The 60,948-nt window shown below is 53.4% G+C and overlaps 1 protein-coding gene across 7 annotated transcripts; it reads right to left on the bottom strand.

Moving 5' to 3' along the window:
* Positions 1 to 1,155: 1,155 nt before the first annotated feature.
* On the bottom strand, positions 1,156 to 42,386 carry Adgrl1 (adhesion G protein-coupled receptor L1). Of its 7 annotated transcripts, none has more exons than XM_087900377.1 (24): positions 42,234 to 42,385; positions 27,058 to 27,219; positions 23,603 to 23,816; positions 19,636 to 19,745; positions 16,475 to 16,492; positions 12,336 to 13,136; positions 11,290 to 11,604; positions 10,821 to 10,924; positions 10,417 to 10,602; positions 10,166 to 10,204; positions 9,864 to 10,047; positions 9,609 to 9,731; positions 9,073 to 9,287; positions 8,659 to 8,829; positions 8,061 to 8,270; positions 7,759 to 7,979; positions 7,566 to 7,632; positions 7,019 to 7,110; positions 6,530 to 6,698; positions 5,618 to 5,746; positions 5,455 to 5,518; positions 5,201 to 5,329; positions 5,050 to 5,067; positions 1,156 to 4,654 (listed from the first exon to the last, which is right to left on the bottom strand). In XM_087900377.1, the coding sequence occupies exons 2-24, from the start codon at positions 27,125 to 27,127 to the stop codon at positions 3,918 to 3,920; spliced, it is 4,386 nt and encodes a 1,461-aa protein (XP_087756503.1). In that variant the 5' UTR covers positions 27,128 to 27,219; positions 42,234 to 42,385; the 3' UTR covers positions 1,156 to 3,917. The 7 variants fall into 7 exon arrangements, with proteins under 7 accessions (XP_087756503.1, XP_087756500.1, XP_087756501.1 ...); XM_087900374.1 differs by having other exon boundaries at positions 5,422 to 5,518; positions 42,234 to 42,383; XM_087900375.1 differs by having other exon boundaries at positions 5,422 to 5,518; positions 16,475 to 16,489; positions 42,234 to 42,383.
* Positions 42,387 to 60,948: the final 18,562 nt, after the last annotated feature.

The following is a 60,948-nucleotide window of genomic DNA, read 5'->3' as shown; positions in this document are numbered from 1 at the left end:
CCTACTGTGAGTCAGAATCCAGCCAAAACTCCATTAATAGCCTAACCTCCATAAGCCTCTACTTTAACTGGGGGGGGGGGGGGGGTGTTACAATGTTGCTTGAGATCTCGCTGAACCAGTATCCAACAGACCCCAGCAAGTCTGAATGCTTCCTTTCCCTCCAGTGTAGTTACCCTTATAAAAGGCCATAAGGCCATAAGGATTTGTGAAGGGCATGTTTTCTGGGCCTTGCCATTGTGGAAGATTAGGTTTTACAAGTACTCTAGCATTGTGATAACTGAGCCTTAAAATCCCTTCATCAACACTAAGACAAGGAATACCAGGCATCTCCAGCTCCCTTTTTAGTGGGCCACCTTTGATTAATGTTTTAGCCAACCATGCACACAAGCTTTTGACACTTTTTTTCGGCAGGGTGTAGCCCTGGCTGTCCTGGAACTCACTCTGTAGATCAGGTTGGCCTCGAACTCACAGAGATCTGCCAGCCCCTGCCTCCCAAGAAGAGCTCCTCTAAGAGAGTGCAACAATGGCCAGGCCAGAGACCTAGTGTGTGTCTACATGTGCATTTCCATCTGTAAAATGGAGTTCTAACTCTAACATGCACCCTGCATTGTGGGTGCAGGCCAGAGGAAACCGCTTAAGAAACATTCAGTCAGACCAGGAGTGTTAGAGCACTTCACATACAAATCCTTGGTGCCTGCTGAGGTATGTATTTTTTTTTTAGTTAGAGGTGTATATATATATATATATATATATATATATATATATATATATATATATATATAAACATAATATATATATATTAGTTGTATGTAAGCATGTGTACCATATGTGTGCTTGTGGACATAAGAAGGATCAGACCCCTTAGAACTGTAGTCACAGGGGTTATAAGCCATTGTATGGGTGCTGGGAACCGAAGTTGGGTCCTGTGCAAGAGCAAGTGGTCTTTACCATGGAACCATCTCCCCAGCCCCTTAATTTTGAGACAGGGTTTTACCATGTAGACCAGACTGAACTGGCTAATCCTCCTGCCCCAGCTTCCCACATGCTGAAATTCTAGGCCTGCAAGATGTTCAAGTATAGATTTCTGGGACTCATATACTATGCTATACCCTATCTTTTTTTTGGTCCCCCAATTGAATCACACCACTCTTATCATTCCAAGAAATCTTAATTTCTTTATTGTTTGACTTTTTGACTCAACATTTTTTTAAACTTTTTGTTTTTTTCTGAAACGTTCTTATGAGCCTTTTGTTTTGTTCTCGTTAAATGCACTCGACCCAAAATTGGTTTGGCATATCGAAAAGGAGACCAAGGAAAGGGACTAGGGTGTGGGAGCAGGGAGGCCCAAATGGACAGAGAAATTGAGAATGAGGGGGAGGGGAACACAGAGACAGCAAAAGGGACACAAAGAAAGAAGGTGGAGTTAGAAAAACCCAAAAGGAAAAAAAAATGCAGAGAAAAAGAATGAGCAAGATTTAGGAGCAAATGAATTCAGGAGCCCAAGGAAGGGAGTAGGAGGAGACCAAGACCCTTCTTTGTACCGTCCCCGCTGGGTTGGGGGCGTCAAGGCACCAGGTCTGGTTAGGGTAGGGGACACCTGGGCTCTCTGGGTGGCTTTGCGCTGGATTGCAGTGGAACCAGCCCCACTTGGGGACTCGCCATGCTGAGGCCTGGGATTTACTTTGTGCTAGCGATGCCAGCTAGAGTAGGAGCCAAGGCCCTGCTGCAGCACATCCTCTGCTGTCCATTGCCCACATCTGGAAAAGGGCCGTGCAGGGAATGAGGGGGCAGGACTCCTGTGCCTCCAATCCCAGAGGACCTCTTTGCCCGCCCTTTCTCCCAGCTTTATTGATGTCTGATGGGCCTCAGGCCTGGGCCAGTCACTCCACAGAACCACAGTAAGCTCCAGGTCCAGCGGAAGTTAGGCAAGGGCCACAAGCCATTTCCTACTCTTCATGCCTGCCTTGGCAAGACTACCCCATTCTCTCTCCCCCTATCTAGACTTCACTCTTGGTCTTCTGGCAAGATAGGCTAAAACACACTACCAGAAAAAACCAGAGATGGAATAAACCCTGCCTTTTCACATCTGTTCCCCTTCATGGGGCAAACCATTATCTTTGGTCTGGCCCCTTTCCCCCCACATTGATGGGGACAAGCCAGTCCCAGCTCCCCAAAAGGGAGAGGGCTTTCTAGCAGCAAAAAGGGTCCTCCTCGCCATGGATTCACCTCCTGCTCAGCTCCTTCCTAGAGTCCCTCATAACCCAAAGAAGTTCACGGCAGCAGCAAGCTGAGACCCGAGGATGCTTGAAAACGCATGGCACTTGTGAGGAAGGAGGCAGGGAAAAAACAGGGTGAAGTCAGCAGAGGTGTGATTCCATCTCCGGAAGATGGCAGCAGAGTTAATGCTATCCCCCCCAAAACTGGGGGAGGGCAGGCCAGGCTGAAGGGCCAGAGGTGCTAGGCACACACCTTAAGCCTGGCAGAGGGCTTGGGGTGAGGGGTAAGGGTAAGGGACCTCTCACCTTTGTTCCCCCTCTCCCTCAGAAAGACCTCACCACTGCCATTCTGCCCTCAGCCACAGGAACCATCCCTGCCCTCTGCTCCTTTCCCTTGCCCTTCTCAGGATGGGATGCCAGCCTCCTCCTGCCTGCCGTGAGTCCTGAAGTGACATACGAGAAGCAGGAACTCAAAGGGGTAGTGCAGCCATCTCAGCAAAAGCATCTTTGGGTGTGAGGGAGTCTCCTGGCCAGCGGGGGCAGGCAGTGAGGTACACGCCCCAAGAGGGCGGACTGATGCAGGACCGACAGAGCAGAGGTGACAGGACCGGTGCCGGGAAGGACAGGTTCTTTGTTTCGCTGTTGCTCTCTGGAGTGTAAAAGCGGCTCTGGCGGCTGCCCGCCCTGGCTGGGATGTACAATACAGGAAGTCCTGGCTGCCAGGGCTGGCCGCTGCTCTGTTCCGGAGAAAGTCCGGGCTGGCCTGGGCTGCAGGTGCCCAGTGGCTTCAAGTGATGAGATTTTTCTTTTCTTACTTTTTTTTTTGTCTTTTTTTTTCCTTTTCCGTTTTGTTGAAATATTTACAGCAATAGGGGAGGAAGAGAGAGGGGTAAGAGGACTCCCTAGGGAAAGATCCAAACCCAGGACCCACTCCTCAGGGAGCCCCAGACCCCAAATCTGCTCCCCAGATAGCCCAGCCCACAGGACTGGGAACTGCCCAGATATGGCCACCCCAGTGGGTTAGGGGCCCTGCGGGGAGTTGTGCTTCATCGGGAGTCACCCCAAGGGAGGGGGTCATTGGGTGCACTCTGAGGGTTGAGGGGCAGGCTTGCTTGGGAGACAAGGACCGATAGCAAGGGAGAAAGCTTCAGAGAAAGTTCCTCGATAACCACCAGCCCCCACTGCCCATCCCCTGGCCTTGGCCTGCCTGTGGTGCAAGGTCCAGTCTCCAGGGCACAAGGAACCGTAGCACGGGAGGATCCGGCCCATCTGTCCCGCTGCCCCACTGCTCCCCTCCGGTAGATGGGGAGGAGCACCTGATAAACTGGATCCTGCAAGGCTTTGGCCACCTCAAAAGCGGCAACCCCCTAAAAACCTAGGGAAGCCTTATCCCTTGCTCTTCCTCCACAGGCAGGGAGAGTCAGAAGTTGGTCACACCTACCAGCTTCTCCTCTACTCCCAGGGCCCAAGTGCACTCCCCTAGAGAGGCTGGGGCCTGTGGCTGGTGGAAACCCTGTCTACTAACCCTGGCACCTGGGGCCCAGGTCAGAGCCCCAGAAGGGACTGTGGGGCCCACGGGCTGAGGGGCACCTGGAGAGAGTGGCCCACCAGCCACTGCCTCCGTCAGTCTCTGCTCCCACCAGAGCCCCTCCTGGGTTCCCTCCCTGGCCAGGCCCCCCGGCCTCTGGTCCATGAGGCCCCTCAGAGACTGGTGACCAACTGCATCTGCCCGTCCCCATCGGGCCCTGGCCCCTCGAGACTGGGGGCTGCCAGGTAGCCCTCATGGCTGGGCCGCCGCACCTGGTAGTAGCCCTGTAGGGGATTCCGAGCCACCAGGGCCGGCGGGCGGGAGGTGTAGTAGATTTCTGGGGGCCCAGGGGGGGCAGGTGGGGGTGGGGGCAGGGCCTCATTAGGCCCTTCGGGGCTGCTGTCCGGGTAGGAGGGCGAGTCCCGCAGGTTAGCCCCGCTGGCATAGAGGGAGTCCCGGCCGGGAGGTGAGGAAAGGGGCCGACTGGTGGCCCCATCCTCTGCCGTGCAGCTCTCCGACTCATCCAGATCACTCTGGTACAGCACCGACTGGGCCCGGGGCAGCAGCAGTGGCTCCTCCAGGGCCTTGTAGAGAAGTTCAATCTCTGCCCGGTCAGCACCCCCAGGCCCGCCGGCCTCGTCCTCACTGACCCCTGGCACGGGTGGCACAGGAGGCTCCGGTGGAGGCCCTTTGGCGCCCCCACTGGCCCCCCGCAGGTTGTTGTGCACCAGCTCTGAGATGATCATCTTCTCAAAGGCGGCAGCATCGGCCAGGTTCCGACCTCTGGGTGGCTCGGGACCCCCATCCCCTGGAGGGAAATCCCCGCTTCTCAAGGAGTAGCTGTTGTTGAAGTTGCCGTTAAGAGGCAGGGTGTCCATGCCACAGGCTTCCCGGCCTCCCAAGGGGTGCTCTGCGGGGCAGAGGGGGCAGTAAGGAAGGGCCTGGTCACGTGGTAGACAAAGGGAGCACAGAGGTCTGTCCCAAAGCCTCCGGTCTCTCTTTCCTCTCTCCAGTTGGGTGGATCTGCTGCCTAACACAGTCCATGAGGCTGTATAAGGGCCAGTTCACCCAGGGTTCCCTTTAAGTGCCAGAACTTCAGCAAGTGAAGGCCAGTGTAGTCAGGTACACCGACTAGGCTTGGACCCCCCTTTTCATTCCCTACCTGAAGGTCCTCACCTGGCTGCCATGCCAGAGCCTGTGGGAAGGGACACCCTAAGTTTCCAGTCCCTATGAAGCTACAGGAGAAGGGTCTGCCTTTGTCCCCCTCCCCCTCTGGAAGTGCTTCCAGGAGACAGTGGTACTTACTGGGTTCCCTGTAGCTTCCTGTAGATGCCAGCCCGCAAGAGAAGACAAGACAAGAATGAGCTAAGCAGAGGCCCCTCAGGACCTGCCCTTGGGGCCTCCCGACCTGGGACTCTGCTCTTCCCTGGCATCCAGCCAGCCCAAGTATTCTCACCTGGGGAGTTGAAGACTGGGGGCGAGGAAGGATTGAAGCCCACAGACTCTGCAATGAGCGTATTGTATGGGCTAGTTCCCCCACGGGGTTGTAGCACGGGGTTGGTCAGTAGATGATTCCCCATGGTACCTGCCCAAGGGAAGGGTCAGAGGTTACAAGTCAGCCCAGAGACTTGGGACAAGGATCTTCTGAGAGAGGACCCAGGGCTGGGGAGACCTCACCTCGGTTCAGGGTGGGGGTGCTGTTGACGTCACCTGCCATAAAGGAGGACTCTGTCTGCTTCCTCACGGTGTCGTTCCACATCCTCCGGATTCGGCTCTGGGGACACAGCCCAAACATGAGGAGATCTCCAGCACCGCCCTGCCCCTTGGCCCCAGAGGAACACGCTGGATATACCTCCCCTGCTTGGTTGGGTACCTGGGTCCCCGTGTAGTATCGGGTGTTACTTCGCATGGCTGAGGTCTTGAGGGAGCCGTGAGTACCCCCAGGCGGGGAGCGGATGCAGCAGTAGGAGTGACGCAGGCACTTGCTGTACTCCTTGTGCACCTGTGGAAGGGGGCACAGCTGACAGTGGGCACTGCACCTTCCTCTTCAGTCATTCTCGGAGCTGGCCACAGAGACTCCGGTCATCTCTGTCCCGGTGGCCAGCTATTCAGGCTATTATTAAGGCCCACTCTCTTTTCTTTACCACCATTGACTTCCCCCATCATGTATTTATTCCCTTATTCTCCAACTCGACACATCTTTAAGGAACATGTCCTGTGTGCCAGGCACAGGGAACATTATGACTGAGCTCCTGACACCCCTGCCCCCACCTCCCCGGTACTAGAACTCTAGGCATGCATCACTGTTCCTAAACCATGGTACTGGGGATGGAACACAGACTTCATGTATGCTAGGCAAGCGTTCTACCGACTCAGCTACATCCTCAGCCCTCATGTAGTTTGCAAGAAAAAATTTTATGTGTATGGATGTTTTGCCTGCATGTATGTGTGTGCGATACACTTGAAGTCAGACAAGTGTTCCCCTGGAACCATTCCTTATATCATTACAAAAATCAGTTCTTTTTAGAACAGTTATGGCAGAAATCTTAATACTGTGGCTACCAGTTTTCTGCCACTTAGGGCTGTACCTGCTCTGTGCTGCGACTCCTTTGTATTTGCTTTATTTCTGGAATCTTTTTACTCCTGTCTGAATCCCCCTAGCCCCATCAGACTCAGATGGTTCCACAGAAGGCAGGTGCCCAGGGGACACACTGAGGGCCAAGGTGCACCCAAGTCCTTTCATTCTGGGGTCCAGAATGTCCAAGGCGAGCTCCGCCACCCTTACCTTTTTCTGTAAGGCGCAGTGAAAGACAAAGATGAAGACCCCCTGGAAGGCGTTGAAGGTAGTGAAGAGATAGGCCATGACTACAGACTCCTTGTTGATGAAGAGGAGGCCGAAAGCCCAGGTGAGGCCCAGCAGGAAGAGCAGCGCAATGGCGCCCAGCGCCCAGGACCTGGTGGAAGACAGCCCAGCCCCAAGGCCTCCAGGTTGACACTGAGGGTTGGCTTCAGGTGACGGGTCGTTCCCTGCCAACTTCATCACTTTGGCCAGATTTCCAGTCCACACAAACTCCCTTTGTGGCCCAGTTTTCAAGGTGCCCTCAAAGAGACTCACACTAAACCTGCAGTGCAGGCCTGAAAGCGCAGGCTGGATGGACTGCCACACTTTCTGACCCTGCTGCACAGGGCCCACACCATGCACAAACCCCACCGCACAGCACCAGAGGTGAACACAGGGTTCCGGGAACCCCGAGGGCCCAGGGTGAGGGCTCACTTGATGTTGTCAAGGCGGCTGGAGTCAGGCTTGAGCACTGAAGAGCTCCGGATCATCTTGTGCAAGGTCACCATGAGGAACACCAGGTTCACCTGGGTAGAGAGTACAGGAAGGGCTCAGTCTCTGCTCCAACCCCTTCCTCAGGGCCTTCTCTGCCTATGAGGGCCCAAAGTGCCCACTACCTGCATCTGCTACTTGCTGTCACTGCTGTGAGGATAAGGTTCATGGTTTGGCATGAAACCACAGCTGCTGGTGCACTGGTCTCAGTGTTGAAGACTATGGACTTTGTTGGCCTGGTCTTTTTAGCTACAGCTCAGGCGTGTGTGTGTGTGTGTGTGTGTGTGTGTGTGTGTGTGTGTGCTTAGAACTAGAACCCAGGGCCTTTTGCATAGTGGGCAAGTGCTCACCACTGAGCCACGCCCTGGTCCCTGTTTGAGTCTGACAGATTTTTACACCAATGCCGTTTTTGAAAAGCTGGCAAGAGGCCAAGATTAGGGTCAAGACCAGCCTGGATGAAAGGAGCCCCGGTACCTGGAGTGCCACTCACCACAATGACAAAGGAAACAGGCCCAATGAAGCTCCAGATGAAGTAGTTGTCAACTCTCAGCCAGCAGCTAAAATGAAACACAACCAGAGTGGAGAGATGCCTGAAAGACTGGCCACCCCAGCCCTGGCCCAAGGAAAGCCAGCCACGCAAGAGCCAAACAGACGAAGACCACGGGGATAACAGAGACACTCACGCCTTCTCGGTGCCATAGCTTCGGTAGTCAATGGCGGCTGCGATGCCTACCACCAGGGCTGGGAAGCAGTAGCCGCCCAGGTAATAGTACTTGGTGCGTGAGTATTCGCTCTCAAACACTTCCACCAGCAGCAGGTAGAGGTGCACACCTTCCAGGCACAGCCAGGAAAAGGCGGCCAGGAAAAAGTAGTGCAGCAGGCCCGCGAAGATGGGGCAGGCAACCTGGGAGAGCACATCAGTAAGAGTCCGCTCCACCAGCTGCGGCCCCTCCCACCACCCAGCCTCGCCCCAGGTGCTGCTCACCTCATACTGAGTCTTGTCTATTCCAACCAGGAAGAGCAGCTCCGCAAGGAAGAGGTTGATGCACAGGTTCTTGTGGATGGTGTTACGGTCGGTCTGCAGGCCTCGCAGGAAGCAGAAGGTGGAGATACAGATGGCCAGACAGACCAGGGAGATGACAATGCCAACCCAGGTGATGACTGACAGCAGCAGCTCATTGATCCGGCCCTGGTACTAGGGGACAGGAGTAGGGAGGCACTCAGGGCTTGGCCAGGTGACAGCTGCAGGTAAGGACCCAGGCAAGGCTGTGGGCCACAAGACCCTCCAGTGCTACCCACCCAGCCACCGAGCCGGCCCCCACCCCTGTGCAGGCAGCGCAGCTCACTTCCTCATGCTCTGGAAGGCGTGTGGAGAGAAGACAACTGGGAGACCAACTGCCTTCCCTAGAGTGCCTCGGGGCCAGAGGGAGCCAGATGCAAGGCCTCATGCCCTAGGCAAGTCTGGGGGCCCCCATGCCCATGAGCTGGCCTCACAGGCATCGCCCATGCTGTGCGCTCTCTAGGGTGCCATGCAAAGCCAGGCCAGCAGCAAGCAGGCCCGCCCGGAGCGCCGGCCAGCTTACGATCTCTCGGTGAGCCATGAGCACTGCGAAGTTGGTGAGGTGGCTGCAGGCACATGTGGTATGGGTCTTATTGGACTCCACCAGGCGGCAGCCCTGGGTTGACCAGTAGCCCAGCATGGAGCGCTCTGAGTAGTTCCAGAAGGAGCAGTTTGCATTGAAGTGGTTCTTGGCCTGTTGTATGGTGGTGGACAGGGTGTCAAAACTGCAAGCCCTATTCCTGCCCTCAAAACCAGCTACAGGGACAGTGACAGGTGTGAAGGAAGTGCCTAGGGCCCGAGGTGACCACCAGCTCTTTGGGACATATGGTCCGAGCTGAAACTTACTCTCAGGTGGGTGAACAATGGTGGGGGATATGTAGTCCAAGAACAGAGGATGCTGGGACCTTCAGTGAGGGAGGGGTACACCTGAGCTCACCTCCAAGTGAGCCACAGTAAAGATGACAGGGTCCATGAGGAAGACGCGACTTGATTCCTTATTGATGGATGCTGCGATGACCTGTGAGTTCACCACCAGGGAGGCGCCTCCAGGGCCACCGGTCCCCGTCTCGCCTGCCAGCTTCACTGTGGCATTCTCCGTGGACAAGAACAGGCCCAAATTGTTGTAGAGAATGAAGACAACCTTGACCACACCTGAGGAAGATGGGCACAGGGCAATATAGCGGCCATCCTCAGCCGCACACTTCTGTCTGGGCTGTGGCCAGGACATACAGGCTGGCTCTGACCCTCTAATACTTTCTGTGTGACCTTGGGCAGATTCCCTAATCTCTCTGTGTGTCTCAGCCTCAAATGGCAAAACATCTCCTAGAGCCTCTACAGGGCTCTGGGACATCCATACTAACAGCAGATAAACCATGATTAAAACACATGACTGTTGTGTTCCAGAGAGTCAAGATCAAGGTACCAAGTGGGCAGTATGCACGTGCTTCTGGACAAACCCCGTGGGACACTGACCGTTGCGGCTATTCTGCTTGATGGTGTTGGCAGACAGCTGGATGGAATTCTCGCTGGGATATTCCTGGGGAAACACCAACTCCTGCACTTGACCCTCTGTGTTCAGGACAGTCACCTCCAGGACTGTGGGAGCAGAGGCAGAAAGGATGTTATCAGTGTCCATCCCCAGACAGGGTTCATGCTGCACCGTGAGGCCTGCAGCGAAACCACACCCCCGGAGTTTGGGATTGGCCCTGGGGTGGCTACAGTACTCACCCACATTCTGCTTGGCAGCTAAGAAGCGAGCGGGTTCCCTAACATTGTCAGCTAGCAGGAAGGCCCCTTCCTCCAGGACGTCTAGGAGCATGGTGGCTGTATGCACCTGCTCTGTGGCATTCATGTCTTTCCAGGACTCAAGTGCCTCTGGCCGGAGCAGGTTGTCCACCGTCTCCACCACGGCCTGTGTGTAGCAGGGACAATACCATGAGTCCCCCACATGCTTAGTTCCTTGGGATAGTCTTAATGTCCTCTTCTCTCTCCTCCCTCCATCCCCACCATCAGTATCCCACTGGGCTCACCTTGATATAATCCTTGCAGGTTCTCTCTCGCTTGTGCATCTGGAGAAAGAGATGGAGGTAGTGATGGGTGGGGACTCCAGGCACTGCTCCCCGAGCCACACTGCTCAGACTCTGGGGCCCTGAGACCTTACCTTCCTCAGGAACCCCGCCTCTAAGGACTGCTCAAGGCAGTGCGGCGGTGAAGGCCAGCAGCCCCTGGGGTATTGTGTCCCTCACTGGTCACTGGGGTGGCAGAAGGTAGAGATGCCTACCTTGTTGTAGTTCTTGCCAGCTGACTCGCGCTCAATGGGCCGGAGGGCCTGGAGCTGGGCATCCAGGATGTCTAACAGTTGTTCCATCAGCTTCACTGATGAGGACACATCCCCAGCGTAGATGGAGCCCCGTGTATGGCGGGCCAGCTCACTAGCAATGTTGGCTGCATTCTCTCCACTCTTAATCTGCGTGAGGCGGGGAGGAAGGGAGCTCAGGTCTTCTGGGCACTGGCCTTCCCTGGTCCACATTCCCTCTTCACCTGCCCTCTTCTCCCTGCTAGCCTTTCCCACACATGGTCAGGTAAAAGGATGCCCCTTGCCCTATATGTCTCCCAAGCCATTTCCACTTCTGCTGACCCTGGGCTCTGGATAGCCTGCCTGCAAGGGGCAGCAGTTAGTGGTACCTTCTGGGCTACTTGGTTGACCCAAGGGGAGGTGCAGTTACTGAGGTCAGGACCCCGAGGATTCCAGAGCCCCAGAGCAGGGAGACACTGGAACGAGGCAATTCCTGTAGAGACGGACAAGAAAGTCAAAGAGAAGGGAATGAGGAGGGGCAAAGAATGAGAGAGGAGACAGCAGAGGACGAGGAGGGACTTGGGAAAAGCTACTGGGTAGCCCACCCTAGCCTCCTAGGCAAGATGGGGTGTGGAAGGTTTTCTCCACAAAGCCTCTCCCAAACTTCCCTGAAACCTCAGAGCACCTAGGCTGCTTATCTGTCCCCACATCTGTCCTGAAACTGGCTTTGCTACTTTAGTCTGAGGCGGGTAGCCGGATTATTGGCAGCTCCCCAGGTGCTCAGCTGCAGATGGCACCTGTATAGCTAAGCTGTGTGTCTCCCAGCCCTTCACGGTCAGTTGTGGCCCCAGCACTCACCTCGCGTTCCCTTGGGGCAAGGCCTCTCCACCAGCATACCCTGTTGGGTGGCTGGCCACTGGACCCGCCGGACCTCTCGGGGTTCACAGAAGAGCTCAGGGGACACATGCAGATTGGGAGCTGGGGGCCGCCGGGTGCTGGGCGCTGGGGCTGTCGCTGGAGGCAGGTCAGGTCCCAGCTGGTTAATGGCACCCACTGGGTGTGTGGTGAGGGGTGCCCGGCGGAGTGGAGTGGTGGCTGCAGGCGAGGCCGTGCTGGTGAGTGGCGTGGGCCGAGCTGTGGTAGTGGTACTGAGAGGTGGAGAAGTGGCTGGGCCTGGGAGGTAGAGAGGACAGGACTGGGTCACATCCATGCCTAAGGCCCACCAATGTGCCCAAGCACAGGGTCCCTTAGCGTCTTGATATCTTATTACTCATTGATGTGGAAAGCTGTCCTGGGCCTCCTGACCTTTCCTGTGCTCAGAGGTGCCCTACACTCATGAGTCCACACTCAGGAGAAGGTGAAAATGTACTACTATGTACCACAAGGGGTCTCTCCCAGACCGGGACTGGAGATGTGTGTCAAAGCTGCAGGCTATGATGCCGCTCATCTGTGACACAGCTGATTGAGGTCAGGAACCTGGCTACATTTTCCCTTAGGGGTACTCAGTCCCCCTCTGCAAAGGTTGGCTAAGGCTCTCTAGAGCTCTGGGGTTGCTCTGGGTTAGTGATGGGAACACCAGCTGGAGGCAAAATGAGACTACAGCAAGCATCTAATCCTGCACCCTCTAAGCAATCCCACAAGAATGTGCCCAGGCAACACATATCACTGGGTAGAGCCCAGCATCCTGGGGTTCAACCCTCAAGCATCACAATCATCCCTCAGTAAAACAGTGCCTTGACGACAGTAGGTATGTTGAAGCAGCAGCTGTGAGGGATGTGGACAGTGTTTACCACAAACTGGGATTTTTCTGTATCTCCTAATCCTCAAGAGCTTACAGTGGGCCCTACATTCTGGTACCAAGGGTAACGGATGCAAAGAGGCCTACACCCCTCAAACCCTCTCACCAGCGCTGGGGTCTGGGGGTCCGAATTCCAGGCTGTAGCGCACCACAAAGTAGTTGTTCCACACGTACAGCTGGTTGTCCCGGGGATTGTAGTCGACAGAGGAAACAAACTGGTAGGGGTTGGGGAAAGCGAGACTGACGGGCTCCTCCCGGTTCGCATTGGTGTTGAAGGCGTAGTCCACACGGTTGCCCGCGGCCTCACTGTCGTCATCCACATACACGGAGCGCAACACGTAGAGGACCCCGCACACCATGAAGGCATTGGAGGCCGAGCGCTTGTCGTAGCCCGTTTCCCATGTGCCCTCAAAGCGCAGCGTGTAGGGGTTGAGCTGGCTCACCACCAGGCGCCCGTTGTTGCCCTCAGTGGCATAGATGACCCACAGCCCGTTCTCATCCACCGCCAGGTCAATGTCGGTCTTGCCTCCCCAGCGGTAAGGCGAGGTGTCATGGTAGTTGGCTGTGTTGATGACTGTCTCACCGCTCTTGATGCGGGTCCGCAGGTCATACTTGACGATATTGCGCGTGCGCTCCTTGTTGTAGAAGACTGCGCCGTCGTAGACCACAAAGCCAGTGCCATCCACACGGTTGGGCAGTCGGTACGTGGTGGTGTGGCGCGCAGCCACATAGTCCTCCCACGAGGCATATTCAGTCAGTGTGTCCGTGCGGTAGGGGATCCAGGGCATGACGTAGATACGGTCACCTGCCTGCAGCGGGTCCTTGCACCAGGCACCAGACTGGTGCTCTGACTCATGTGTGGAGGTGGGCTCCAGTACCTTCTGCAGAGTCCCTGGGCACACGAAGACTGGGCCGGGTGGGTGGGTAGGCAGGGAGGAGGTGGGGAGGAGCAGAGGCAAGGAGAGAGGGGAGAGAGAGGCAAGTTGGTCACACGGTGGGGGGAGGAAACCATGCTGTCCCCTCCTGCTGCTGCAGTCATGGTTGCTTGGTCGGGCTGGTGATGGGAAGGGGGTTTGTGGGCCGGGAATCCCGCCCTGCCCAGCTGCCCCTCTCCCTGGAACTGTGAACCCTGGAGACCATCAAGAGCAGGGTTAGTGTGGGGAGGTGGTGCCCTCTTCCCTTCCTTGGCTGCTAGAGACCCCACAGGCTGGGGACGAAGGATTTGGCCAGAGCTCTCCCAGACTGGGCACAAAGGGGTGGGATGTGGGGATCTCTGCTGCAGTGCCACCTAGCCTCAAGGTTCAGGTATCAGCACCCTGGCCTCCCTTTTCTGCCTCTGTGGAAGAACTAGGGGCTGGGATCCCGTCCTTCACCAACCATGCAGGAATGGACTTAAAAAACAAAACAAAACAAAAAACCACTTCACTTTCTTCCTCCAAAAGCTGTAAGGGAGAGTGATGTTTCCACACCCACTCTGGCAGGGAGGCTTAGGGCTGTCTATTCTCTCCTCGGGCCCCTGCTGCTGTCTGGGCTCCACTCAGCTGGTACCCGTCAAAGTAGGTAGCTGAGGAAAGGATGGAGGGAAGCAGCTCCCAGGTTAGGCTAGGGAGAAGTCCAGTCCTGCCCCAGCCGGCAGGGTCTCTGGTGGGTCAGGCTCAGAAGCACACATTAACACTGGTGCACAAGGGTAGAGTGGGGACACTTGGGGTGAGGGAGCTGCGCAGAGGGAAGAGAGACAAGGAGGGGTGTGTGTGTGTCCACAAGTCCTGGCTCCAAGGGAGGCGCTCTGGAGACCACCTGGGAAGAGAAGGTTAGTGCTGGCGAGGAGAGAGGGGGTGAGCAGAGAATTCACTCCAAGGCCCAGGCCCGACTGAGTGTCCCTTCCTGGGGCAGTCCCAGGTCCAGCTCGGAGGGGGCAAGGGAGGGAACCAGGTGCTAGGATAAAGCCCCAGCCCACCCCAGCCAGCCCCCCACCTCCCCTGCCCCGGACCCCGATTTACCTGTGACCATCCCCGGCTCAGGAGGAGGGACCAAGGCAGCGCTGATGTCAGAAAGGTGGGGGGCCCCGCCCCACCCCCCCATTCCCTGAAAAGAGGAAAACCTCGACTGCATCTCGTTGGCACCACTGGCCTGCCCACCCTCGCCCCTCACAGCCCAGCACAACCTGTTCCTAGCCTACCCTGGTGGTCCAGCAGGTTAGTGTGGCCAACCCCCTCTTCCCTGAGTACTGAGGGACAGATGCCCTTCCCTTCAGGAGGGCTGCCACCTCCCTCTCATTTCTCCATCACGGACCCCCACAGGCAGGCCAGGACTGCAGGGTGTGTGCTTGTGGGTCTATGGTGAATTCTCTGCTCCTGCTTGGCCCATCACCAAAGCAGCTAGCCCCAGGGACACAGGGAGGGCTGGGATGACTTGGCACCAGCATGGTGGGCAGCTTCAGTAGTGAGGGACCCTTGGGTAGGAGCCAGGCCTAGTGCCTATTTCTAGCCTGGCCCATCAACAGGCTGACTGGTTGGGAGATGGGAGCGATCTGTAGCCCCCATTACAGTACTAGGGCAGCTTGGCTCTAGGTTCCTAGGCCCAAGGCAGCCAGTAGCAGAGTACTTTTAGCATAAGTTAACCCTGGGCGTAAGCCCTGGCATTCCTATCAGCTATGTCCGTACCCTCTGACCAGACTATCAGACTATCCGGCACCCGCCCTTTTTTCCCTTCTCCAGGTACCCCATAAACCCCCTGCTAGGGGTATGTGTTCATGAAGAGGGCCTGAGCTGGTCAGAGGGTACCAGGGGAGGAAAAATACAGTTAGAGGTCATCCCAAGGAAGGGGAAGAGATAAAGAAGGGTCTGCCAGGGGTCTTGGGCAGCAAGAACCCTACCTCAGCACCCAGCTCCCAACACCTCTTCCCTCCCCCAGCCCAACCCAGAGAGGAGATCCAGTGCCGTAGTTCCAAGCCTGCAAGAAGAGCGGCCAGTGCAGGGCTGACTCAGGAGAGCAAGGGAGGGACGGTGCCCAGGCCTCTGAATGGGCAAGGCGGGAAGGAGGGGGAGGGGAGCAGCTCAGAGGGGCCCCGCCCACCTCCCTGGCAGGGAATCCTCCACAGACCACCTTAATTTCAAGGCAAAAGGGACCCTGAAGGGCCATCTCATTGTTTGTCCATTGCCTCCTGCCCTCTTACTAGCAGGTCCCCCTCCACTCCCTAGATAGCCACACCTACCACCATGGGACTCCCTGCAAGAAATTATGGGGCCTGTGGAAGTCCCCAGAGCAAGTCTGTGACCCCCACCACCCCTCCCTGGTCCTCTCCCACATCAGCCCGGAAGAAACCCTGACTGCAGCTTTGCAAGTGTGCCGAGACAGAACCCACTCCACCCTCTCCAGGAGGCCCGCCCCCACCCCCGTCCTCCCAGGGGCTTGGGATAGCTGACAACCCTCCCCAGGACTGGACCCGGCTGGTCAGAAGGGGTGGAAGGTGGAGGCTTGTTTCCCTGCTCCACAACAGCTCTGGGCCTTGAAAACGCCAAATCAGAAGAATTTAAGCCACCAGGAGCCAGAGAGAGATGAAAAATCTGGTCCCCCAAAGGAAAAAGTGTCCCCTCCATCCCACCACCCTCTACCAGAAACACTTTGCAAAGGGTACAAGGGGACAGGAGAGGAGAGAGAGGAGAGGAGAAAGAGTAAGAGGGAGGGAGGAAGGGAAGGAAAGACAGAGAGACCGAGGAAGGAAGAGAGACCTCTACCGGTGCCTGTGGAGGCTGGGGAGTCCCTCCCTCCCCACCCGCCTGGATGCTTACACATTTCTCCTAAGGGAGGCAAAAGAAATGAGAGATGAGGTCAGGTACCCTGCAGGGACCAGGGACCAAAAGAGGTATAGAGAGAAGTGAGAGGAGAGAGAGAGAGAGAGAGAGAGAGAGGTGAGAAGAGAGAAAGAGAGGTGAGAAGAGAGAAAGAGAGGTGAGAAGAGAGAGAGAGGTGTAGGAGTGGGGTGAGTATCTTGCCCAGGCTCAGAGAGGAGCTTCGGTGAGTATCTGGAAGGTGGAGAAGCCCACGGCCTTGACCTTGGCCTTGGTGGTGCTGCAGCACCAGGGCCAGCCCAGCTGTGCTGGGAGGACACCCGGGGCAGGGAAATCACTGGACCAAGTGAGGGTGGGGGAGAAGAAGGGGTGGGAGGGAGGGTGGGCCACATGAGTATGGTACAGGTGGAACAAAGTGTGAGTTAGGGGTTAGCATTGGTAACAGTGCGTTTACCTTTCTGCTCCACTTCTACTTTAAGCATCGGAAGAGAGAGAGAAAACAAATTGAAAAAAAAATGTGCAAGAAAAAAAAGAGAAAAAAAGATTAAATTGCTTTCGTTTCTTTTCTGGCCACACGCCCCCTCTTCCTGTCTTTCCTCCTGCTTTCCCAACCCCTTCCGTAGTATCATTTCAGCCCCCACCCCCAAGTGCCTTTATCTGGGGTGGGATGGGTTGAGAGGGTGCTGAGGAGACAGTGAGAAGGGACAGGGGAGACACACAGGAGGGAAGAGACGAAAAGACTGGTATGGTACAGACAGGCAGGTGGACAGAATCCTCAGGCAGGAGGGCCCCGGCTGTAGAGAAGAGCCCTTGCTAGGAGCTGAACTCTAGCTAGGGGGATACCAGGCAGTGGGGAATATAGGAACCACAGGGCTCCTCCCCACCCTGTGTGTTACCCCCCTGCTAGACTCAGGGGCCGAGGGAAGGGATTTAGTGTCTCTAGGGCCTGGGTACCCCTCCCAGCAGAGAGCACAGGCTGAGCCCCTTCCCCTTTGAGTAGGCCCCACCTGAGTCCAGCTGTGTTCCCCTAAGCCCTCCAGACCCCTGAAACGCACAGAGAGGGCTGTAGAGCCAGACACAGAACAACAGAGGCAGGCAGGCAGGCGCCCCTGGCCTCGGACAGAGCCAGGGTAGGGGAGACAAGAGGCACAGAATTGGAGGGGACACAGACTGGGCTGGACAGCATGTGGCAGACAGGCTCCTACACTCCCCAAGGGGGGGGGCCTCAAGGTTCAGCTGCTCTGCCCAGTCCACCAAGGGCCCAGGAGCCCTAGCTGCACCCTGCCCTGCCCACCGCCCTCGATGACGCACGGGTGGCACCTGGGAAGGAAGGGAGAGTTAGGCTGTGCTCAGCTGCAAAGCAAATCCAGTGTTAGTCCAATGTCTGGGGTTCCCACACTCTGGTGACCCCCAGCTGTGGGATCCCTGCCCCCAACCCTGCCCCACCTTGGCCAGCACTGGGGTCACCCCAGCCCCTGAAGCCCAAGGCCCTTTGGCTGACTGCTTGAGTTTTGTAGGGAGTCTGTCTGACTCCCCAGCGCCTTGCCCAGGACCTAGCCCTCAGGACATGCTCAGGGAAAGTCATGAAGTGTGTGCCTGGCTTCCTGAACCCCAACCCTAATAACCTGGGGGGCCGGGAGATAGTTTAACTGCGCCTACTAGCTCTACCTGAACAAGAGCACCCGTGGCTAGCCCTATCTATGACACCCACCCCGTCTTCTAAGGCTCAGCTTTGCCTTCTCAATCTAAAGCTGACATCCCCTGCTCTGTGCTGCCTTCAACCCCACAGACCATCTTCCTGGATTATGTTCCTGGGCCACACGAAGGGGCTTGGCTCTAAGGATCCAAGCTCCATCCCAGGACCCGTGGCCTCTTTTTTTCTTGTATCTCAGTTTGATCTTTGGACCTGGACCAGGGGCTTTTTCCAGTCATGTGTCCTGTCTGCTCTAGAGAGTTGGGATCATTCTATGTTGCTATTCATGTTTTGATTATCATGGCAATAATAGTAACTGGTTAGAAGGGAAGTATGGCCACAGTGACAGCAACCAGTGCTCATGAGGGCGCGGGAACAGTGCAGGCCCTTGCAGCCAGGCCTTCCAGGACCCTGTCTACAGCTGGGGAAATTGAGGTTCAGAGAAGTTAAACCACACAGAAGAGGCCATGCAGCTGCAATTCTCTTAGAACCTATGGCCCGGGGCACAAAGCAGCTTGGAACCCATGCTGTCTCTATTCCTGGAAGCACTCAGGGCAGGCCTCTGACCCCCTCCCCCACCACAGAGGCGTTAAGAGGCTCAGGTGGCGGGAAAGCGCGTCCGCGTCCGTACCATCACTGAGCACATCTTGAACCAGGCTCGGGGCTGGGCGCTGGGGGGTGAAGTCGCAGCCTCTGCCTTCGGGGTTTTGCTCCTGGGAGCAGACTCTGGCCTCAGGGCCGAGCGCTTGTCACTCCCGATCTCCAGGACTCACGCCTCCGTCTGCAGCACCCAGAGAAATTTTAAGTCATTTGCTGCAGGTTTCAGAGCCAGACAAGTCAGGAGCCACGGTTGAACCTCACGCCACCTGCCCAGCTCTCTGTCCTAGGCACACGTCACTCCCACCTCCCACCCTGCTGCCCCAGCTGCGAATGGGCAGTGTCCCCAGTGCTGTGGGGAGGCTTCGGGGAGCAGATGGGCATCCCCCTCAGGCACTGAAAGGAAAGGGCAAAGACTAAAAGAAGAAAGTTACACAAGCGGTAAGTGATCCTGTTCACCCATCGTCCCGGCTTCACCTGCAAGGAGAAATCAGAGGTTGGAGGGGTAGGGATGGGGGAAGCTGGGTGGGAGGGGAGAGGAGGCAGAGTTATGAGGTCTCCTGCTCCCCTACCCCTCACTTTGACACCCCAATGGTCCTGCCTCCTCCCCTTTTGCCTAGAGGCCCTCCCTACCTCCAGGCTGGCTATGAGAAGCCAAGTGAGAGGACGGATGGGGCGATGGGAGGGAGGAGAGTGGGCAGGAAGACTGGTGATGCTGGGGCGTGGGGGCTGAGGATGAGCAACCCTGTCTGTATCTGCTTCCCTCAGTCAGATGTATGATAGTCAGGCTCATGGCTCCCCAAAACCATCTTCTTAGGGGGTACTGTCATTCCAATATGGCAGTGCTTCCTTTGCAGACAGGAAGTGTTCTCAGGGTGATAGATAAACCAACCAGTAGTTAGGAACCTTGGAAGATATCTTTGGCTTCCATGATGTGAAAGGGACAGGAGAGGTGTGTGGAGGAGGATGAGAAAGATCAGGTGTGTCCACGGTCAGGAGAAAGGGCAGAAAACAGGAGGGAGGCACAGCGTTCAGAAGGCCAGAGAGATGCCAGCATGCTGTGGGAATGCAGCCTGGAAGGGCTTTAGCAACTAAAGGACATGTGAAGCAGAGGTGGGCAGGGGACTAGAACTGAAGATGCCCCCACAGGAAGGGACACAGTCTGTGTGGCAAGTGTCTGAAAAGAACGTATCCAAGTGGGAGCAAGCCTGCTATCCTCTGGGCCCAGCCCCATGGATGTGTGCACACGTGTGCTAGATCAAGGTGTTCCTTCCTTGCTCTGTAGGGGAAGGGCCCGAGACAGCATGAGGAACAAGATGACTCACTGTAAGGGACACAGTCGTACTGCACCTCCAGGTACTTGTAGGTTCCAGGACAGGGGTCAGGAAAGGCATCGGAGCCGGCCACCACCACACACTGGGTTCGGTTATTACACCTACAGAAAAAGGAAAAGGCGTTAAGGAAAATGATCAGGCCTGGAAGGCTCCAAGGTCAGGAGGCAGGTATACGGCTCCAGTTGGGAAGGTGTGTGTGTGTGTGTGTGTGTGTGTGTGTGTGTGTGTGTGTGTATGGGGGGGCGGGAGGGCTTTTTTGCTTCCTGCCTGTTTTCTTTGCCATAGGCCTCCACAGTCATGAGGCAGGTTCTCCTGGCACTAGTACATCTTTGGCATTTTTCTTTAATTGAATTTAAAGCCCGTGTGCCAGTCACTAAAAACACACCACACACACGGTGGGCACGTTTGCTGACACACTGTCCACAGGAGACTATGGGCCTGCTGTGTCTGCCTTGGCTCTTCCTATGGACACTGCCACACTCTGGACAGTGACTGAGACCTGCAGTGGCACAGCCAAGAAGACTCTTGAATCTCCACAGGGGTCCCCGACCCCAGTCCCTGCTAGTCACTCCGGCGTCTGGCTAGCATGGAAAAGGAGGACTACTTCACAGCTAGAAGACACCGTCCCAGACACTAGTCCTCATCTAGTGGCTGCGCTCACATCCCACAGACTGTCCCCACCTGGAGGGGCATCTTCCGTTCTGGTCGCCAGCACACCCACTCCCGGTTTCTTCCCATTTGTTACTGCTGCCTGTGCCCAGTCAAGATGCCTGCAACGGTTCACTCTCACTGGGAGCTAGACTGGATTTAGAACTGCCTCAGAGATTGGTTAGATATGCTTTAAGGTGTGTCTGTGAGGGTCTTGCCAGAGGGGATTAACTCAGGCAAACAGATCTACCCCAAATGTGGCCACTCCATTTCATGGCCCGAGGGCCTTGACTAACTAATAAAAATGAAGAGGGGCAGGAGGCAACAGAATGCCCACACTTGCTTCTTTGCTTCCTACAGCCATGATGTGAACCATGGTCTCTCTCTCTCTCTCTCTCTCTCTCTCTCTCTCTCTCTCTCTCACACACACACACACACACACACACACACACACACACACACACCCCTGCTACGATGGACTGAACACTGAAACCAAGAGCCAAAAAGAACCCCTTCCTCCCTAAGTTGTTTCCGTCAGAGGTACAGTCATGATCAGAGAGAAGACCCAGGTCCTTGGAGTGAGCAGGCAAGGCCTGTACAAGTGATAAGTACCTTGAATCTGCCTCCAGTTCTTCCTGGACAAGGAAGTACAGTGAGGAAGACAGCAGGAGGCTGAGGAGTAAATAGAGAACTGAGGCCTCAAAGAGTCTGATTTTATCTACCCACCCCTTTTAAAACACAGCAGTGGCTGGGCAGTGTGGCATACATCTTTAATCTTAGCACCTGGGAGTCAGAGACATGTGGATCTCTGTGAGCTCAAAGCTGACCTGGTCTACAAAACAAGTTCCAGGACACCCAGGGCTACATCAAGAAACCCTGTCTTGAAAAACTAAAAACCAAAACAAACAAACAAAAAAATCACCACCCCACCCCCACACACAGAGCAGTGGCCTATAGAATTTATAGCAAGTGTGAACAATTCCTAAACACACATGTTCATGGCTGCGTTGCCCACATCCACCAACAGGGGGAGATAATCCAAAAGTACAGCCATGGAGGACGGTTTGAGATGGTGGTTTCGCTGGTAAAATGTGGCCTGCCCACATATGGAATGCTATCTGGCAGGGAAAAGGCTGCGCAGGGCAGGCTGGTGAGCGTGGAGAGAGCCTAGGCAAACCTCTGGGCAGAGTGCACAGAGCAGGACAGTAGGAGATTGTGAAGCAACTCCATGGGCACGTATGAAGCTTTGCAACTAGGCTGAGCTGGTAAGTGCACAAAATGTCACTAAAAGAATTCACTTTAGAGTGGTTAATCTCAGTGTGGTCCGGGGGCAGAATGCTCATCCAGGAACGGGCAAGGCCTTGAGTGGTACCCTAGACTTCCCTGGCGCCAGCGTGAACTACAACTGGAAAGTGGGCGTGGCATCTGTCTTTAAGGGGTGGGGCTTTAAGGAGGTGGAAACGCTAAGGTCCAGGAAAGGTTTTGACCAACCATCCTGTGGTACTTGTCACGGCAGCTTAGCTGTGACCCTCATGGACACAAAGAGCTTCAAGAGTGGGATCATCAGGAGAGGAAGCAAGGCTGAGGGCCCTCAAGCCCTTCCCCACAAGGCTCCTGAGGTCTCTCCTCGCTCCCTGGACTAGTCACCACACTCAGCCTTCTGTGTGGAGTGGGTGGACTGTAGAGAGGGACCAAGGAAGGGGGTGGGGCCCGAGTCAGGGCTGAGAGGCTGGCTGAGGAGCCAGAAGAAATGCAGCAAAGGGGGTAGGTAGCTCTGACGGGCACACTTTGAACCACCTCCGTCTTCCCTATGAAGCTCTCGGTGTCTTCCCTCCTGTCTCAGCCTTTCTCCTCCTTCTCCCATGCTACAGGCCAGGGAGCAGGCCTTGAACTCTGAGTCTCAGGCATCTGGCATTCAGTGAACGCCTGCTGTGGACCCAGCCACTGCCATAATGGTGAGGGACAGTTCTGTTGTCCCTGTAGGGCCAATGGGCTAGGGTTAGGAAGGACACAGGATAAAATACCAAGCAAAGACAAAATACCTGATGGAAACGTGGATGGAAGGCAGGGCCCTGAAGGCGTCAGGAGCAGGGAAGGGGCCTGCAGTTTCGGAGTGTGTTTAAGTGTCCAGTTAGGTAGACAGCCACAAAGAAGCACTGGCACAGTCACTTGGATCTCAGGGACAGCATTTACAGCAAAAGGACCATAGGAATATACTTATGCTTCTAGAAAAATCCAGAAGCTGGGTTTGCCACTTCCCAGCTAACAGGGCAGGTACCTGTGGCCCACAGACCCTATCAGGATGCGGCAGAGCAGAGCAGGAGGCTAGGAGTCTATGGGCTACAGGGATGCAGATTCTGATGCATGGTCAAGTTTGTTTATTTTGCGGTACTGAGGACTGAATGTAGGCAGCACTCTACAGTGAGCAGCCTTGCACTGCTAGAACTCAGAGTGCATAGGAAAGGTGGGTCAGCGGTCAAGGCGGGTCACACAGGGCTCGTTTAGCCTCAGGAAGGCTTTGGATTTTGTAGAAGGAGGTGGGAACTTGAGAATGTTCAGGCAGAGGGATAGGATCTGACTCAGGTGTCCGCTGATGCCCGCCACGTAGGAAGAATGGACTATATCAGATAAGACAGTGGCAAGGAAGGCAGGCAGGAGCCCTGTCCCAGGGGCAGTTGCTTGCAGAGAAACTAAAAGCTCTAAATGGGCTGATTTATTCAAGCAGGCTGTACAGCTTCATACGTGGGCTACCCCAGCCTGGGATACCTCCTCAGTCACACCAGCACGCCCTCATTTACACCCACACCTGCTCAGAGACACAAACACAAGCTTTACATTTGCACACACATACTCAAGACATAAAATCACCCTTTGTACAGTTATAGCCCCGCCACAAGCACAAGGACAATTTGCACACGAAAGCACCCTGCCCCAGACACATACGCACACTTCAGTAAGTTAGGAGTAGCAATCTTTCTCTTTGGGGAAGCATGCCTTTGCTTTTGATTCTGCAAGCTTCCACCTGCCACCAACAGGTCTTGGAATAAGTTTTTGGAGGTGGAAGGATGGATGAGCAAGCATCTATGGCAGTGGTTTTCAACCTGTGGGTCGTGACCCCATAAGGGGGCATGTATATCAGATATTTACATTACAATTCATAACAGCAAAATTCCAGCTATGAAGTAGCAACAAAGTAATTTTATGGTTGGGGTCACCACATGAGGAACTGCATTAAAGAGCAGTAACATCAGGAAGGTTGAGAACCACTGGTCTACGGGGCTGAGTTGGGGCACACGGAGAGCAGGCTCACCTCTGGGACATGATCTTGAAGGCGTCGGGCAGGTAGCACTGCACATTCTCCATCTGGAAAGGGTCAGCGTCGCAGATCTTGTCATCTGTGCGCCCGTAGTTAGCATTCTCCACCATGATGACGTCACTGCCTGGGCACCGCAGCTCGATGGGATAACCTTCGCATGCTAACTCCCGGCGCATCAATCCGAACGGGAGCCCGGCCCGACTCAGGCCTGCAGGACAGTTGGGGACGATGTCACAGTCACCAGGGAAGAAAGAACCTGCTGGCTTAGCTGGGTTGGGACGCTGGTTCTAGAAATCTTAGGCTGTAAAGTGGCAGTTGAGGAAGGGGTAACCTGGCCCAGAGAGCTGACCCTTCTTCACCTGTAATAAATGCCTTGCCTGGTAAGAGTCAACACCATCCTGGACATCGTGGGCCAGTTACGACTGTGTGTCCCCAAATCCTGGCAAAACAACTTTTGACATTTATTTTATGTATATATTTGAGGGTGGTGTGGAGGTCACGTTTACCTTTTACCAATGGTACTGAGGACTGAACTCAGGCCAGGCTTGGTGGCAAACACCTTAGCTCACGTGAGCTATCGTACTGGTCCTGTCTCCCAAAATCTTATGCTGAATTGAAGAACTAAGCCCTCAGACCTCAGAAAGTAACTGTACTTGGAGACAGTGTTTTCTGAGCCTTTTTCTCTCCTAACCCCCAGCTAGGTCAGGGTCTCATGTGGTCTAGGTTAGCCTCAAACTTGCAACATAGCCTTGAACTATTTCCCTGCTACTTCCCTAGAACTATAGTCACATGCTACCATAATTAGCGTGTGCGTGCATGTGCACACACATAGATTTCTCCTTCTGAAGGTCTCAAAGTAGCCGACACTGTCTCTGAACTCACTAGTTCAGAACTCACTGTGAACCAGGCTGGCCACAAGACTACAATGATCTTCTTCCCTGCACTAGTCACAAATGCTGGGATGCCAGGTGGGCACTGCCACATCTGGCTTGGAGATGACCTTTTTGCCACATCTGGCTTGGAGACGACCTTTTTTTTTTTTTTTTTTTAAATAGGAGAGATAAATTTAAAACGGGGCTGTCAAAGTGGACCCCAATGCAGTCTGACAAGGGTTCTAACAAAAAGGAGGGTTTGGGTATATTTTATTACTGTTGCAATACTAGTAATGGAGCTGAAGCTCGCACCCCTCAGCAAGCGTTATGCCATGCCTTTTATTCTGAGATGGGACCTCACTGACCTGTTTAGTCTGCCCTTGGAACTGTGGTCCTCCTACCTCCTGCACAGCTAGGACATGGGGCTGTGCTGTCACTCCGCACTGAGAGAGGCGATCTGACACATGCGTCACCCAGGGAAGGCTGTGTGCAGACACGGGGGAGGGGCGCCACAGCAGGAGGAGACCTCAGCAGGAGCCAGTTGGGCTGAAGCCATGATGGTGGGTCTTTGTTCTCCTGACAAGTCCCTGATGACAGGACTTAGGGTGGGGCCTCTGGTGGGGCAGATGGCTGCCGTGAAGGCCATTGACCAAGTCTGTGATAGGATTTCTACTGAGACTGGGACACCAGGACACGTTGTCATAGCAGAACTGCATGGAACTTTCCTCCTCCATGTCAAACCCCTTCACCAGACTGGGTTGAATCTGTCTTCGCAAAAAGCTGTCCCCCAGCACAGAAGCTTCTGTGGGTGCTGCTAGACCTCTGAGTGAATTACCAAGTTAGCAGCAGTCACAGAGAGAGTGACTGGGACCTCTTGCCTCCACCCCCCACCCAAGGAGCGGACTGGATCCCTGCAACCACTCTCCCACGGAGCTGTCTCTGCCTGCTTTGTTTGCCGAGTTACTGGGAATAGGGTCTTTCTGCGTAGCCCAGCCTGGCTGGAAACTTCGGGTCCTCGCGCATCAGCCTCCCCCAAATTCTGAGATTACAAGCATGTATCACCATGCCTAACTTTTGCATGCTTAAGTTCAGATAGCCACTAGTAGTAGCTTCCTCAGGCCTTGTTTTCTCAAGCTGTAAAATGGGCACACACCCACAGGTCAGGACCAGACAACAGGAATTTTAAACCAAAGAACTTTTCTTTGATTTTTTTTTAAAACAGTCTCACACATAGCCAGGTGGCCTCAAAGTCTAAGTAGTCAAGGCTAGCTTTGAACTCCTGATGTCCCACTCCATCCCCAGGGGTGGCAGCACACTCAGGGTTTCGGAGCATGCTGGACCATGCCAGACAGCTTCACATGAGGGGACAATCATAGCCACACAGTACAGCAGTAAGTCCCAACTCTGCTGCCCCCTGGCCTGGCTGGTGGCTCTGAGGAACCTAAACAGGTCCCTGGTCTCTGCTACCACAGAGGTTAATCTACGGTTAGGTACTGTGCTGAGAAGATGCTCATTCTTTTGTTATGGGTATTTCTCAGGATCCAGGGTTGACATGTGCCAGGCTGCCCTGGCAACCACCTAGGGATACTGGTTGCAGCCCAGCCACGCAGGGCGCAGGAAAGCAGAAACTGTAGATACCTGGGGGAGGCACAGCTGGGGTGAACTAAGCGCTGTGAAAGGTGTTTGTACTATGGTGGCAGAGCCACGCCGGCCCCTCTTCACAAACAGGGCCCACCTAACGTGGGCAGAGCCCCCAGAGGTGATAGCAGCCAGGCCCTTGGGTTTTGGGGGTGAGCAGAGCCCAGCTGAGAGAAGTTTCCCATGTGCTCCTCTCGTGCCATCTGCTTCCTCCTCTAATTTTAGCTTCTAGTCAGGGAGGGAGGCCGGGGGTGGAGGGCTGGCTCACATGGGGCTGGGGGTGGAGGCAGCCCCTCCTGGCCTAGTAGGGGTTGGGCCCAGAATTTGGGCACTAGGGAGTGTCACTGGCCAGCAAGACACTGCCAAGGCTTCAGAACAAGGCTGACAATATCCCTGTGACTTTCCAGAGGACAGGGCTGGCGAGGTGGGGAGGGAGACCCTCTAGGAAGGGGTCAGGCCAACAGACCCCTTCTTGGCTTCTGTTGCCCTGCACACAGCTTGTACCCAATCCAGAGATGGTAACTAGGTAATGTCAACAGTGGGCAGCAGGCTTAGGGCACTAATTGTGGCATGTGCAGGATCCCAGGCCGAAGCTGGGTAATTAGTTGTTTTTAAATAAACGTCAGCAGGCATGCTTTAATTAAGCCACGGTCCCAGGGAGCCTTGAAGATGTGATGGATGACGGGGGAGGGAGAGAGAGAAATAGCTGCCCCCTCCGGAAAGCCTGTCTTAGTCCTAGGGGTCTCCAAGCAGGACAGCACCTAGTGCCTGCTGGGGGTTCAACACCCTCAGTGGTGCCTGCCAAGGGTGACATCACCTTGCTCCCTCTGGCCTGGTTCAACTTCATCTGGGGCGGAGGCTGGTCCAGAGAATTTATGTTTTCCACCATCCCACGTGGGTTTGGAGATCTGGCCCTTCCCCAGCCCCGACAGCACCTACCTTGGGTAGCAGAGGTGACGAGGACAGTGGTGACACAGAGACTCCAGAGTGCTGCAGCCAAGCGGGCCATGGCGAAGGCCAGGGGCGGGTGCAGGACTCTCAGCGGACTGTGGGGTGGGTCTCGCCCCGCATCACCAGGGTACCACAGCCTGGCCCACCAGCCTGAGGGAGGACAGCATAGTGACACTGGGCAGGAACTGACCTCAGCAAGCCCAGTGGGGAGTCTGTCTTATGCTAATGGTGAGGTCCTTTCTGGACTGGGGTGCACACTGCCCTGTTCTGTGGTCACTCTCATCAGCTCTGGTACCTCTTCTCCCTGGGGGCAGCGTGATAGGTCAAGCAGGGCTGCCAAGCAACCGCCCACACCAAAGCTGCTTCAGCCTCATCCCTAACCCTGCCCTGCCCACTCCTCTCCGCCACCAGGCATCCTCATCCCTCCAGGAGGGCAAGGGGTGTCCAACTTGATTTCAGCCTCAGCTTTGGGCAAGAATCCAGCCCCGCCTCTAGCCTCTGCTTCCTGTCTCTCTGCTCTGGCAGCTAATTAGAATCCAGCTGGCTGGCGCCACAGATAGGGGACCAGGGACACCAAAGTCCCCTCTTTCCTTTCTAGGGGACTCTCGGGGTGAGATGGAGACAGGCAGGCGGGGTGGGAGGAGCGCTGAGGAGAGGAAGCGGGGAGCAGGGGTGTCATGAGCTCCTCCCCTACTCTCTGTTCCTGTGATGTCCACACCCCAATTCTCAGAGCTGCTGCAGCCTCACCTGACAACAGAGGAAGCACCATGCTGTACCCCCAAAGGCCCTCCTGTCAGCTAGCCTGTCCCAACCACTCCATTTCAGTATGTTCCAAATCTCTTCTTTCCTGTCTGGAATCCCTCAACACCGCCTCCCTATTTCTTCCTCCATCCATCCATTTTAAAGTCTTTGAGACTTTAAAAGGGGTCCTATCAAGGACCCTTTCTTTCCCCATTCCGCTCCACCTAGACCTGCCTGAGCACCTTTCCCATGCCTTTCCCTCTGTATGCAGCATCAGCTCATGGGTTAACCCACAGGGCTGCTGTCACTGTGCTTATATATAACTGTTTATCTGGTTAGGAAACTGCCCATCTGGGGATCTAGACTGCTTTGTTTATGACCACCACACCCAACTTTTAGAGCAGGCCCTACATAATGAGAAATTGTGTTTGTTGACTGAACCTCAGACCTATTGTTCCTGCCATCTCCCTCCTAAGTCCCATGACGGGTCTACCTTTGTGCGAGGTCCCACTTTATCCGTCACCAACCAGACCTAAGGATCCTGTGATGAGGCTCATCTCAAAGTTCACCTTCCCTCTACTCCTCAGGTGCCACCCTGCGGGCCTGTAACCCCACCTTTCCTCTTCTGCTCCCAGAAGCTCCCAGCCCCCAAGCACTGTCTGGGATGGTTTCCTGTGATTCTCAGGTACAGGCTTCTTACTTGAGGCTCAAGCTGAGGACAATTCTCCCTGATCCTGTGCCATAAATTCACCAATACCATCTACTTCGTTCTTTAACTTCTGCTCCCAGCCACCTCTGATGTGACCTTCCCATGGTGGCAGTCTGTCACTAACCCCCTAGAGGTCTGTCCTGCCTCTTCTGTGACCGCCATGGCTGTCTCTCTTCTTACCACCAGGCTTCTGACCATCTAGACGCCTTCTTCCCTCATCTGCTCAGACATGAGTGGCCTGGGACATATGTGGGCCACTTCTGTACTGGAGATGAAACCCCCTGGGCACTCACCCACCTCTACTTCCCAGGTAGTCAAGGCAGATCTCACCCGCCTCTTCCAGAGCTTTCTTTCCAGCATGCTAGCTTCGGAGGCAGGAGGATATGCAACTGCAAAAGGCTGCAAAGCCACAGGAGGCTCTAGAAGCCCCTGCCCCATGTGGGTCTGAAACACCCTGAGCAAATCCAGGGCTGGGTCTCCATGCCACCAGCTCCCCAGCCCTGCTCCCTCAGGGAAGCAAACTGTTATACTGTTGTAAGAGCAACCATCCCACATGTACCCAGTGGGCTCAGACCCTTATCGGACAGGAAGGCTGCATCCTTGATGCAGAGACCCCAGGGGATTCCCCATACAGCTCATGACCTAAGGAGGCTACACGTGTCCTCTCTAGCAGAACTGGACCACAAGAAATTCTGCCTATCCAGTGACAGATGCCTTCCAGGTTGAAATCTCAGAAGGCCAGACCCTCGCTTGCCTCTCCTCGCCTGTCCCAGCTGGAGAGAGAGTCAGGGGTCTGTCTCCACTGTACTCTTTTGTCTAAACACTCTAGGCTTCCTGCAGGCAGAGGGATCGGTATGTTTTTAAAAATTGCAACACAGGAACTGGAGAGATGGCTCAGCAGCCAAGAGCACCTGCCAAGTGGCACAGGGCCACCCAGTCCCCAACACCCACATGGTGGCTCACAGTCACCTGTAACTCCAATCCAGGAGACCCAATGCCCTCTTCCGACCCCCAAGGACACCAGGCACTGAGAGGGCGCACATGCACAAGTAAAAATCCATATATACATTAGAAATAAAATATGGCCTAATTTAAACTACTTAAAATATGGGGTTTCTTCTGGTGTGTAGATGGAACCCAAGGTCTCCTAAATGCTAAGTATTCATTCTACTGGTGACCCGCACCCCTAGCCCCCAAAACACCCAGGTGTACAGTAGGTGGAATTAATTACAGAGTCATTTTGAATGTTTGGCTTGGTCTTTGAGTAGCCCAAGCTGGCCTTCATTCACAGCAGTCCCCCTGTCTCAGTCTCCTGTAAACTGGGATTGCAAGTGTATGATACTACACTTGGTTTCTATTACTTAGTGACAGGGCTCTCTATTCGGACGCCCAGGCTTTTGTGAACTCCTGGGCTCAAGCGACACTCCTGCCTCCGCCTCCCCTCTAGCTGGGACTCCAGACATTTGTCAGTGCGCCAAGCCTCCCCCAGCAGCTGTTGGCTCTGCAATCCCAGGGTTGAACTGGGTCTTGTGCATGCTAGGCAAGCATTCTTCCAAGGAACTACACCAAGCCTTTCTAGTTTTCTTGTTTGTTTTTCAAGATAGGGTTTCCCCGGGTAGCTTTGGCTATCTGGAACTCACTTTGTAGACCAGGTTGGCCTCGAACTCACAGAGACCCACCTGCCTCTGCCTCCTGAGTGCTGGGATTAAAGGTGTACACCACCAACACCTGGCTATTCTAGTTTTCTTAAGGCTGGCATTGTGTGTATGGGCCAGATGGCATGGTTCTTTTTCCTTTGAATGCTAAAGATGGACCCAGGCTCGCGGTAAGCTAGAGCTGGGGAAGCCAGCTTCCTAAACCATAGGTTGAAGTCTCACAAATTGAAGGGTTAGTGAAATGTTGCCAACTTTTCATCAACTGTCTCAATGTGCGAAGAACAAAAACTAATTCAAATCAAACATGAACCTGCGGCATGTCTGACAGTACTAGCCTGTGCTACATTCTCTGACTTCATAGGACCCTCGGTGCGGAGTGCCCAGCATTTGCAGCGTGTACCTTGTCTCTCAGACAGATGCCACAGATGTGTGCTCGGCAGTGTTGTCTGGTCTTACAAAGCTTTCTGCATTTCTGCACACATAGTGGTTTAATTAAGGGAAAATAAGAACTCTGATTATTTGCCCACTATCTATTCCTAAGTATGCTTTTGGATTGTATTTCGTGGTCTGATTTTTAGACTTGTTTGAGCTCAGGAGGCAGAGACAGGTGCCTGGTCTATAAATCAAGTTCCAGGACAATGATACATAAACAAACTCTGTCTTGACACCTCCCCCCCAAAAAAAAGACCTTGAGGGGCCTGAGTTGGGTTCCCAGCTCCCATGTCATGTGGCTCATGATCATCTACAATTCTATTCCGGGGACCTGAGGTCCTTTGGCCTCTGAGCACCTGGGTGGACATGTGCATATCCACACATACACACAATTTAAAAATAATAACAAACCTTTTTTAAATTGCTGATTTCAGTTTCATGAAACAAAAACTGAATGAATACTGGTTTAGGATTAGGACAGAATTTCCAGCAAGTTCTGAGCACTGCCAGACATGCGTCTGCCATTTTGAACCCTATTCGTGTGAAACTGGTTCTCAGGACAGATGTTGCTAAAGTAACTCTGAACAACACAAAGGATACTTTGTATCCTGCAATAGCAACAACTCAGCCAAGATTTCATTCCGGCTATATAAACTTCAAGCACCCACGTCTCATTAGCATGCACACTTGATTTTATCTTTAGAAAATGGTGAAATTATGTGTATACCAAAGAAATGTTTTGAAATTCCCTTATGGTTTATGGTCGACCAGTGTTTATACTAGATTCGTGTGTCAGTTTCTCAGGTAAAAAGGAAATTAGGAAGTCTTATGGTAGACAAACACTGAGTCACACTTCAAGATTTTTCCAGATATGCTGCTGGCACACACCTTTAATCCCAGCACTCAGGAGGCAGAGGCAGGAGGATCTCTCTATGACTTCAAGGCCAGCCTGGTCTACAGAGTAAATTCTAGGGCAGTCAGAGCTGCATAGTGAGACTTTGCTCCCTAAAAACAAACAAAAGAAAAAAATGAAGACACAGTTCTAGGGTGGGCTGTACAGGGCCTTGTAAAGCCGTGCTCCTTCACACACAGCCTCCGGCGCTCGACTACGGTAGCTGGGGTCCTGGGCAGCTGAAAACTTACTTTCTCATTGTTCTGAGAGCCGGGCTTCCATCAAGGGCTTCCTGCCCAACATGCAGACTGCCGTCTCCCTGTCCTCACTCAGCCTTCCTGGGTGTGTAGGAGAGACGTCCCTGTGTACTTCATGTTCTTATAAGGACATCACTAGCCCATTCTTCCCCACCACCACAAGGCCCATGACAGGAGCTCATTTAACCTTAGCTGTCCCACTAGAAGCTCCCCAAATCTTCTCTCCAGCAAGGTGGTGGCTACAGGAGGAGGCAAGCGGATCTTGAACTGAAGGCCAATCTGAGCTACAGAGTTCTAGGTCAACCTGGATAACTTAGAAATTATTTAAAAATAAAACTTATGCTGGGTGCAGTGGCATTAATCTCAGTACTTTGGAGGCAGAGATGGACAGATCTCCATGAGTTTGAGGCCAGTCAGGTCTACATAGAAAGTCCCAGGCCAGGGCTACATAGTAAGATGTCTTTAAAACATAACTTTAAATTTTATTTTAATTATGTGTGTGTATGTATAGGGGGTATGTGCACATGAGTGCTGATGCCAAGGGAGCTCAGAGGCACTGGATCCCTGAGGCAACTGACGTAAGTGCTGGGAATCAAACTTGCATTCTCTGGAAAAGCAGAACCCACGTCCCTAACAGGTGAACCATCTATCTCTCCCGCCTTTAAATGTCGATTTTTCAAAAGGTCAAGGCATGATAGAATATAGTGTCTTCACACACTCTCCATCTTATGCTTTGAGGCAGGGTCTCTCACTGAACCTGGAACTCAACAGCTGTGTGGAGTGCCTGGCTAGCTCCCTGCCAACTCTGCCACCCCGATCCTCCTGACTTCACTGGGGTTATGGAGACACACTGCCACACCTGGGGTTTTACGTAGGCTCTGGGGATTCAAACTCAGGCTGGCCTTGAGTTTGTGGCAATCCCTCTGCCTCTACCTCCAAAGTGCTGTGATGACGGGTGTGCGCTATCACAGCTGGCTGCCATGAATCTCATTTAACCACAACAATGGAGCCAGGGGCTGCAGTACCCATTTTATGGAATCGGTACCTTCTGAGACTCTCCTGGGCACCAGCTCTGCCCAGCACAGTGCCCTCCTCCCTGAAGCTCCTGCCCTCACTCTCTACAGCTTGCTCCTCCGCACCCCACGGGTCAGAGGGTGCTCATCAGCACGTGAACCATTCTGTCCCTCTTTTGCTCAGAATACCCCATGGCTCCCACCTTAAAGCCTCACTGGGCTCCCACACATGGTTCAGAGCAGTACGCGACAAAGAAACCCCTCCCAGGCTCCAGCCATTCTCAAGTGCTGAGAGAATGGGATACTATAGTGGCAGCTCCAGGAATCAGGTGTGCACATAGCTGTGCCCATCTCTTTCTCATACCATGTGACCCTGGGGAAGCAGGGCTGGCGACTCACCCTTAGTGGCAACCCGACCCTGGTGTGTCCCCCAGGGGGCCATACGCCTGCCTCCATGCTTGTCTGAGTTCTCCTTAAGCCTAGAGGGGCACGTGCAGCAGGGTCTGTCCTCGAGTGCCCTAGGGTGGGGACAGGGAGTGTAACAGGAGGAGAAGCGGCTGCTGGAGGAGAGGGGGCGCCTGGAGCCTGCCCTAGCCTGCAGTTGCCACAGCAACCCTGTATGCTGAGTGAGTGGGAGTCTGAGTGTCTGAGGAGGGGTGGTAGGCAACGAGAAGAGGGCCCTGGGCTCCTCCTGGCCTCGCTTGCTCGTCTCTGGAGCAGCGACCCCTTAGGCACCTTGTCTCCAGTCGTTGGCTGTGAGTTCACTTCTGCCTGCACTTCCACTGGTGGGCACAGTGACCGGTAGCAGAACCAGTCTGGAGTGGAGCTCTGGGCCTGGATCAGTTGATCAGGCTCGTGGCCTTTTGGGCCCATGTCCTGGGCCCTACATGGGAACTAGCAAGGGTATTTGTAGAGATGGCACAGGTGCCTGAGAGTTCTGGGCATAAGTCCTTCTCCAAGAGGGTTTGGGGCGAGGACAAGGGTACCTTAGGCTCACCAGGCAGCAGCCTAGTCCTCTCAAGTGCCCTGCCTCACACACAGCTGAACTGGACCCCTGAGCCGCCTTTACCCAGCAGTCACTTTTACCCTGAACTCCTGGCTCTTGCCCTCGTTCTCCACAGCAAGGCCAGGGCTAGCCAGCTAGCACCCGCATCATTTCTCTTTCTGTCCATGGCTGCCACCTTCCTCAGACCAAAAGCCCTCAGTGGGAACCCCAAACCTTACAACAGGACCGCATGCCCCCCCCCCCAGGACCTCTACCTAGACCGCCCCTCCCCAGCAGCGACCCTTGTCCACTCCAGCATCCCAGTGCTCTGCCCCGTGTCTTCTTTACGTCCCCGTGGTTCTTACGCCAGGGAACCTCAGATTTTCATTACACACTGCTCCTCTCTCCCACCAGACACTGCTCTGCAGGGTTGTGTATGAGTCTGTGTCCTAGAACCCAGCAGAGAAGGAACTGGACCTCTAATTATTGGGTAGAGAAGCTCAAGAATGCTGCCCTAGCTGGAAACAGACATGGGAGTGTCACAAGTTCAATGCCAGCCTGGTCTACAAAGTGAAACCAAGATGGCCAGGATTAAATAGGTGGTGATATTCTGTTTCAAAATAAATAAATGACTTTTTAAAAATGTAAAGGCTGGGGGTGTGGTTCAGTGGCAGTGCCCCCCTTTTTGGTAAGGTATCCCCTTGCCAAGCACACACAAGGCACTAGGGATGGACCCAGCTGGCCACTGGGCATCCCTGTATTACAGGGAGGCTAGGGCTATCCCCAGATGCCTTCTCTCTAGTCTCCCCTGAGCCTACCCCCTCACCTATACCCAGTCTCTACCCTAAATCCAGAATATTTGCAAAATGAAAACCCAGTTCTATCACTCCCTGCCTACAGGTCTTAATGGGTCCCCACTGCCCCTGTGACCTAATACAGCATGCCAGGCTGTTCCTAGGGGCCCTACACAGGGCCTTCCTCTAACTCTCCCTCATACGTGCAGCTCCAGTACCCGACATCCGACCTGTCTCCATCCTAAGGTCCCATCCGCAAGGACTGTTGGCAATCCGTCCTCTTTCCCACACTGCTTCTCTGCGATCTGCTCCCTGAACTGGACTCACGCCCAGCTGTAGATGGCCTCAGAGAAAGTCCTATCCTCAGCTACCACACAGAAAGCCCTGAGCTCAGAGTAGGTGCTTATTAGACAAAACAGGTGCAAAGAGAAAGGCCTGTGGGGGGTGGGGGAGCGCTCAAGACTGGGGCATATGTGTGAGTGGTAGTCAGGGACTTGCAAAGGTCCTGAGGCGGCAGTGTGCTGAAGCACAGACACAGGAGGTAGGCAGCAGATGAAGGGGGGACTGGAACGAGGTGAGGTGGCACTTGCTATAGGCCATGCAGGCCCTCATGGGCCTCTGAGATGACCCCAGCCTTTTCTGTGCCTGAGGTGGAAGCATTTCTAGGCAAAGGGCGAAAGAAATGTCTCATAAATGTTCACCTCTGCTGCAGAGGTCTTCGCCGGAGAGAAGGCTGTATGTAGATGGTGGTCACATCAGCCCATCCTCTCCTCTTCTGCACCCACCAAACCCAAGGTAGAGACTCATTCTTCCCATCTGCTCCCTTCCCTGCCTATCAACCCTGTCCTCGGCTCTGTCTCGAAGCCACGGTGCCATCCATGTCTCAAGGTCACCATGTCACCACATCCCCATGTCTTGAGGTTACTGTGTGACCTCATCTCTATGCCTTGAGACCACTACACTACCTCATCCCCAAGTCTCGAGGCCAGGAAAAGCTAGTTGTTTCTGGCCTCCACTCTGACGCCTCTGGATATGGGTTTTCCCCCCCTAGTGCTCCAACTCCTCCCGTGGAGGATCTGACCTGGGGCCAGGTTCATTCCTAGTTTGCTCAGTCCTGGGAAGCTCACCTCCTCAGTTCTACCAGAAGCAGGTCTCATGCTGAGCTTCTTTATCCTCCACAGGTGAACCCCAGACCTCCCCAAACCCAACTGACAACGCTTGGGTCCAGCCCAGCTCCTTACCCACAGCTACAAAACACCCTTTCTTTCCTTATCCGAGTCCTGCTTCTTTCTCACCTCGGGGAGGACTTTCTTCTCAGGCTCTCTAGCCAGTTTCTCCTCCAGGCCACAGCTGGGGAGCCCCCTCCTCTAGGAAGTGCTGACCTACATGCCTGCCCGCTTTGCTCTGTGCTACTGTAAACTAAGACCAGGGCAGCGGGGGATGTGTCCACCTCCCAGTGTTCCTGTCCACCCAAGCTTCACCTCCCATGCCATGGCAGAGCTGAAATCTGTGCCATGGACGAGGGTGGACAGGATGCCTCTGCCCGCTGATGAATGCATGCTGGCAAGGCGGGAGAGCAAGGTCCAGAAAGGGAGATTTCAGAGGATTCTCAATAGGGTAAAGAGGGAAGCACAGAATAGCATCCTCAGGTCCAAGGTTCAAATCCGGTCTCTCAGCAGGGCACAGTTAGTGGCACAGTATGGTTTTAAGGCTCAGAAGTAACATCTGGTTTGGGGCTGCACGATCTCATAGTGGAGCACTTGCCTAACATGTGGGAAGTCCTGGGTCCTGTCTCCACTACCTAAAGTAAACAAACAAATAAGCAGTCTTTCTGCCTGCTCCCCTGGGCATCTACCATGTGTCATCCAGGGGCAGGGGAAGCAGTGGTAATGAGGTAGATTTGATCGGGTACTAGTGCAGCGGAAGAAAATGCTAGAAGAGGAGTTGGGGCGGGAGACTTACATTTTCAATTACTTTTACATTATACGTATGGGTGTTTTGCCTGCATGGATGTCCATGTACCATATAAGTGTGGTGCCCACAGAAGCCAGAGAAGACCCCGGTCACTAGAGTTACAGACTGCTATCAGTGGTCACATGGGTGCTAGGAACTGAATCCAGGTCCTCTGGAAGAGCAATCAGTGCTCTTAACCACGAAGCCACCTCTCCGGTGATCACGGGAACCAGCACGCTCACCTGGAGAGGACACTTTAGCCAAGTCATGCAGAAATCCATGGAAGGAAAAGGCGTTCTAGGCCATTGGTGGTTTGTGCAGAGGTTTACAGAACAGGTCCAGGGAGAATGAGGAAATAGCAACGGGGGCGGGGGGGGCGCAATCAGACTATGCCTGGTGCCTGGGTCCTGAGGCACTCAAGTGTTCCCCAAATGGGAGTGCCCTTCGGTTGCGATGTTCTGGGGCCCTTCTTGCCTGCAGGGAGCTAAGAAGTGCTTCCTACATCTTTAGGGTAAAGAGAATGATGAACTCACACAGAGTCAGCCCACAAAAGCTCACAGAAATTTCCATCTTGCTTTTCGGGGCAGGGGGTAACCAAACCTGGACTCAGAACCATAGACTATACTTCTCAACTGAGCAGTTCTGCCTTGGGGTCGGTTTGGAGAAGTCACCGAGCACAGCACAGCAGTGTCTGTGTGAGATATTGTTGGCACTTGGTAGGTGGAGCCCTAAGGTGTTATTAGGCACCCTATAGATTGCAGGGACGTCTCATAAAGAACACCAAGAAGAGTCTTGGGTTCCCATGCCTGTCATCCCACTACTCAGGAGGCTGAGGCAAGAGAGTGGAACGTAATGTGTCCGGTCTGGGATACACAGGGAGGAGAGGGCACACAATAACCCAACATGCACATCAGGACACAACACGGGGGGTACCACTGGGCCACCAGGACTTCACAGTTCACCTTAAAGCTATTTTTTAAGCCTTTATGAGTATGTGTGGGGGGGATTGCTTATTTTTAGCTCTGGGGGGTGCAAAACTATTTTTATCCTCCAGTTTATTAACTGAATTGTTATCTTACCCCCCCCTTTGGAGTGGGAGGTGAGCAAAATGCAGAATTCTTGGTACTACCTTCCCAAGGCCTAGAAAAACCTAAATCAGGTGGAGGGTCCCATCCCAAGGAGAAGTAGGGTCAGTGCCCAAGGGGCATTGGGACCAACTGCTCGGACTTTGACTCAAGGGCTCTCAGCCCCCTTGTGAGGGTAAGTGTTCCTCAAAATCCCCCTCCAGGACTAAACCCTATAGCACACAGTCATTAGAAGTCACGTTCCCAAGAAGACACCCTCATACACAAAGGTACGTATAAGTCCCATGAGACTGTCCCCGGGTGGGCAAAGGCAAGCAGAAGAATATAGCACAGCTAACCCAACCCAGGCCTTGCTTCTTTCTTTACTCACTCAACCTGTACCTCTACTAAAGCCCCGCCAGCCACAAGCTCCCCGTTTGCTAGCCTTTATTAAGAGGTCCCACATTCTTGTGGGACTCCAGCCAAACCAGACAGGTCTCCTAAATACAGCAGGAAGACCTTGCTTCTTAAAAGGGGACCAGGACAAAGAGTTACCACACAGGGTTCCTCTCCAACTCTAAGGAGAGCCCCCCCCCCCCATTTAGTCAAGTGTGCTAGCCCGGCCCTCACTCTCCCTTTCCTTCCTTTGTTTAAAAACATTAGTTTTAGCCAGGCAGTGGTGGTGCACGTCTTTAATCCCAGCACTCGGGAGGCAGAGGCAGGTGGATCTCTGTGAGTTTGAGGCCAGCCTGGTCTACAAGAGTTAGTTCCAGGACAGGCTCCAAAAACTACAGAAAACCCTGTCTCAAAAAAACAAAACAAAACTTACTACTTGTAATCATATTTATAAAGTGTGGGGGAGGCGCAACAGCATGAGCACAGGTGTTCACGGATGGAGAGATGTCAGGTCCCTTGGAGCAGGGGTTACAGGCAGTTATGAGCTGACGAGGTGGATGCTGAAAACTGAATTCTGGTCCTCTGCAAGAGCAGTACACACTTTTAATCCCTGAGCCCCCCCCCCCCCAATTATTAAGGCGTCTTCCTCTGAAGCCTAGCATAGCCTCAAACTCATGCTCAGCCCTCCGAGTGTTGGAATGGCAGGCCGGCACTACCACATGCAGCTCAGCTGAAAGGGTCCCTGAGCTCCCAAAGCAAACCTAGCAACAAGATCCCTGAACTTCTGAATCTTACTCAGGCAGACAGACAGTAAACAGACAGGCACAATAAATCAGGAAATTACAGAGGTGTGAAAGCCACAGGCTCCACAGAGAGCCAGGGGGGCTGTGGGAGCTGCAGTCTGAAGCAGAGCGCATGGGCCATGTCCTGGACAGAAGTGCCTTTGAAAAGGTGGGATCTCCAAGAGCGTGGTGGGACTGTGAAGGAGTGGAATGAAGGAGAAAAGGTAGCAGTGTGCTTCATACCCTAAGGTTGCAACCTGAGGGGCAGAGGATCTCTCTTCACAGTATAGTGCTGCCCTCCCTAGAACACAAGCATATGCGCGCGCACGCACACACACACACGCGCATACACACACGCACGCATACACACACACACACACCTCTCCTCTGTCAGACTATGAGCCAAGGGAATAGAAGGGGTCACTATCCCAGTGGCACCTCATTGCCTGGAACGAAACAGAAAAAGCGCCTGTGTTTGCAGTTTGCTTGGAGAGGAGTGCGAACCCTGCTTGCTTCAGGCAGTTCTGGGGCACACAGCTGAGCTCACACTAGTAGGTGTGGGCAAGGGAAAGCCCTCTTGCTCTGTGCACACAGACAGCTGCCCAAGAGTCAACCCTCAGCGAAACTCACCAAGGAAAGCACCCTTGGGACCCAGAGGGGCAATTACACACGGGAATTAAGCTAGTCACTAGCTTAGGCCTGAGTCATAGAGTGCACAAGAGGCACACATGGATACAAGCAGAAGTGGGAAGCCGGCTGGAGTCAGTGACACCAGGTCTCCTCCTAGCTGTGGAGAGCCCCCACCTTAACCCCAGGATCCCATTTTCTTGTATAGCAGAAGCCATTTGGTTCCATCCCAGGCAGAGAGCACTGCATGCCTTCTTGCTGGGCACCTCCAGCTCACCAGGGAACCCCCCCACCTTGGTCAACCCCTCCTCCAGTGTTCCCGCAGAGGGGCTGGAGGAGGGGAAGTGTCTGGCAACGGGGAAATCTGATCCCTGACAGCAGCCCACACAGAAACCAGAGCTTTCAGTGTCCTTGGCCACGTCTGGGTGGAGAACCGGCAGAGGGCGGGAACAGAGACCAGAGACTCCCCATCTGCGGTGGGAGGCGGCTTCCACCCCTACTACTCTTCTTTAGGGGTACATGCTCCAGGGGTTCTCAGCTGCCTGACGCTCTTCATTCTCCTCTGTTAGATACTCAGGCCGAGGCTGAAGCACCAGAGGGTCTCCTGCCAGCCTGGGGGAACAGCCGACACACAGACACAAGAGACACAGGCGGCAGACAGTCCCATGTGCGGGTGGAAACCAGAGGGCCTGATGCAAACACACTCCACCGGCTGGGCCCGGCGACCGCAGGCTCCTCCCCCCTCTCGTGGGGCTTCCAGAGCGCCCTCTAGGAGAAGGGGGTTCCCCAGGGCAGGCTGGGAATAGAAGTCTAGCTCCGTGTCTCTGGCCTTCCACCTCCTCCTAGGCTCAGTGGCCCAGGTGCACTAGTCCCCAGCTCCCCACCCTCCCCAACTCTGGGGGTTATCTCCATGCCTAAGGGTGTCCAGCAGCACAGGTGATAGCGGAGTATGCCGGTCCCCACACAGAGGTGTCAGAGAGCACGTCAGAAGGCAGAAGCAACAGGGTAGCCCGAGCCAGAGAAGGAAGATGGTGGCAGGCCAGCAGGAGGGCCAGTACCCATTCACATACATGGCTGTGGTTGGTGCAAAGGTGCCACGCCGCCAGCCATGGAATTAGTTCCCCTTTCCGCCTTCCAGATGATTTTTCATCTCTGTAATTAATGGGCAAGTCATATCTGAACGGCGTGGCACGCAAATTGCTAGTTAGGAAAATCACAGATAATTTTCTCGATATGATAATGAAGGCTGTATTCTGTCTCCTATTCTCCCTGTTTTCATCCTACTTTTAAGTAATAAATTCGGCATTAATGGGCAGGGTGTGGAGAGGAAGTCACCTGTCCCCAAAGCTGGGACCTGTCCTGGCCGGCCTTCCCCAGCACACACACACCAAGGTCCCCAGCGCCTGATTGTGGGCAGATGGAGAACAGAAAGCTAGGGGTGCTGGTGGGGACACTCATGGAACACCCTGACATTCCATGATTGATGGGCTAGTGCCGGGGTCTAAGGAGCAGGTGGAGCGCAGGGAGCCATCAGGCTGGGGGCCAAAATGGAGTTGGGCTTGGGGTTGGATTACCAACTCTCTTCTGCCCTTGGGGTGCAGGAAAGAGAAACAGGTACCGATGGCCTCTCTCTCAGCAGCACTGGAGGTCAACAGGCCCAGACGAGACATCCACCCTCAGGTGTCCTCCACACCTGTCCTCACACCATCTAACACCCTCTCCACAGTGACCCCTCACTCTGTCGGAGGCATGAGGGTAAGCAGAGAGAGGGGGAGACAGACAGAGATAAAGAGGCTGCCAGCCATCTTGGCGGCCATCTTGAACCCCTCCCCCAACTCCCCCTAACGCACCACATGTTTGGATATAGGAAGACAAACCCGGGCTCTGGGTCCCTCAGAGGTTGGGAAAGCAGGCGGATCCGGTTCGCACTGGGACAGGTGGAACACCCATGAAGATGTCAAGGCTGAGGAGAAGGTGGGGTGAGAGGACCAGGAAGGTCCAGGATATAAGATGCTGGGCAAGGATAGGGCTGGGAGCTGACCTAGAGAAGTGTACGGACTGGATGTGTGAGCTTAGGGGATGTTTGCTGGCGGGGCGCCGTCTTCATATGGGTGCCTGGGGTGCACTGAACTGATGCCATTTGGGGGCATTTTCTCGCGACTGCTGGAGTATACACGACCCTTCCAAAACACACACACACACACACACACACACACACACACACACACACACAAACTGGACTTTCATCCCAGGACCCTCAAACGGGACGGTGACAGCAGAACCACACAGCTCTAGTTCAGGAACCTGGAAAAGGGGAGAGCTCGTTCCGGTAGATCCAACCTGACAGCCTCCATCGGTGCTTAACCGGGTACCTCACGCCTGCACCCGGTCCTGCCTACGGCGCCCCTCCGGGCTGAAACCCATTCGACACCCAGACAGACCTCTCCCCATCCTCCCGCGCCGTGCCTCCCAGAGAAAAACAACCCTAAAGCTAGCATCCTGCGGAGCCAGCCCCCCGACATGGCTCCTCTGGGGAGCCCGGGCCCGCGCGCCGCGCGCACACGCACCCTCTCCACTCACACCCAGACACCTACACAAACAGGGCGCCAAGCACCCGCGCGCACACGCACCGGGGACACGCAGGCACCGCCGCGCCGCTTCCCCACAAAGGCCGGCGCGCGCGCGGGCACACGCAGCCACGCGCGGGCACACTCGCGGTCCCCTCCCCCTGCAGGGCACCCTGCGGCCGCCCATCCGCACCCCCACCTAGCCCCCGGCGGGCGGGGGTAGGGTGCTTCCCCCGCCCCTCTCGCCGCGCACACCTGGCCCAGGTGCGGCGTGGCCTGCGACTCCCGCACACTCACCTGTCCAGCGGCGCTTCGGGGTCGGCCGTGCGCGCTCCTCCGGCGGCTCCGCGAAGCCGGGCCCCCCGCCCGGCTCATCTCCCGGAGCCCGGCCCAGGGGGAAGCGGGGAGGGGGTGTCTGAGCGAGGGCGGCCTCCGTGTCCCTTCCTTCCTCGGGCCCAGCACTGCCGCCACCGACCAAAATTTAAAAGGGGGGAAAAATAAAAAAAATAAAGAAAGGAAAGAAAAGGCAGATCGCGGCGCTCCGGAGGCGGCCCCGGCCCCGGGCGCGCGGGTCTGCGCCCCTCACGGGGAGCGAGGCGTGGAGGCGGAGGGGCGGGGGCGGCGTCAGAGCTCGGGGGGCTGGGGCGAGGCGGAGCCCCCCGAGGCGGCGCCGGCTGCCCGCATCTCCCCCGCAGCTCCGCGGCCCCGACGGAGGCGGCACGTGTGTGCCCAGGCGACTTCCCAGCGTCCCCGGACGGCAGCGGGCGAAGGGTTAACGCGGCAGCCCGGGCGGCCCCGCAGGCCCCCGCCGCCCGGCGGCGCCGCTCCCGGGCCCGCACGGCCCCATCCGCCGGGGCGTCTCCGGCAGACGGCGGGGCGGGGGCGCCGCAGCGCTGACTGCTCCCGCGCCGACCGCTCGCGCTGCCCGCGGGGACCGGGGCTACGCGGCTGGAGGCAGGAGCGGCGGCGTCGCGCCCCCGGGGTGGCCGGAGCAGGAGGCGCGGGACCGGGCCCGTTGGCACTGCAGGACGCGCGGAGCGAGCGGGCGCGGGGCACCAGCAATGACAAGCCGCCTGCTCTCGGCGCTCCCGGGCCCGCCGGCTCCGGGAGGGGGGGGGCGGGCAAGCACAAAACCTGGCCTGGATTAGTCGCCCGGGACTGGCCTCCGCAGCCCTCCCGTGTGCCCCAGCGACGGGCCCGGAAACCCGGCCTGGAGTTCCACTCGCCTCCCCCAAGGAAAAGTGGGCAGAGGGAGGCGACGCGCTAGATCCCCTAGTTGGGCCAGGGGGTGGTGGGGTGCGACGGGTAGCAGGAAGAACCGGAACGGACTCTGCAGCCGTGCTGTGCAGAAAGCGCCTAGCTGGTGAGGGGTAAATGGGGAGCTGTGCAAGGACTGCGCAAAACCTGGCCCAGATTAGGCGGAGCAGGGACGGCGGCGCGCGGGGTGGGGGTGGGGGGCTTGTGGGAGCTGTGACAGGGCCAGATGCACCCGAAGCACGCAAATTTCGGGCCGGATTCTTCCCGGGGAGACGGAGTAATGCGTCAAGCCTGTGCAGTGGTAGCAAGCAAGACCTGGACCAGAGTTTCTCTGGCCCGGGTTTGCAGGAGGGTCGGGGGGGGGGGTGCTGCTTAGTGACTGACAACAGCGTAGGCTGTCCCCCATCATCCTGACAGCGACATGCGATAGGGAGGGGCAAAATGAGGGCTGGACTGAGGTATGGAGGGATCCCGCGCGCTGGCTGCAACGGAGCCTGCAGGTAAAAGCGGTTTCTGGATCCGAGGTGATGCTACAGGAAGGGCATGTGGATCCCGCTACCCTGGGAGACCAGACCTACAATAAAAAACGAGGGAGGGACGCAAAGCCAGAACTGGAGTATAGGCGAGGTGGGATGAGACACCCCTCCACCCCTCAACCCCAGCAAAAGAGAACCTTGGCAACCGGACAGGGGCCTGGAGCTGACCAGGCTGCAGGAGCGGAGGAGAGGTTGGTATCTATAAACGCCTCAAGCGTCTGTCTTTGGAGGGGGTGGGTAGAGAAAAAAATTGAATTTTAGGTTGCCGGCGGGAGCAAAAGCCCGGTGCAGATTTTCGTAACCTAAGAACCACATTATAGCTGATGGACTCGAAGAAGTAGGGCAGCGGACCGGGCTTGGATTCCTAGGCATCGGACTTAGTGAGTGAGGCCAGAGGTTGCGTTCAGGTCCCGGTTGCAGATAAAGCCTCGGGTTCCCTCTCAGGATGGGGAAGGCCATCGACCTGGCCCAAATCCCTGGAGTCAAAGCTATGATTGCCAAGACCCACAGTGGGGGCTATAAAACCGGGACTCGTGCCAAAACCCGGCACTTCGGCAGTATAGACAACTCAGTGTAGGGTGGGGGCTGGCTGGGGAAGGGAGAGTCCTGAGAGCTAAGAGCGAAGCTTGGAAGCTGCCGCTCTGCGAATCCGTTTTACGAAAGATGGGTGCAACTCTTAAGATTGATGGCTGAGGAGGAGCAAAACGCGGACTTGGATTATTTGGGAATGGAGTCCTCCCAAATGTAACCTAAGTATCGAATCAGAAGTCCGGCTGAATTTTAACACCCTGGAAGCCTTAGGAGGACAGATAAACTCTAATGTGGATTTTTAGAGAAAGGAACATGTTGGGGTTAGGGCAGGGGTTAAAAGTCCATCTCTGTGTCCATGAAAGGCGACGCATTGCTGACCAGGCTGTCTGCTGAGTGGGTGAAAGTCAGAAAGGCTTTGAGAGTAGACAGAATTGAAGCAGTCACTACACAGAACTTGGGTGGGTCTTGAGTAGGAACAAAGATTATCTACGAAAACTTGGATGCATATGGATAGGCCTGTAACCTGGCTCCCAAGAATCCCTTCTAGGTAGCACATACTGGTGGCAGAATTGGGTAGGAGCCACCAGTGTAATTCTTTTCCCTATTTCCTTAAAAACACACCTTTTCTCCAGGACTGGGAGTTCTTGGCTCTCCAAAACCTAAAATCTGTGGTCCCCAAACTTCGGGTAGGAGTACTTATTTGGGGTGCTGTATCCACGCCCTCCCCCACTCCATGTTTCAAGAGCATCAGCCATGAACCTAAGTGACCAGGCCCTGGGAACCAAATCCAGGAAACCAAAGATACATCTTAAATGAAGAAATGTGTGTCTTCCTGATGATTTCGGTTGGAGAGGAGGGTCCCATCTTTCTTTATGCCTCAGTTCCTCACTTTGACATACCAACGAACCCCTGACAAGCTTTATTCCCGTCACATCCGTGTGTGTGTGTGTGTGTGTGTGTGTGGCATTGGGGCTAGTGTTCAGTGGCCTAGCTGTGGTTGCCCAGCATGTTTAAGCCCCTGGGTTTCACCTCCAGGGGAGAGAAATCCTTTAGCTATTAGCTTCCCTTTTCTCCCAACAACCTACCCATGACTAGTGCAAAGGCAATCCAGGAGGTAGTTTGAACTTGCACTTTCCGTTATGAGGAAAAGTCGTGGCATATTTTTTAAGGACCAAGGCTCAGTTTGGAAAAATCCTGGCAGGATATTCCCCTCCCCCTCCTGCTTTCCAGACCCCCTTTTCTCCGCCGATGCTGGTGGTCAGTGGTGCGCCCCTGGTGGCGGTCGGAGTGCTTTGCCAGCCTCCTTTCTATGCATGACTCTTGGGTTCTTGGGCAGAGGGCTCACAAGGCAAAGGATGCAAGGAGGCTGTGAACGCGAAGAGTCACCCCCACACCCCGACTCTCTGCCTGCGCAGTCGCAGTGAGTGCTCCGAGAATCAAGGCTTATGCGCGCGCGCAGACTCGCCCCTGCGGGCACCACTAACCCCCAACTCTTTAGTGGTACCCGAGGCCCTGACACAGCGCACTTCGCTTCTGATATCCTGCCTTTCGCTTCGGGACTCTATGCAGAGTGACCATGTGGTTAGTTCCTTGACACAACAGTCTGTACATCTCGTCCCTTATGCACAGGCTGTCCCGTGTCTTGGGTACCTCTGAGTCTATAGGCACGACACCTCATCTCTTTAGCACCATGTTCTAGAGGATACCTATGCCTAGAGTATCGCAGCAGGAAGGTACCTTATGTTCCCCAGTGTCTTTGGGATCCCATATTCTGAACGTCTAGCACATTAGACACCTCAGTCCTAGGCATAATGGTACCCCTCCTTGGGCCCTCAGTGTGTGCACCTACAGGCTCAGGCTCAGTGAACTCTTGTGCCCAGTGCTCAGGGCCACCACCTTCCGGGGTTGGAGATGATGTTACACCTGCAAGGGTGAGTGAACTTGTCATGAGAATTGGGTGTGTTCCTGCGGTCCCTGGGAGCTCCTTATACAGGATCCCTTGAGCAGCTTCTGAGTTCCACCCAGTACCACACTCAGTAGCCACTCAGGTGAATAGCATGATAAAGAGCTTGCAGTGCTGGGCAGTTGTCACACATCTTTAACCCCAGAACTCGGGTAGTTCAACGGCAGTGAACAAAGTGTCTGTCCTCTGTGACTGACATTCTAATTGATGAAACAAACCCAAGATCCTGCAAACGCATAAAAGACAAACGATGCAAGAATTTGAGCGGCCCTGAAGAAAGAAAGGATAACGGGCACGGGCGTGGGGGCGGGTTTTGAGGTGCAGGAGTGGGACCTAAGGCTTCATCCATGTTAGACAAACACTCTCCCACATCCTCAGCGCTACCATTTTTAGGTAGGGGAAGTCCTTGAAGGTCTCTCTGAGAAGATGAGGAGAAAGACCTGAGAAGAGGGAGGAGCCACAGGGTTGGGGCGGGAATATGAGGAAAGTCATTCTAGGGACCTGATGCAGGGACATTGAGCAGATTAGTGGAGGAAAAGGAGGAGGGAAGGGCAAAAGGGAGGCGTAGAGGGTACTGGCTTAGTGGACTCTGCGCTGGGAACTATGGGAAGCTTCTGAGAGAGGAAGAGTGACAACTGACTGAGATGTTCACAGGTCCTTTTGGCCTCCGAGGAGGGAAGGATATGGGGTCAAGAGCAGATGCCAGAGACTGCACAGATGGCTCTGTGAGTCGGTATTAGAGCACGGGCTTAGACTCTCCCAGGAAGGGGTTGGGTAGGGCTCTTGCCATGGCCCCATCTGTTGAAGTTCCACCCCCAGCACAGCAAGGAAATGGAGCAGATGACTTGGAGTAAGGACAAGGCAGTTTGGGGTGTGGCTGAGCATCCGGAAGGACAGTGAAGATGCACAAAGGACTCGTGGAGGTGAGACTCAAAATTTACATTTGATCTGCCAACTAGCAAGCAGCAATGGCAAGTTAGTCCCGGGGCACACCACAGGTGAACTACACATTATGACAAGACCAAGGACCCTTTCCCCACCTCACAGAATGAGCAGTGGAGGCTTCAGAGCTGAGAGCAACTATAGAATCAGAGTCAAAGCTGGGTGAGGTGGCACATATCTGTAACCTCAGCACTCCAGAGGCTGAGGCAGGAGAAATGCCATGAGCTCAAAGCCATGTAGTACTATAGTATATTATTTTTTTAAAAAAATATTTTATTTAATTTTATGTGCATTGGTGTGAGGGTGTCAGATTCCCTGCAACTGAGTTACAGACAGGTGTGAGCTGTCATGTGGGTACTGGGAATTGAACCTGGATCTTCTGGAAGGCAGCCAGTGTTCTTAACCACTGAGCCACTTCTCCAGCCCCCTATAGTATATGATTCTATTGATGCGAAATGTCCAAAAAGAAGACAGAAAACAGATGGGTGGTGACCTGAAACTGGGGAAGGGAGAGACAGTGGGAGGTCATAGGCAGGGTTTTCATTTGAGGGGAGACTGGTAGAAACATCGCGGACCTAGGCACATGGACCAAACCCTGGGCTGTCCATTCTGAAGTGGTTAGCATTTGATTTTACATAATGATATGTTAGCTTCAATTTTAAACAATTATAGTAGTGAGACAGCAAGATGTGAGCTCAGCAAGTAAAGGCACCTGCTACCAAACATGATGGCCTGAGTTCGATTCCTGGGACCCACAGGTTAGATGGAGAGAATCAACTCCACACGTTGTCCTCTGAACAATACACACACACACACACACACACACACACACACACACACACTAAATGCAAATTTAAAAAAATTATAGGGGTGGCTTGAGAGAGAGAGAAAGAGATGGGACTGGGAAGGTGGTCATCAGGTGAGAGGTTGGTAAGCCAGGCTGGCATAGCATGTAAGGGGAGGGTGGTAGGATTTAGGGTACGTTGTAGTGACAGAGTCAATGGTACCTCTTAACCTTTGTACCTCCAAGGTGCCTAGCACGCCATCATTCTCATTCCTGAGTCCTTTTCCATAACATTTCCCCCCTGAGAGTGTTCTTGTATGGTGCATGTCCTCCACAGCTCCTGTGTTAAGTCTTGGCCTCCAGCTTGGTGCTGTTGGGAGGGGATGCATACATTCCTAGGAGTTGGAGCTTTGTTAGAGGTCTTTGAGTCATAAAGTGTCTTTGTTACTTTTCTATTACTGTAACAAGACACCATGTCCAAGGCGACTTACAAAATAAAGAGTTTATTTGAAGTTTACAGCTTCAGAGGGTTAGAAACTATGACCACCATGTGGGGAGCAAGGCAGCAGGCAGGCATGGTGCTGGAACAGTAGCTGAGAGCTCACATCTGAGATATAAAATAACTGAGAATGGTGTGGACTTTGCCCCAGTGACACTCCTCTCCCAACAAGGCCACACTTCCTAACCCTTCCCAAAGGGTTCGACCAACTGTCTAAGATCAAGTGTTCAGACATATAAGCTTTTGGGGGCCATTCCCATTCAAATCGCCACACTAAGGACATTTGTAGTTGGACTTTCTTTTGGGCGCCCGACTCACAAATAACAACATGAGACTTATTCTTAATTATGAAAGCTCAGTTATAGCTTAGGCTTGTTCCTAACTAGTTCTTATAACTCAAATTAACCCATTTACATTAATCTTTGTTCTATCACGTGGCATTACCTCTTTTCCATCTTGTACCTCCTGTTCCCTCTCTGTGTCTCCTGGCATCTCCTCTGTACCTCAAGTATCTCCTACTTCCTCTCTCTGCCTGAAAGTCCCACCTATACCTCCTGCCTAGATATTCTTTATTAAAACAGTCATGGCAATATATCAGTGTACAAATATCCCACAACAGACCTGGAAGGAAATTGTGATGTTCTCTTTCTGTCTCCTCTTTCACCTCCTGTCCAGGAAGTGAATGGCGCCCCCCCCACCCCTTACTGCTCCTGCTGAGAAAGTTGTGCTACCACAGACCACATGGTTATAGAGGGGACCTCCAAAACTATGTGCCAAAAGGCACATCTCTGGAGCTGACCTGCAGCCCCGCTGGGTGTGTTTTATCTCCACCACTACAAACACAAACAAGTGAATAGCCTTCCCTCTTTATAAACCGATTATTCCAGGTATTCCACTGCAGACAATTATTTTTGGAGACATTGTTGCTTGAGTCAACAACTTTATTATCAGTTTGCTTCACAGATAAAAAGGTGCAAAGAATGGGCTAGGGATTGTAAAACAAGAGTCCAGGGTTGTACACATCCTCTATTTACACGTGGTTGCAGGGCTGTGTCCCCAGCAGGTGCCCCTGCAGATGCAGGCCTCTGGGCAGCAGGTGCAGTAGCAGATTTTCTTACCGTGGGTGCATCTGAACTCTGCAACAGCAGGCCCAGGCGCAGTTGGGTAAGTCAAAGCCACCCCATGGCTGGAGTCTGAAGATAGACGCTCACAGCCATGCCTGGAGGAAACCTTCATTTCTTTTCTGTCTGATGTGGTCTTGCACAGCCCAGACTGGCCTTTGGCTGTGTAGCTTAGGATGACCTTGAACTCCTGTCTCTAACCCCCAAGTGGGAGCGCTGGGATTTCAGGTAGTCCCCATCACACAAGGTCTTATACGAGGCTAGGGGTTGGACCTAGGCATAGTGTATGTTGTATCGCTTTCTATCAACTGAGTCTTGTCTGCAGCCCCTTTGAGTTTTTCTTTTCTTTGATTCACGTCTTCTGATGGATACCAGGTGGCGGGGCATGTTTGGTTCACAGTCCAGAACCGTTCCAGGCAAGAAGTAGATGTTTATAAGGAGGTAATGGAGTAAGCAAGAGTCCAGGAGGCTGCTGAGCTGGCCCAGTCTGAGCAGTAGGTAGGTGGGCAGATTGAGTTAAAGTGAGATAGGTTGAGACAAGTGCAACAGGAACCCAGGTGGACCGCGCTTCCCTCCCCGGCCACTAGGGGCCGCTGCCCTACTGCTCTGCGGCCACCAGGTGAGGCGGCCACCCTTCTCCCCAGGTGTGCACAGGGCCTGGAAAAGAGACAAGCTGAGTTCTGGGTGGGTGAGGAGGTCCGAGTGAAAGAGACTGCAGTGCTCGTCTGAGATGGGACCTGCGGAAAGAAGAAAGTGTGTCCGGAGGGTAGGAGCTGAGAAGGGAGTAAGGTCACTCAGTATTGTAGAGGCTGGGGGAAGGGGCGGGATGGGGCGGAGAGAGTAGTCAGGAGCCTGGAGGACGGCACCAGGACGCACTTAAGCATAGGGATCAAGGGACAGGGGAGCAGGAGGTCCTGGAGGGGTGGCCTTGAATGCTTTTACTGGGGATGATTTGGGTGGTGCCTGAGATGGATGATAGTGGGCTGTAGGTTAGTGATCAGTCACAGGGAAGGTAATGGGGATAGACTATCCAATAGTGTGTGTGTGTGTGTGTGTGTGTGTGTGTGTGTGTGTGTGTGTGTGTGTGTGTGTGTTGACTGGTGACAGAAAACATTAGCGAGTCACTGGGAGCCAAGGCAAAGGTGGAAGTCAGGTACAGACTTGGGGAGGATACTGGGGTCCCCCACCACCAGAGGGTTCCAAGGCTATCTCAGGTTAGGGTAGTGATGGGGTGGATGGGGGCTGAAGATAGAAAATCCGTCTGGTTTTGGAAGAGAGGAATCCCACCGTAGAGGTGTGAGGGTGTTGCCAAGGTACGCACAGGCAGGCCCAGGCTGCAGCAGGATCGGGGAGTGGCCGGGTCTGAGGCAGAATGGAAGGGCCCTGTGTGTGAGGAAGAGAGATGAGGATGCGGACGGCAGAATGTGGGCACCGCTCTGTTGAAAGAATGAACTCTGCCAAAGAGCTCAGAAAACAGCGCGGCCGTGTATGTTTTCTTCTTGTTGCCATAGTTTATGTAGGTCCTGGTCTGTGACCTATCAGCCATGTTGCTTTTGGGCAAAGCAGTGGGACACGTGATGGTACAAAGCCAATCATGTCAGGGCAGAGACGTGAGGACTCTCTTTCCCCTCTTTCCAGCAGCCCTCTTTCCCCTCCTTCCCTTCATTTATTTGTTTGGTTTTTTTTCTTTTTAAAAGATTTATTTATTTATTATGTATACAGTATTCTGCTTGCAGGTATTCCCTATAGGTCAGAAGAGGGCACCATATCTCATAGATAGTTGTGAGCCACCATGTGGTTGCTGGGAATTGAACTCAGGACCTCTGGAAGAACAGCCAGTGAGTGCTCTTAACTTCGGAGCCATCTCTCCAGTCCCCTTGTTTATTTTTTTCAAGACAGGGTTTCTTTATGCAGCCCTGGCAGACCTGGAATTAGCTCTGTAAACCAGGATAGTCTTGAACTCAGAGATCCACCAGCCTCTGCCTCCTGAGTGCTGGGATTAAAGGCGTGCACCACCACCACCTGGCAGACTTTTTTTTTTGAGACAGGGTTTCTCTGTCACTGCCACTACCACCCAGTGAGTCCTCATTTTTTAAATGTTCTGCCCTCATCCCGTAGTTCAGTGAAATTTCGATTACGAACATACCCCTGCATGTTCACACCTTGTAAGTGGCTGTTCACCTGGTGGCACTGTGTTGAAAGGTTCTGAGAACTTTGGGGGATGAGGACTAGCTTGACAAATTAGATCACTGGGGACTTGTCTTTCAAGGTTCTACCAAGTCCCCAGATTCCCCCCACACACACCTGTTTGCTGTGATTTGAGCAGCTGGCCTCAGGTTTTCAGGCCGAGTGTTCTGCCTGGAGCACACAGCTGAGCAGCTTGGAGGGAGACTTCTGAAACTGTGAGCCAAATGAATCTTTCCTCCCTCAGCTGTCTTCTTAGGGATTTGCTCAGAGTGGTAACAAAGTAACTAATGAGAACACCAAGGTGCGACCACGCCTTTAACATGGCGCACCTGGTTACAGCACTTGGTTGGGGCATTCCAGATCTGACCTGTAGTTTATACGGAACTCTCCAGCCTCAGATCTACTGAGTAAAACTGTTCCATGGAACTTATTCACAGTGGGGACAAAGAGCAGTCACTGTGTGAGTCCTTTCCTGTACCGTTCAAGGGCAAGCAGAAGCAACCCAGAGACAGTGCCGGCCTCGGGGTTTCCTAAATGCAGCACTGTGTATGTTGATGGCTGTTAGGTCTAGAGGGACGCTTGCCCAGTACATTCTGGGCCAGGAGCAGCAGCATCCTTAGTTGCCACCGGCTAGGGACCAGCAGCATAGCCCTAGTTGTGACAAGGAGCTTTCAGGAGTGAAGGCAAAAATACTCTTAGAGGAGAGCTCTTCGGAGAGTGAATATTTTGTATAGAATATTCCCTGCAGCACAGACTCCTGGGGTTTTGAGTGGTCCCTATTTGGAGGTAGATGGTGGTGACAGGTGTGAATTATTGGTTAAAGGAACACTCAGGGGCTGAGGAGATGGCTTAGCTGATCAAGTATTTGTCACATGACTCTGAGGACCTGAGTTTGATGCCTGCCCCTGTGGAAAGCTACACGGCAGTGTCTACCTGTAACCCCAGGCAGGGAAGCAGATTGGCTAGCCAGCCTAGTCTGCTGGGTGAGCTTCAGGTTCAACAAGGATCCCTGTCTCAAAAATTAAGATGGCTCAGCAGGTAAAGGCACTTGCCGCTAAGCCTGACGACCTTTGTACAAAACCCAGAACCTACGTGGTGGAGGGAGAAAACTGACTTGAGAAACTTGCCCTCTGACCTCTACAGTGTATCATGGTGTGCATGAACTCCCGTGTGCACAAACGCACACAAAGAATGTAATAACTATTTTAATTAGGTTAAATAATAAGGATGACAGCAATTGAGGACGATGGCATACTATACCTACCTCTGACCCCCCACAAACACATACACACAAATATACATAGAAAAGTTACAGACCAGTCCTCCTGCACATCACCAGCTGAACTCATGCCTAGAGCCTACTAGAGACGTGGGGCTTGGCTGGGTGAAGGCAGTCTAGAGTCTACCACCGAGGGGATGAGGGCATGGTTGGGTGAAGACAGTCTAGAATCTACCACTGAGGGCCTGGGGACATGGCTGGGTGGCAGAGCCCTTGTCTAGAATCCTTCAGAGAGGGGCTGCCGATGTCTGTCGTTCAGCAGCAGGGTCTTGCCTAAGGTCTTTGGCCCTAGGTTCCATTGCCATAAAAGGGGACTCAGAACCAACATCCCTCTGTCTTGGGCTGGCAGCTGTGACCCCGTCAGGGGCAGAGCACTTGCCCATCATTGTGTGGTCTTGGGTTCTATGCCCAGCACCAGAAATACAAAAACAAGAACCCAAAATGCACGTGGCTCAGAACACAAGAGTCAGCCTGCCACAGAGCTGACCTCTCTGCTTCAGCAGATTCAAGCCTGAGCTACCCAGCTAGTCCCAGTTGGTCGGTTGTCCTTTCTTCTCTCCCAACCAGCTTGAGCTAGCCTCTGACCCTCAGCCACTATCTTTCCAAGGCTAACAGGTCTGGCTAACAGGGGGTGCTCCCTGGAACCAAGAGCAATTCTTTTTTTTTTCCTTTTTGTCTCCGGTTTGCCTCAGCCCTCCTGTGACGGGAGGCATGGGGTGGCCGTTCTTCTTTTAATTTTCCTTTCTTTTTGGTCTGTTTATTTGTTTTTTGTTTCTTTTCTTTTCTTTTCTTTCTTTCTTTCTTTCTTTTTTTTTTTTTAAGACAGGGTTTCTCTGTGTAGTCCTGGCTGTCCTGGAAGTCACTCTGCAGACTAAGCCGGCCTCAAACTCACAGAGATCCACCTACTTCTTCCTCCCAGGAGATGAGATTAAAGGTGTATGCCACCACCACCCAGATCCTTTTATTATTATTTATTATTTATTTTTATTTTATGTGCTTTGGTGTCTTGCCTGCCTGTATGTCTGTGTGAGTATGTTGGATCCCTTGGACCTGGAGTTACAGACAGCTGTGAGCTGCCATGTGGGTGCTAGGAATTGAACCCTGTCCTCTAGAAGAGCAGTCAGTGCTCTTAACCACTGAGCCACCTCTCCAGCCCCCTTTTATTATTTTATATTCATTCAATTATGGCTGTTATTGTCACATTTTCATCAGCACATACTTTGATCACAATTGCCTCTCAAGTCTGGCCTTGGCGGCACAGCTGGAACCTCAGGACTTAGGATGCCTGAAGCTGAAGGGATTCACAGTCCCATAATGAGTTCAAAGCCTGGGACACATGATACTCTATGTCTCCAAAACAATGTCCCCGTCAGCACCTCTCTCCCACTGTTCCTCTTCTTCCTGGGCATACAGGGACACACACAAGGGAGACTAAAAGGAAGAGGGAAAAATAAAACAAGATTGGAAAGGCATCAAATCAGGCAGTCGGGGAGGCCCTGGTCGTGTGGCTGTGAACAGGACAGGGTCACAAGTCCCATAGGCTCCACCAGGTCACCGTTTCAGACTCGCCACCCTTGCATGGCTAGGAGTGGATCCGTGGCTGGCAGCCATTCCTCACTCTGAGCCTGAAAAGTGGGAGAGAGGGGAGGAGGAGTTTTTCCATCTGTTCTTCCTGTAAGGAAATGAGGATTTCACTGCTCACTCCCACCTCTCCTCCCATCTCTTCTAGGCCAAGGGGACACATAGCAGAGATCCCAGCAGATGACTTTGCTGGCTGCTCACCAGGGTGTGTCAGTAATGGCTCGGTTTATGTCTTGGGGAGGGGAAATATTCCATGGAGATATTGGGGATAGGGGACTTGTTTAGCGTGTGTGGGGGGGGGGAGGGGAGGGAGAGAGAGATACTGTGTGTTTACACAATGCCCCTCTCACCCCAAACATTCCACAACATCCTAATGGGATCCCAACTGACCTTTTCTTTCATTTATTTGTGTGTTTGTTTATTTTTAATTTAGAATAACTTTCTTCCTTTCGTGGGCAGGTGAGTGCACCACAGCATCTGTGCGGCAGTTGGAGAACTCGGTCTGAAAGTGGCTCTCTCCTCTGTGCGTGCAAGTTCCACCTTCTGAGGCGTGGATTCTGGGGACAGAACCTGGAACGTAGGTGGTCAGGACTGGCAGCAAGTGTCAATGGGCAACGAGCTCAACCATTTTGCTGACTCTAACTTTTTTTTTTTTTAAATCTTATTTTAAACAGGGTCTAACTATGTAAACCTAACTGCGTTGGAACTTGCTATGTAAACCATGCTGGTCTTAAACTCACAGAGATCCACCTGCCTCTGCCTCCAGAGTGATGAGATTTAAAGATGTGTCCCACCACACCTCCCCCTCCTTTTTTTTTGGTAAGAGGAAACCTATTTATTTTTGATACAGGGCCTTATGTGGTCCAGGCTGTCTTCCAATTCACTACGTAGCTGAAGATGACCATGAACTTCTGGTCCTCCTGCCTCCGCTTCTCGAATGCTAGAATCCCAGGCATGTGTCCTGGTTCTGGAGACCCAACCCAGGGCTTCATGCGTGCTAGGCAAGCATTCTACCAACAGAGCCCAAGCCCCAGCCCCTCCTGGCGACCTTTTTATTTAAGTATTGGTGCTTAGAGACCCAAGGAACCCATTCCAACCCAGAATGAAGGGAATTTTATAGAAAACATCTGAATGCACGCCGTTAGCACTAAACAGAGTGCCTGAGCGAGGCACAAGCAACACAGCCTCCCAAAGCTTCGCCTTCCCTAGCTGCATATTCTAGAAACTGAAGATGGTGATGTTGGCTTGTGCTGGGGATGGTAAGTGGCCCTGTAGTCCTAGTACTGGGGAGCGGGGCTGCATCATATGGGGTACTAACCGGATCTTGTCTGTAAATGAATGAATAAATAAATGTTTTATCTGGGGAGACAGCCCAGTCAAGTGTTTGTTGCATTAGTATGAGGAGCCTGAGCTTGGATCCCCAGCACTGACGTGAAAGTCAGGCCAGTGGCCCGTGTCTGATGGCATGCACCTGGTAGCATGAGTCTTTAACACCAGCCCTGAGTGGGTGGAGACAGGAGGGTCCCTGGAACTAGCCGACAGCCAGTCTAACCCAATCAGAGAACTTCAGGTTCAGTGACAGACCCTGTCCCCAAAAGCAAGGTGTGGGGCTGGTGATATGGTTCACAGGGTAAAGTCGTCTGCTGCCAACCTTGACAGCTTGGGTTCAATCCCTGAGGCCCCAGGGTAGAGAGAACTGAGTCCACAAAGCTACTCTGATCTCCAGTCTCACATCATGGTGCATGTGTCCACATGAGGCACAAATGCATGCTCACGCATGCACGCGCGCGCGCACACACACACACACACAAATATACCTAATAAACCTAAACAAAAACAAATAAGGTGAAATATTGAGGTAGACCTCTGAACACATATACACATATGCATACATGAACACATATGCACAGACATGCATACAGGAACATATGCATACACACACTTGTGTGCACACACAGGCATACATGTACACAAAAACATCACACACCAAAAGCAGTTTAAAAATAAGGACCAGTGTTACAGCTCATTAGTGAGCACTTGCCTAGCATGTCCAAGGTCTTGGCTTGAATCACCCAGCTCTGTCAATGATGATGACGATGATACACTAGACAAAGGTCCACTAAACTAAGACACTTGCTGGTAGGCTACTCCTTTAATCCCAGCGCTCAGGAGACAGAGGCAGGCTGATCTCTGAATTTGAGGCCAGCCTGATCTACAGAGTGAGTTGCAGGACAGCCAGAGTTACACAGAGAAACCCTGTCTTGGGAAAGAAAGAAGAAAAAAAAAGCCTGCTGACCTGGGCTGGTGAGATGGTTCAGCAGGTAAAAGGATCCTGATGTTTGACCTGAGTTTAGTCTCTGGAACTCACGGTAGAAAGGGAGAAGTCACCCTTGGAAGTTGTCATCTGATCTCCACATGAAGGACGGTGGCATGCCTGCACCCTCCATACGATTACAATACATAAATAAATAAGATCTAAAGTCTATCAAACTATGTCTTTCTAATTGGGGAGTTTATTCTGGAAGTGTTGGATGTAGTGGGATGTAGTGTATGTGTCTGCAATTCCAGCGTTCTGGATGTGGAGGCAGAAGGATTAGGAGTTCAAGGTCATCCTTGGCTACACAGAGTTTCCAGCCAGCCTGAGCTGTGTGAGACCCTGTCTCTCCTGCCTCAGATAAGTGAAATCCCAGAATATCGCGAGTCAGCTGTTTCTTCACAGCAGACATTATTGTTTTCAAGTCTGAACGTCTAAATTCATGGTGTCAGCCTGTTCTTACAGAGACTAGAGGAGTCTTTGTTCTATTGCCACATGTCCTAGGACTCTGCCTCCTACATAAAGTCAGAGTCCTGCTCAGGAGGTCCCTAAATGTCCTCACCTCCCACCTTGTAATACCATGACTTTGGTGGGTGAGGGTTCAACTCGGAAAGTTAGAGGAAAGCAGACCAATTCTGAAAACAGGTACGTCCCACCTCTCCCATCCTGCCATTTCCCCTCTGCAGTGGGTTAAACATCACCATTCTTGGAACCAAAGAATATGAACATTTGTGGGGAAATGAGATCTTTGAAGGCATAATTGAGAATCTCCACATGATAGCATGATGGTTTGAGGTGTGTCCTATACACTGACAAGTGTCCCTGTGGGAGAAGAGGAAGGGAGAGAAGCCCAGAGACAAGGATAAAGGGGAGCTTGCAGTTTTAGCTTGACTGGCAGGGCTCCTGCAACCCTTCTGTTTCCCACGCCGCACAGTGCTGGGTTACAGACCCAAGCTGCTGTGCCCAGCCTGGGGATCCCAACTTTCCCTGCATGCTTGTGCAGCACCTTTCCCACCCAGCCGTCACCCCAGTCCTTGATTTGAGCCCCCACAGTTTAGAGTTTGCTGTAGCTGCTGCACTGAACTAATACCTTGCTCTTATTGTTTGAGTTTGGAATGTCCTCACAGACTCATGCTCCAACCCTGGCTCCCCATCTGGTGACAATATTTTGGGTGGCAATAGACTTTGTAGGAGGTGGGGCATAGAAGTAGATCTGTAAACGGAAGCAGAGATTCTCTTTTGTCCCAACTGCCAGGTCACAAATAAACACACAAAAGCTTATATTAATTACAGAATGCTTGGCCTATAGCTCAGGCTTATTACTAACTAGCTCTTATAGCTTAAATTAACCCATTTCTATTAATCTATATTTTGCCACATGGTTTGTGGTCTTACCTGTTCTATAGCACTTTTTGTTCCTCTTGCAGCTGACTCACATCTCCCCTGACTCTGCCCTTCTTCCTCTCTGTATTTTCAGTTTGGTTTTTCCACCTCACCTTATTCTGCCTTGATACAGGCCAAATAGATTGATAAGGGAGTTGGCCTCTGAAGGCCAAACCTTGTTCCTGGTTCTGGTGCCTTTCTGTCTTGTGGTATACATTCCCACCAGCTAAGATGGTGCCCTCCCTGTAGCCTTGCCTGTTGTAAGGCTGTGAGCCAATATAACAGTGTAAGGCACCTGGCAGTGATGGCACACACCTTTAGTCCCAGCACTTGGATGGCAGAGGCAGCCAGATCTCTGAGTTTGAGACCAACCTGGTTTACAGAGAGACACAGAGAAATCCTATCTCACAAAAAAAAAGAAAAAAAAAAGAAAAAAAAATTAAGCCAGGGTCTCCTTGTAGCCCAGACTGGCCTCAAACTCACATCACCATGTAGCCGATGACCTTGAGTTTCTGATATGCTCACACATGCTAAATGCTGGGATTTCAGGTAAGAGCCAAAGTGCCTCCATGTCCAGCGAACGCAGTGCTGGGGGTGGAACCCAGGCCTTGAGCGTACTGGGAAGCACTTTGCCAACTGAGTCACATGTCCAGCCTCCAGAAGTAACCCTTGAAGTTGTTTCTCTCAGACATTCTGTCCCAGCAATGCGAAGGCGACCAGTAAGGTCTGGTGAGACGGCTCAGCACATAAAGGCATCGGTTGCCAAGCCCCAGAACCTGAATTTGATCCCTGGATCTCACATGGCAGAAGGAGAGAACTGACACTGGCAAGCAGTCAACACACACTCAAGCACACACTCAAGCACACACATGCACACAAATGCATCTGCACTCGCATGTTGCCTGAATGCAGACACAAAATAAACAGGCATCGTAATTTTTTTAAGTGACCAGTACAAATTCCTCCTCCAGCGGAGTCCTTAAGAGTCATAGAGGTCTCGAACTGCCCTCACATCCTGCCTCTGTCCTTACTTCTCCACCAAACTCTGTCCCCCTAAGCCACCACAAGGGATCCACTTTGCTTAACCAGACGACAGTTTCTTAGCTGACTCTTGTAGAAATACTGGCTGATTTCCGGTTTCTGTTGCTGTGAGTAAGCACCATGACCAGTCACTTGGGGAGGAGAGGATTTCCGTATTACAGTTCTCAGGTAGCAATTCATCACTGAGGGATGTCAGAGCAGGAACCTGGGAGCAGGAGCTGGTTCAGAGACCATGGAGGGTGCTGCTTACTGATTTGTTCCCCGTAACTTGCTCAGTCTGCTTTCTTGGAGCATCCGGGACCACCAGCACAGGCGTGGCACTGCCCACAGTAAGCTGTGTCCTCCCACAATCCTCCACCAAGGAAAAGCCCACAGGCTTTCCCACCGGTAAATCTGGCGGGGACATTCTCTCAATTGGGGCTCCCTCTTTCAAAATAACTCTGGCTTGTGCCAAGTTGCCAGCACAGTCTCCCAGAGTCCCGTATGTCAAAGGTCAGACTCTCAGTACAGCAGGGTTTACAGATGGGTCCTCTGCAAGGGACAAGCTAGTTGTCCTGCGTGACCAAGGTCTTAAAGGCCACTGGCACCTCTAGGACAACGTTTTGATCTTCCCTCATGATGAGAATGGGGTGCTTGTCATTGACTCCTAGCCTGTTTGTATGATGTATGCTAGCAAGGAGAAGGAATTCTTTAGAATTTTGGCAGCCCCTATGCAAGCACCTCTCCTTGAGTATGACTAGAACTCTGTGATCTGCCAAGAGAGCATGGCAGAAGTGGTGGGATACCACTGCTGGAGGTAGATTATAAAAAGAGACTCTTCTTTCTCTCTCTCTCTCTCTCTGTCTCTCTTTCTCTCTCCACAAAACACGAACACACACATACATACACACACACACACACACACACACACACACACACTCACACATCCTCTCTCAATCCTGTTCTTTTACTCTTTCTCAGGATCTCACTACACAGCCCAGATCAGCTTCAAACCCATGGTAAACCTCCTGCCTTCGCTTCCAGAGTGCTGAGGTTTTAATCCAGCACCACCCACACCTGGCTGTATTTCTGTTTTCATTGCAATGTGTTGATGGCTATTTGGACTTTTGTTTAATTTTTGTTTCATTTATTTGTTTTTAAGATTTATTTATTTCCTTATATGTGTTGAGTGTTTTGCATGCATATACACTAGGTGCATGCTTGGTGCCTGCAGAGGTAAGAAAAGGGCATCAGATCCCTTGGAACCGGAGTTTCAAATGATTGTGAACTACTGTGTGGGTGCAGGGAATTGAACCTGGGTTCACTTCAAGGACAACAGGAGCTGTTAACTGCTGAGCCATCTCTCCAGCCCTTGTTTAATTTTAAATTCACAAATGAAAACTATGTGTGTATTTATACTGTGCTCGTGGGGTGTGGGGACATGTGTGCCCATGGGGCGTGGGGACATGTGCACTGTGGACACTCTAAATGGAGTTACCTACTATGATCTTTCAACTTTGCCTCGGAGAAAAGGCAAGCGAGGTCAATAAAAACAGCCGCGTGGCGTTTGAGTTTTTCCCTTTTCCAGCCTAGGGACATGTGGTCCCCTGCTCTT

This window comes from Myodes glareolus, chromosome 22 (assembly GCF_982192425.1).
Source record: "Myodes glareolus chromosome 22, mMyoGla1.1, whole genome shotgun sequence".
In the NCBI taxonomy this organism is placed as follows: Eukaryota; Metazoa; Chordata; class Mammalia; order Rodentia; family Cricetidae; genus Myodes; species Myodes glareolus.
The sequence above is the reverse complement of the archived record's forward strand: the minus strand, read 5'-3'. Positions and strand labels throughout refer to the sequence as shown.

What these genes read in the sequence shown, in the direction of transcription:
- Adgrl1 (XM_087900373.1), bottom strand. Translation starts at nt 27,127, where the DNA reads ATGGCCCGCTTGGCTGCAGCACTCTGGAGTCTCTGTGTCACCACTGTC. An exon ending in AGCTGCCAAGCAGAATGTGG is followed by an intron (nt 9,732 to 9,863) that starts GTGAGTACTGTA and finishes CTGCTCCCACAG; the next exon opens with TCCTGGAGGTGACTGTCCTG. An exon ending in TAGACAAGACTCAGTATGAG is followed by an intron (nt 7,980 to 8,060) that starts GTGAGCAGCACC and finishes GTGCTCTCCCAG; the next exon opens with GTTGCCTGCCCCATCTTCGC.